Source organism: Myxocyprinus asiaticus, chromosome 7 (genome assembly GCF_019703515.2).
Source record: "Myxocyprinus asiaticus isolate MX2 ecotype Aquarium Trade chromosome 7, UBuf_Myxa_2, whole genome shotgun sequence".
Classification (NCBI taxonomy): domain Eukaryota; kingdom Metazoa; phylum Chordata; class Actinopteri; order Cypriniformes; family Catostomidae; genus Myxocyprinus; species Myxocyprinus asiaticus.
The window spans coordinates 50457350-50529438 of record NC_059350.1 but is presented as its reverse complement, the minus strand read 5'-3'; the positions used below and the strand labels follow the sequence as shown (position 1 = coordinate 50529438).

Here is a 72089-nt window from a genome sequence, read left to right as displayed (position 1 = left end):
TGGTAAGATCAAATTCTGCAGCATCTTAATCTTCTCCTGCTCAGTCTGAGAGCTGAACTCATGGACTGGAACCTAAAGCAGAGTGAAATAAACAATATTTAGAATACTAAATCAAGAACCAGAGCTTCAATTGCTGCTTAAATCTCTCCATCTATTCTTGAGGGCCTAAGCAGACAACCCAAAGAAGTACTGTGGAAGTACCATGGTACTTTTTTATAAGTGTAAGTTTGTCAGGTTTTAATGGGATTTATTGGAGCATTGTTGGAATTAACTCACTTACCAAAACAGGTTCATAATGGAGTTTTCTGAGATGGCGAAGTTTGACAGCCAGGCTGGCTCTGGGATGCGTTGTGCCAAAGCAAAATGAAGCTGGCGGGGCACAGACCACTGCAATCCTGCACCAACAGACAGTAAAGAAACATTTACTATGCCTCCAAAACACACATACATTTTTTCATTATTATTATTTTATCCCCTTTTCTCCCATTTTGAAATACCCAGTTCCCACTATTTAGTAGGTCCTCATGGTGGCGCTGTTACTCACCTCAATCCAGGTGGCGGAGGATAAGTCTCAGTTGCCTCCGCTTCTGAGACCGTCAATCCGCACATCTTATCACGTGGCTTGTTGTGCATGACAGCGCGGAGACTCACAGCATGTGGAGGCTCATGCTACTCTCCGCGATCCACGCATAACTTACCACGTGCCCCATTGAGAGCGAGAACCACTTAGTCGCGACCACGAGGAGGTTACCCCATGTGACTCTAGCCTCCCTAGCAACCGGGCCAATTTGGTTGCCTAGGAGACCTGGCTGGAGTCACTCAGCACACCCTGATTCGAACTCGCGACTCCAGGGGTGGTAGTCAGCGTCAATACTCGCTGAGTTACCCAGGCCCCCTACACACACACATTTTTAAACAATCCAGAATAGTTTTTTTTAGTATGCGATTTCAGCAAGCAATATGTTTAATCATCACATGGTGCCGTATGTCGCATTACCTTCGGATACATTCAGGGGACCCACAATCTTTAGTGTGGGGGTGAGGCTGTGTAATCACACAATCTAAAACAAAGATGAGACAAAAAGTTTTAAGAAACGTAAGCACAACTTTGCCATTTTGTGGCTTTTCAGTCCATGTCTGTTGGCTTTGAGGTCATCTAAAGTTGACAAAATTATCTTTTTGGAAGATATATTTACACATTTAAAATCTATAGACTTTCAGGAATTTGAACCAAAATTGTGTCCAATAAAATGCTCACTTGAATGAGAATGTCCCTCTCCCTAAAACCTCCTGCTTCTGAATAATAACAGCAAGGAGCTAATCATTCTTCACAGCTTTGACATAAACTAAAGGCTATTAGATATGTCCCGACCCAAATTCCTGTTTGAATAGGAAAAAGGTCAACACAGGAAAGAAAACTGCCCTCGTAAAGGGACTAAATGGGGTCTTTAAATTATATGTTAGTCTACTGACTTAAAGGAATGTTCTGGGTTCAATACAAGTTAAGCTCAGTCAACTACATTTGTAGCATAAAGTTGATTACCACCGATAATTATTTTGACTCGTCCCTCTTTATAAAAAAAAAGAAAAAAGAAAAAAATCTGGGCTACAGTGAGACACTTAAAATGGAAGTGAATGGGTCCAGTCCATAAAAATGTAAATACATACCGTTTCAAAAATATAGCCACAAGAATTAAACATTATCCTCGTCCAACCCCACGTCCACATGTGGACGTTGTATTTCGACTTCGCTATACGCAACGCATAATTTAAATGAATTGAAACCGACTGTAAAATGTTCCCAAGACTCTAGACTGTCATTTAAGTGTTAAACATTTGCCCCACTGAGTCACATGACACAACAGCATGCCATCGATTTCCTTTGAACGCTCCTACAGACACCAACAAAAGTGCCTCTGGTAAGAAATCTCTTTAAGTTTCTTCATTGAAACCTGTTTGGGTGTAAAGAGTAGAGTCTCTAGATTTGTTTGCTATGCTGCTTTAAAAAATTCATTCATTTTTCACACGTCAGTGAGCTGATAAACATGATGTCCACATACGTGGATTTTGGGACATTATTCCTCAAACGTTGAAAAAACATGTTAGTTATTTTGAATAACTTTCAACATGAACACATCTGTGGGTCATTTCCTTCATTTTAATATACATTTAGTTATATTTTATTTTGTTATCACTGTACAATACAGTTCTATTCATTAACATTAGTAAATGCATTCCTATATATACGGTGCATTTTCACACTGAGAATCAATGGGTTCATCCAAAAGCTGAAACATTTTGTTTTCAGAGGCTTTATATGGAGTTAGGATGAAAATAAGGTGCATTTCGAACTTAAGTCATTCACTAAATAGGGAGCAAAGGATCGTCCTATAGCTTTCTATGCAGCTAAGCGCATTCACTCATAAAATCAGACCAAAAGTTCCGTTTCAGGTTGCAGATGATGTTTGGACCACTCAACATGTTTGGCAGGCATGGAACAATGGTAATCAGTACATAGATTCAGAATTTATAATGTATACTTTTATTTTAACCTGGTTAAAATAAAATTTCTGATGGAATTTCTGCAACTCTTAAAAACATGAATAACCAGATACTCTGGGAGTGGTGATTACTGCTTTTGGAAAAGGTCATGAGGCATCAGTGTATTACTCCCTGCTAATTCAGAGTCTGGGGGACAGAGCTTTAACTTCTCTCTTTAAATTTGGTATTGGAGGAGGGAGTGTGGACTAGGATTCTAAAAAACGTCAAGTCTTCATCTAGAGATGCAAGGGTTCGCCTTATGCAATTCAAGATTTTACATCAATTCTACTGGACCCGCTCTAGATTGTATAGGCTTGATCTTAAAGACACACCCACCTGCTGGTGATGCCAATCAGAAGTTGGAGACACAACCCATGTCTCTTGGGGGTGTGTTAAGATCCAAGAATTTTGGTTGAAGGTTCAGAGTTGTTTGTGACGTTTTGGGCACTCAAATTTTACTTTGCCCCAGACTTTGTATTTGGGGCGATGGGGTGGTCATAAATTTGGGGGATAAATATATAAAAAACGGACATATTATTTTAAGGGGTTGGAAGTCGGATGGAGCGCCATCATTTCCGGAGTGGTGTGCAGAGATGGGGAGGGTGGCAGCTTTCGAGGAGGTGGCAAGTAGAAGGCTGGGGTTTGGGGATGTGTTTGTCAGGAAATGGGGTAATTATTTAGCATTTTGGGGGGAGTCTTGTGGAAGGGATGGGGAGAGAGAGGTTTAGTTTAATTATGTATGTTTATTACACATTTATTTTTTTTATTTTTTTGTGTGCGAGTATTATTTTATGTGACCATAGGGGTGTTCGTTGGGGGTTAGGGTGGGGTTGGTGATTGGGGAGGGAAATTAGTGGGGGGTTAAATGTTGATTCAGTGTGTATGTGTTGTGTTTTTCTCTGTTGTGTTTTTTTTTTCTTTTTTTTTTCTTAATTGATAAAAAAATTTTAATTACAAAAAAAAAACATGAATAACCAACACTGCTGAAAACATGATAAACAATTGATGAAAAAAATATGACTGTCTATAGCTTGGAATTATTTAAAATTTCACAACATTGTCCTGCTGTCCACATATGTGAACATAAATTTTTAGGAAAACTATTTGCTCTATAATTTTTTTATTTTTTTTATTTTGCTTGTTCATTAGGTGCAACTAGTTGGCAAATGGAAAATGCACACAGCAGTCACACTCGGGTCTCAGGAGGTTATGCATGTTCACAACATTTTAGTGTAATAAAATATCTTACTAACCATATCTATGTAAAGATATACAACACTACAACTTTGTTGCCATGACAGCATAATGCCAGGAAAGCATGTAAGCGATTATAATACTAAAATCTAGCAACTGAGATTTTATCACATTAAAATAATTTTAACATGTACAATGTTTACGTCTTGTGGATATACTTTTGAAACTATGTGTATTGTAATATTTATGGACTGGTCCTTATTTTTTAATAAATGTCGTAACCAACTTTCCTTTAAAGACAACATGAAAAAGCATTCACAATGCATTTACCTTGTAACATTTCTGAGTAAAACTGAATATCCAGCAGAAAATTATGTGGGTGGGACTTTATCCATCGAGATTTGATTGTGACAAGTAGGCTATGACATTATTTTTTTTATATGACTATCCCTCACCCATGCAGATTTGGATATTACAAAATGTTATTACATTTTAATAAAATATTTTTTTCTTCAGAATAACAAAAAAAATTATTAATCCTGCAAAATAAGACCAAAGACGCTTATTAAGAAAGTAAATAGTAGGGCTGGGTTTCACCAACCACCTCACGCTAAGATACATATCACAGCACAATGTCACAAATCAAAATACTGCGCTACATCACAATACCATAATTGGATCATGAGTGAAATTGTCGCAGACCTGTGATAGAGACCAAGCGTGTCCGCAAGAGAAAGAATCCACGAGTTCAATCTCTTTTGCGCCTATCAAAGCAGTTCTGATTGCACTGAGAAACGTTCTTTTTAAATTATTTATTTTATTTTGATTTCTGTTTGTCTTTTGAGTTGATTAAGCATTAGAGCCTCTTTTAGTTTTTGCACTAAAACAGCCTGAAAAACAATAAAATATAAATATGAAAAAAAGAAACGACGTTCTCCAAGTTTGCGCTTACTTAGACGACCTGCGCCTTGTTGAACTGTTAGACATGATCTGAATACACAAACAGATCAATGCAAATATCGATACGCGGATCTAAAGTATCGATACAATGTCGTGAGATAAAATTCCAATATGTCGATTTACGACTTTATCGGCACAGCCTTAGTTTATAAGGTCAAATGTTACTTAATGTTTTTAATACCTTATTAGCCATATGTGTTAGTTTTGTTGATTAATAATATCACTGAGCTTGAACGTCCAATCAATAGAATACCGTACTACACCATGAGGTTTACTTTACCAATGAAATAAACACCCTGTTCCAGCACACTGTCTTGGACCGCATCACTACCCATGATGCCCCTGACTGTACAGAGCACTTCCTGGTTGACCGTGAGCTCATGAGCAGGAACTGTGATCTGGAGGTCTGGGATGGACATAAGGGTGGGGGGCAGGTGGGGTCCATCCAATCGCAAACACAGATCCAAAGTCTGCAGCCATCTCGCCACCTTATCTGACTGTCTGCCTATGAAGACACAAGAAGAGAATGAGATGAAATGAGGCTTAATTTGGATGAGAAGAGAGAGGAAGATAGAAGATATGAACCTCTCTGCAGTAGCTGCTCCAGAGTGTCGTGGTGCAACAGTTTCTCCAGTGCGGTTTGAGGGAAGTGATCCAGTATTCCAAGATAGTGGACAGCCTTGAGCAGCTCGAACATGGAGATCTTTGGAAAGTACGACTCTAAGACCTTTGTTATGCTGTTTAAAAACCTGATTAAAAAGACACAGGCATTCTATAAATGTACTGCATTTGGAGATGTTAATTATGTTTTGAGTGACTATTGTATTTACACTTCATACCAAAAAGTACATAGTACTACGATGGCTTTTTGGACATGTACTATGGTATTCTTTGAAGTACATTGGTAAAAGCCATCACTTACAAAAAAGAACCCTCACAATACCAAAAATACCATGGTGCTACATAACGCCCTTTCCCACACTGTCCTAGTACTTTTCCTTTAGTAACTTTCTAGATGAGAACTCGAACGAGGAACGGAACACCGAGGAGACTTTTCCCCTGTTGCATTTGCGTTCACATAGATACCACTGTAGTGAAGTCATCTAGAATTGACAATTTTGGATGAATAGAACTCTAAAGGAAACTGGTCTCTGAACAGTTTAAAAAGCACCATATTTCATCCTACCTCAGCCCCCTGAAGGTAGCATTTTCCCGTTTTTGGACGCAGTCTGCATCTTCAGGTTACAGTTTAAACTAAGTGCAAGAGCTGTGCGTGAGGAGAGGAGAGAGGCTACAGCACCACCCACAGTCTCTCTCACAGTCCTTATATGCCCCCAAAATACATACTCCAGAGTAGGAGCTAAAAATCCCCCCAAAAAACGGCTCTGAGGAACTATAGTTCCTTAGGTGCGAAAGCAACGATAAGTATTAATCCCCAGGGGGCAAGTACCTAAAACGGCCTTTAGTACTGCCAGTGGGAAAGGGCCTACTGGTACATGTGCAAAAAACATGATACTATCATGGTATATTTGTACTGTGAGGGTATTTTTGTAAGGTCACTGTACTCCGAGGTACTTTAAGGAGTACCATGGTACTACCATGACGTATGTCTAAAAAAATCATAGTATCATTGTACTACATTTTACCATAGTACTACCTATACCTTGTTTTGTTTTTTTGGAGACGGTATCATGGTACTACTATGGTTTTTGTACATGTGCTGTAGTACTATCATCGGTTTTTGGCAATGTACTATGGTTTTCTTGGAAGTACCTTGGTAAAAACCATTCATTACAAAAAAGTACCCTCACAGTACCAAAATACCATGGTACTTAATTAGTATATGTGCAAAAAACATGGTCCTATCACAGTATTTTTGAACTGTGAGGGTAATTTTGGAAGGGCATTACACTCCAAGGTACTTCAAGGAATTCCATGGTACTACCTTGACATATGTAAGAAAAACCATGGTACCACGTCCAAAAAGCCACAGTACTGCCTTTTACCATAGTACTATCATTGTTTTTTGGACATGTGCTATGGTATTCTTGGAAGTACTTTGGTAAAACCTCTAACTTACAAAAAAAGTACCCTAACAGTACCAAAATACCAATGTACTACCATGACATATGTCTAAAAAAAAAAGCATAGTATTACCATGGTACCAATTCCAAAAAATTATTGTACTACATTTTACCATAGTACTACCTATACCTTGTTTTTTTTTTCACTTGGTATCATGGTACTACCATGGCTTTTGTACATGTACTGTAGTACTATCATTGTTTTTTGGCCATGTACTATGGTATTCTACTTTGGTAAAAACCATTCCTTACAAAAAAGTATCATCACAGTACCAAAAAGTACCAACTACATTGGTACATGTGAAAAAACATGGTACTACCATGGTATCATTGTACAGTGAGGGTATTTTTTTCATAAGAGCACTGTACTTCAAGGAATACCATGGTATTACCACGACATATGTCCAAAAAAACCATTGCATTACCATGGTACCACATCTAAAAATGGTTAACAAACCCAATGCACTCTAAGTAAAGGGATGATGATGCATGAGCCAATAATTTCTGGAGTTTAATTAATATGAAGAATTGAAACAGAAGCTTACTGTTGTCTGTTGTCTTTCAGATCATGACTGAGCAGTGAAAAGACTTTTAAAACACTCAGAACATCTCTCAGGGTCAGACTGTCTGATTTCTCCATTATTCTCTCCGTAAATGCATCCAACAGAGCCACAGGTCTGAAAGCAAGTTCCTCAAATGTTAATAGAAACAGAATCACCTGCAAAACATAATTCATTCAATTAAAGTTGTCCATTCATGTTATGGTCAAAAATTAATATGATGGCTCACTCAGTAAATCTATGTTTTATGTCATAGTAAGTGAAATCACATGCTTAAGGTGAGATGGTCATATTATAGTGATATACTGTATATCATGATGGTACTAAGTGATCATCATATTTATGTACCATGGTATTTGCATGCTATTCCAAGGTACTTCAAAAATATCATGGTATTACCATGATGATGTCCAAAAAAAACCTACCATAAAATCTAAAAAAAACTACAACAAAAAACATACAGCATAGAAGTGGATGATGTTCACCTGTTTGTTGGACCACATATCAAAGGTGTTGCTCACATACTCAGAAACAGAGCTAAAGAGAGTGAAGTTCCTGTAGTGAAGCTCATGACAGGACTTCAGCACTGCTAGCAGTCTACTGAAGGGATACTCATGCACGTTCTCTGCAGGAAATCATGAGAGAAGAGAGTGAGCTAAAAATGACCGATCTACATTCAGTCATCTGAATGGAAAACTGTTTTCTGCAAAGATAAGGGTTCTTCACTCACCAGCTATCTTCTTGCTGCAGACATCTAGCAGAGGTTTGAAGTTCAGGCTCATGGCAGCCAGACTGAAGAACATATACTGAGTGTTGGGAGGACTAAACTTATCTGCCATTGACAGAGCCTTCATCTGAGGGAAAATAAATGAGAAACAAGAGGTAAAAACATCTAATTCTGAGCTATATATGATGAGGATTACTTTACGATTGGCAATAAAGACCTGAAGATGGTATGAACCTATCAAGAACATGTCCAATTCTCATTTCACACCAGAATAAAAAAAACTTAAGAAATGACATTTTACCCAAAGAAAATGAAGCCTATTTTTTGGGTACTTCAGATTTTGTTTTTGCATTTTGACATTATTTTCATGACAGTTAGGCACACCCCCTCCCCAAATTCTCCTTACCGTAATGGAAACGTAATTTTCATTACTGTAATGTGAAAAACTAATGGTACATTTTTTTTAAAATAAAAGTATTTACATTATAGTAAAATACTTTATAATTAAAAACATACTAGTAAAAAATAAATAAAACAAACAAAACAAAAATCCAGATGTATTATGGTAATGATAATTTGGGATAAAAATGTGCTTAGAATTGTCATGAAAATGAAAAGAAAAGAAAAAAAATATATATTTACCTATAGATTTAATCAATGTACGTATGGAACTGTCCGTAAACAAATATAGAAACTAAAATAAAATATTTTAGCCTATTTTTAAGATTTAAACATGGTTTTAGTAGTATTAATGGTAACTGCTTTAATCACGCGTTTAAATTAAAAAACTTAATTAATCGCATGCGTTAACGCCTTAATTCTGACAGCTCTAATTTCAAGTTTTTTTCATTTAATTTTGTTAAACATTACACAATTTAATTTGATGGAATTTTGTTATGAAATCGAAATGAGTGCATCTTAAAAAAGGCTAAAATATTTGATAATTGATAATTTGCTGATAGTTTTTACCGCCAGTTTTTTCTTCAGGTGTGTGGGCGAGTCTTTGCCCACCACTTGCATCATGCTCTGAAGAACTACTACACTCTGGATCTCAGGAATACGATCCTTAAGTAACAACCTCAGGATCAAAACACACAAAGATGAACATGCACACATCACACTGTCCTGTACTACATCGTAACATTTCATATTTTAATGTGAAACAATTTATAGTAATAATCTTCATACCTTAAAGCATCTCTCAGGGCCTGAATGTTCTTACTGTTGTCCATGTCCCGAATACAGCCCGCCAACACTGATAGAGACCTCTCATCAAACTGAATCAGACGCTCCTAAATGGGGCGAAAAGTAAAATGATTCATGATTTCCATACATGACTTTATACATGTGTAGAAGAATGAATGAGGTGAAATGGGAAATTGAAGTATAAACTAATATACATATACATACAGTACATATACACCGATCAGCCACAACATTAAAACCACCTGTCTAATATTGTGTAGGTCCCCCTCGTGCCGCCAAAACAGCGCCAACCCGCAAATCAGAATAGCATTCTAAGATACTATTCTTCTCACCACAATTGTACAGAACGATTATCTGAGTTACTGTAGACTTTGTCAGTTCAAACCAGTCTGGCCATTCTCTGTTGACCTCTCTCATCAACAAGGCATTTCCGTCCACAGAACTGCCGCTCACTGGATGTTTTTTGTTTTTGGCACCATTCTGAGTAAATTCTAGAGACTGTTGTGTATGAAAATCCCAGGAGATCAGCAGTTACAGAAATACTCAAACCAGCCCGTCTGGCACCAACAATCATCCATGTGATTATCTAATCAGCCAATCATGTGGCAGAAGTGCATAAAATCATGCAGATACGGGTCAGGCGCTTCAGTTAATGTTCACATCAACCATCAGAATGGGGAAAATTTGATCTCAGTGATTTGGGCCGTGGCATGATTGTTGGTGTCAGACGGGCTGGTTTTGAGTATTTCTGTAACACACAACAGTCTCTAGAATTTACTCTGAATGGTGCCAAAAACAAAAAACATCCAGTGAGGGGCAGTCAAGCTCACATTTATAATTGATCAAAAATGCAATGAATTCATGAATAAATGAGTGGTGAATGATTATATGCTTGTGATGGATGAATAAATTATTATATGGTTGTGATAAATGAATGAATCAATGATTGAATAAATGTTTGATTGTAATGAATAAATATTTGTTTGTTATATGACTCTGATGAATGAATGAATGAATGACTGTGAAGAATCTGTGTCATTGACAAATAACGTTGTCTGAGATGATAAAAATAATAAATCTTTTAAAAATCCAGTTCAAAACATGTCCAGTTCGTATCAAAAAATGCAATGAATGAATAAATGAGTGGTGAATGATTATATACTTGCAATGGATGAATAAAATGATTATATGGTTGTGATGAATAAATGAATGAATGAATATTGGATTGTAATGAATGAAAATATGATTTTGATGAATGAATGAACAAACGAATGACTGATGAATCTGTGTCATTGACAAATAACGTTGTTTGATATGATAAAAATAATACATCTTTTAAAAATCTAGTTCAAAACGTGTCCAGTTCATATTTAAAAATGCAATGAATGAATGAATGAGTGGTGAATGATTAATCACTTGCATTGGATGAATAAATGAATATATGGCTGTGATGAATGAATTAATATTTGATTGTGATGAATGAATGAATCTGGGTCATTGACAAATAAGGTTGTCCGAGATGATAAAATTAGTAAATCTTTTAAAAAATGTAGTTTAAAACGTGTCAAGTTTGTAGAAATGAAATCTTTGTAAGTGGTGGAATTTTTTTTTTTTTTTTTAAATATCAATAATATTTAAAAACATAATTTGTTTCACTGCTTATTTTTTTAAGAAGTAATAATGATTACTCCAAACTACTAATGCAAACATTTTTTTATTTTTTTGGATTTTCACGAAACCTTCCCTGTCTACAGATTGCTCACAGTTTACTCTACGCCCCAGAAAAAACGTTCAAATAACTTTGAACTCAGGAATTAAAAACATGTTTATCATAGTGGAGGTGTATTCAAGTATGACTGTTATATGTGAACTGCAAACAATGAATTAATATGGTTTAGAAGAATGAATGAATGAATTTAATAAGAACACTGCATTCCTCTCTCAATGATCATCTAAACAGCAGAGAAGACCCTAGTATGACTTCATTCACAAGTCTTTTCTCACCTGTATAACACGCAGCAGCGTCTGCACAACCCGTGTGTTTTGTGAAACTCCCAGCTTGACGATCGCCAGCAGACTGTAGGCCAGATCTTCACTCCTCATGCGCCAGGCGTTAGTTGTGGCCTGATCGCAGAGCTCTTCAAACGCAGGGTGTTCAAACATCAACCGCAGCTCATAGCGCCGCTGCTCGTCCGTCATTTTCTTCATACTCTCCCACATGCGTGTGAATGCACTGCTGATGTGCTGCTGCTGCTGCTGCTGCGGCGGTGCTGGGAACCGTTTCAACGTGTCTAGCACATCAGTGGGGGAAAAACAGTCCTGTATATGTGTGTAGAAAGGGGCCGCCCGCTCTGGTTTATCTGAGGGTAGTTCACTGGCATCTCCTTTGGCAGTGGATTGCAAGGCAACCGCCTGTTTCATCTGGACATTGAGAAGTTCTTCAGAATCACTGCCTTGAGTGTAAAACCTGACTCTTTCTAAAGTGTGTATGGTTTTTCTCCCCAGTCGAGTGGAAACAGCAAAACTTCTGCGCTTATAGTGTAAAACAGTCTGTGTCCTTATAAAAGAATCACATTTCCACAATGATATGGACCTCAGAGCACAGCCGAGCATCTCCACACCTGATTTATACATTCTCATTTAATCAAATAGGACATGAAGAAGCAACAGGATGGGTTTCACACATGGTGTAACCTGGAAAAAATAAAAAATAAGAAAAGTGAAACGTTAATCATTTAAACAGTAGTTAACAGCAAAATTTCATAGTTACTAGTGGGGATGCACCGATATGAACATTTTTGGCCACAACCGATATCGATAAAAAAAAGAAATAAGAAAAATAAAGACCGATAATGATACCGATAGTTTGCAACTTACCTTATTTTGTCATCAGACAAAATAAGGTACTTAGGAATGTTTAAAAAATTTACAAAGAGGCACAAAAGCTTTTTTTAGTGTTCTAACAATAATTAATTTCCATTGAACATTGGATCCGTTGAGCACACGACAGGCCAAAATTTTAAAGAGAGACGTAAATGACTAAACATGATAACTGACATGAAAAAAATGTTATTTTGTACTTCTAAAACATTTGTACACTTCTGTTTTTGCAGTTTAAAATGCAGCCTTTTATGGTTTAGTAATCGCACAAGGCCATTTTGCTATTTCAATCTTAATTCAATCAATCATGCAGCATTAATTGATATCATACCGATATCTCAGAAGTCAAAGTCTGCTAGTTTCAAAGTGTTTTGGATGGTTTCCCTCATCATGTAGCCTATGGGTAAGTGCCGCTTCTACAACCGTCACGTCCATTTATGGCATTTTTTCCGCATTAACGTGAGAACGAGACAGAATAAAAATGTCATATTAGATGTTCTTAAGTGTGCCAACCCTTCTACATAGTGTGGCTATTATTATTTCTGGATTGAGCATCTGAATTCACAGAGTTTTTACAAAGTGTGTTACTTTTGTAATGCTATTTATTTTAAAACAACTGTTTTCAATAAGTCAAAATAACAGCGGAAGATATGCTACTTACCTGCTCACAAGACATATTTATTTGGATATCCCTCTTTCGGTATTTATTTTTTTTTTTTTTGAGGGGAGGGGAGAGTTTTGTTGTCATTAGTGACATTCGCTCTGATAAGATGATCACCTGTAACCATGGTTACCCCAGTACTACTCAAACCATCAGATTCATCCACGCAGAAGAGCATAGTCGAAGCCCAACTCATGTAATTACCAAAACAATGTTCCTCTGCAAGTAACCTGACGTTTTATGCTTCAACTGTTAGAGGACTAAAAGTTATATAGCGTAGCTTTAATTAGTTAGGCAATGATGACATTAGACATAATTTTTGCTAGTCATATCAGATAAAATCAAAGGGTGGAAACTATTATAACTTAGCTAGCAGGCAAATAGACCAAGGTATTAACTGGTTTAGAGTTTGGCATTGTTACCAGCACAAAAGGTAAATTTTCTCCATACTTTCCTTCCTCAAAAATGAAACTGAAAGCACTGCAGTATCACAGTTCATAATAAAATGCGCCATTAGAGTGGCTAACGCTATCTAACAAACTACCACACTAAGAGAGCTACCCAGCTCACTATCTGTCCAATAAAATATCTTACCCGTCCAGCAAGGAAAAAACTCCATCTCTGGGTCGGTTTTAAATCCTTTAAGATCTCAGAGTTGTCACCACCTCTGAAAAGCCAATCTGATGTTATTTTGTGTTTTATTATGGGCTCGGTCACGTTCCTTTTTTGCTTGCAGACTCATCTCGGTTCGAGGTTTCTTTATTTAAAAAACGGGTGCTTCCCCAGAGTGTTGCCTTTTTTAATGATCCATGGTCAGTGTAGCTCAGCTGTTGTGGCTACAAGCTTTCAGCTTCAAACTACTACCACACCAATTACTGCACATATACACGCACTGTAAGAGCTGGACCTTCTTTTGTTTACTTACAGACATGACATAAACACGCACGGACCAATGACGGAAGTATGCAATTTCCTGCCAAATCCATACTGACAGCTCTAAAATATAAATCATTATTATTAGCTTACCACAGTGGATGGGGATAAGGCAAAAACATGGTTTGGAAGACTGTTGGTGTACATTCTCCTGAATGCAACAACAAAAAAAAAAAATCTTACATAGTATAGCTTTAATTATAAATAAAGCATCGGTTTTTCATATCGGCCATTTCCGATGGTGTGCAGATGGTTTTAATTTGGTAAATAATTAGCCCTTTATTTATTTTAAATAAATAAATCTGTGCATCCCTAATTACTAGTTATTACTAGTAACTGTAAAAAGATGACAAATTAATATGATCTCATTTAACCTACGTAGGAAACAATATTTGGCCAAATTACCAGTTTTATTAGTAACAATAACTGTAATAAATTTGGTAATTTGGAAGAAACCATCTATCAAACAATCTATCTATTACACAAATAGAATAACCATCGTGTAACATTAAGTAGAAAAAAAAAACATATCATCAATACAGTAATATACAATGACATCATATTGTAAGGGGACGATTACACAAATACAATAGAGAAGGTCTGTGTTTATTTACCAGTCCTTTTACAGAAACCTTATGCTGCACTACAGATGTTATTGTTATGTGTCAAGTAGAAACACCGTACAGTATTTATATAATATATAAAGTCATATTACACATGATAATCTTTGATAAGCATAATTTAATGGCCTTACCCTTCATTTGTTCTGTCTCTTCGCATGTGCTGCTCTTCAGGGCGCAGCCATGACAGGAATGAACAATAGTTCCGCTTGTAGTATTTTAGTGTTTTACTTATGTTATTTTAAGAATTCTGCGTAAATAGTTAACTACGCGTTGAGAAAACTTGTATTAACCTTATATGTTTATACAATATTATTTTTGACGCTAATACATATAAAGATTTGGATAAGGTAAGCGAAAACGGAAGTGTGTTTCTCACCAAATATATTATGGCGAACACTCATGGGGGGGTGGAGGGGTATCTGTACACAAAAAAGTATGCTTGTTTAAATCTGTTAATTCCAAAGATTGGTACCTAAAACACATGGACATCCACGCCTGCAATCTCTAGAAAATTATAACATAAAATGCCCTATCCTGTAATCACAAGAGATTGTGATTGGCCCATCCGGCGTTCCATCGCTGACAGCGCTGAGAAAAGTAACATGCATGACGCGACAGCGTCATCGTTAACGTTCGCTTCAGCAGTGCTTAGTGAAAAGCATAAAAATATTAGTATTATATTAGTAATAATATAATAAAACAAGATGTCGTAATATGGCTTGTGTGTCTTTCTTCCCTGGAACCAACAAATGTTATGTTTCAGTCACCATTTACTTGTGAAATTTTGGACACTTTTATATATTTAAAAAAAAAAAAAAAAAAGTTAAACTGAATTAGACAAGAATATGCTTTAGGTAGGGTTGGGGAGTAACGGATTATGTATTAAAAATACAAAATATTAGTAGGCTAACTGTATTCCACTACAGTAACTATTTAAATAGATGGTAATCAGAATACAGTTACATTCAAAGAGTATTTTGATTACTTTGCATTTTATTGTAATTTGTTACATTTAATATTTATAAATAGTCTATTCAGTTGGAAAACATTTAACCATATAATTGATGCGATCCAAAGAGCATTTTAACAGCGGTGAAACACTTTCTTATGATGTGTTACATTCATACAAGCAAGTCAATTTGAAGTAAGTTTGGAGCAGCAGAAAAAAAATAAACCATTGTCACGTGAACATTTTGCTTTATGTTAAGCTAAAATGCTTTTTTCTAGACATTTTACATGCACCTGTTACTAGGCATGATCATATTATTATAATTATTATTATTTTCTTCAAGAAAATCCACATTAGAACATGATTGTATTTTTGTTTTGTTTTTTCCTCTAGTAAGACATTTGATATTTGGACAAAAATCTATTCATCTTGAGAATTTTTGTATTGTTTTTCTGTAAAAAATATCTAAAAATCTTTAAAACAAGATCAATTTGCTTAATCTTGTTTTAGAAACAACACTCCATAAGATACTTAGGCAGAGTTTTTATAGTCAATACAAACGAAAAAAATCTACCAGTGCTGAAGAAGTGATCCAAAGTATTAAATTACATTACTGACCTTGAGTAATCTAACAGAATACGTTACAAATTACATTTTACAGCATGTATTCTGTAATCTGTGGTGGGATACATTTCAAAAGTAACCCTCCCAACCTTGGCTTTAGGCTATTTCTACCATCATTTCATATTGAAGAATACTCAAGGTATAAAAATAAAATGTAGAGCAATTAGTAAAACAACCACAGCTGATTTCACTTTTCCGTAGCTGATTAGCTACTCTGCTGTTTTGCTTTATAAATGTTGTTACCATCTGTACAAAAGGGGACAGCTTTGTAATGATTACATTATGCAAACATGACTGACAGAGCAGGTAGACGGGTAGCACGAGGATTAGAAAAAGAAAGACGAGTGCATATTTGAGGTGCAAGACCATTGAGAGGAAGACCCAGAGCTGTATTCATGCATGTATGCATACTGAATCAACATATTATTTGTAAATTGTTCATGTAACATGCACTACAGTGGATTCTGCACATCCTGTAGCCTACATGCTTGTGAAAAAAAAAGATCGCTTAAAAACAGTATTTGCTAGATGAGAATGTATGCTGTGTTACGGTATATGTGCTGCTGATTTTGAGACATGTATGAATTGTTTTGGGGATGTTAGTGAATTTTGGAAGAAAAATTAACTAATGCATCAAGCTACAAGTTTCTCGAACTCGAACTGCTCTGAGCGGGATTCGAACTGCATGGGAGGCAGCGCACGCTAATGAGGAGGCTAAAGCCTCTAGTGTCAGTCGTTAGTTTTTTAAGTCCACCTATTGAGGCCAGGGGAGTAAGGTTTACACATTGGACAGCTACACACCAGCTGGCTACTGTTACACTCACCCCCCTAAACCTTACTCCCATCTGGGTCACGGCACCACTGTAACCGGTCCTGCTTGAACCGCTCCGAGCGGGATTCGAACCAGAATCTCCGGCATGGGAGGCGGGCACGTTAACAAGGAGGCTAAATGCTACAGCCTCTAGTGCACCTCTTGAGGCCAGGGGAGTAAGGGAGTAACTGTATTATATTACAGTTACAATTTAAATCATTGGTAATCACAATACACTTTTATTACTTTGTCTTTTATTGTCATTTGTTTCATTTAATATTTAGTCTGTTCAGTTGGAAAACATTTATCCATATAAATGATGCAATCAGAGGAGCTTTCTAACAGCAGTGAAACATTTTCTTATGATTTGTTTCATCCATATGAGCGCTTTCACACTGTTGTGAGTGAAAATATGACGTCATGAAGGAACTTTTCCCTTGGGAGCTCAATAGAGAGGCTACATCATGTTTCTACAGCTTAACAAAAAACAGTTCGAAAAGCTTTGACAGATGAAACATAAATCCAATGAATACACGACTACATGCCTTGTCAATGTTTTTATGCGTTTAGGGTATTTTTACAAGAAATGCTAACCAATGTTGCCTTCAACATCGGCGCGGTTATTTTTTTATATGAATTCTGTGAAGAAAATTCACATTAGAGCATAACATTTAGTAAGACCTTTGATATTAAAGAAAAAATATGTACTGGAAAATTTGTATTCTTGATGATAATTTAAATATTGCTTTCCTAGAAAAATATCTTAAATTCCTTAAAGCAAGAGACATTTACTGGAGTAGCAAAACTGCACAAGATATTTAGGGTGTTTTTCAGAAAATGTATTTTTACAGTAAAGTTTATTTTCTTACTTTATTTACAACCCCAATTCCGAAAAAGTTGGGACAGTATGAAAAATGCTAATAAAAAAAAAAAAAAGGAGTGATTTGTAAATTATTTTCACCCTTTGCTATATTGAAAGCACTACAACTGCATATTATATGATGTTTTTCCTTGTGAATTTAATTGTTTTTTGAAAATGTACAGTCATTTCAAATCAGATGATCGCAACACGCTCCAAAAAGTTGATACAGGGGCAGTCTAAGACTAATAACAATTTGACAAGTTGAATTAACAAGGCGATGTGAAACAGGAGATGTTAAACAGGTGAGGCAATCGTGTCATAGTATATAAGCAGCCTCCAAAAACAGCCTAGTCCTTCAAGAGCAAGGATCATTCGAGACTTGTTAATTTGCCAACAGATACTTCAGCAAATAATCCAGCACTTTGAGAACAATGTTCCCCAAAAACAAACTGGAAGGATTTTGGGCATTTCACCCTCTACAGTGCACAATATCTTTAAAAGATTCAAGGAATCTGGTCAAATCTCAGTGTGTAAAGGGCAAAACGAAAACCACTTCTGAATGTGTGTGATCTCTGATCCCTCAGATGTCACTGACTTAAAAAACATCATTCATCTGTGATGGATATCATGAGCATGGGCTCGGGATTACCTTTGACACTCAACACCACTCGCCGCTGCATCCACAGATGCAAGTTAAGACTTTACTATGCAAAGCAGAAGCCCTACATCAACACTGTCCAGAAGCGCTGCCGACTTCTCTGGGCTCGGTCTCATCTTAGATGGAAAGTAGAACAGTGGAACAGTGTTTTTTGGTCTGAAGAGTCCACATTTCAAATCGTTCTTGAAAAACACAGCTGTCATGTTATCCGGGCCAAAGAGGAAAAGGGTCGTCCAAGCTGTTATTTGCATCACGTCCAAAACCCAGTGTCTGTATGGGCCAGGGGTGTGTCAGTGTCCATGGCATGGGTAACTCACACATCTGTGAGGGCACCATGAATGCAGACAGATATTTAAAACTTTTGGAGCAGCATATACTTCCATCCAGCACCATCTTTTCCAGGGACGTCCCTGCATTTTCCAGCAGGACAACTTCATACCACATACTGCCCAGATTTCAAGTACATGGCTGTGTAAGCAGAGAGTGTGGGTGCTAGATTGGCCTGCCTGCAGTCCTGACCTGTCTCCAGTTGAGAATGTGTGGCGCATTATGAAGCGCATTAAATGACAATGAAGACCCCGTACAATTATGCAGCTTAAGACTTACATAATGGATGAATGGGGGAAAATTCCACTTTCTAAACTTAACAAACTTGTGTCTTCAGTGCCTAAATGCTTAATAAGTGTTATTAGAAGAAATGGTGATTTTACACAGTGGTAAACACTCGACTGTCCCAACTTTTTTGGAGTGTGTTGCAATCATCTGATTTGAAATGACTGTACATTAAATAAATAAATAAATAAATTCACAAGGTAAAACATCATATAATGTGTAGTTGTAGTGCTTTCAATATAGCAAAGTGTGAATATAATTTAAGAAGTCACTCCTTTTTGTTTTTATTAGCATTTTTCATACTGTCCCAACTTTTTCGGAATTGGGGTTGTATCAACAAATTCTCTGTGTTTTGAACAATTATTTTATGTCAATTATTTATAGTCAAACAGAAAAAAATGTAGTTGTTTCAGCTGAGCTGTGTTTGAGGGAATGGTCATACGCTCTTGCAACTGAATTCTTTTATATCGGACATGTGTACAGTATAGCAGATTCTATATCTCTACCAGCACCTAAGAAAAGGAAATCTGAGAAATATTAAATACCTACCAAGACATGCTGCAGCTGCATCCTGTTGGAAAATACACTAGATTACGGTGTTAACCTAAAAAATTAATTTGGAGCCTCATGTGTGTATTTCAAGTATGTACGTGTATGATCACGATTAGATCTGCTTGGATTAACTCACATATTATTACAGTTGAGCTGCTGTAACAAAAAATAATAATGAGTGTTTTATATTGTAATATAGTGTAATAGTAAAGTACTATTACAATAATAATAAACGGCATAATAACTTTGGTGTGAAGCCGTATTTCTTACAAATCAAATAATGTTTTCAAAGCACACATTGTATTAAAAAAAAAAAAAAAAAAAAAAAATCAATGTCTTAGAAGGCGCTTCATTTTGTGACCACCAGATGGCAGTAAATTAAAACATGCAGTGTCTCATGTTTTCTTCTCGTGTTTGTTTTGTCGTCCTGGCAACACCGGACGCTCTTGTGGATGGGGATTCAAACATGGCAAAGTTTGTTCTTGCAGGTTGGTCGGTTTTGTGGCTAAAGAAGCTGTCAAAATATCACTTTAATAAAAGCATGCATTATTCTCTTATGTATTATATTCTATGCATTCACCTGTACAGGCAAAGCTGATTGTCCTTATTATGCAAAGGCTGAGCTACTTTCTGATATGCTGCAAAGAAACCTGCCTGATTTTCATATTCATAAGATCTGTGTGCACCCCGATGACTGGAAGGTAAACCTGCAATATGAGCCCATGTTTAGCTTTGAGAACTCTTTGATCATTTGCATGCTGTAAAGCATCTTAAAGGTGCACTCAGTATTTTTTTCGTCATTTAAAAAGATTTACTTTAAAATAACTTAATTGTAATTTTGAAACATCTGTATAAATTCATGAGCACTCACATGAGATGAAGACTCTAGTCACATCAGTAACCTTGTGAAAAGGCTGTTCAACTCTACATGGAGAGGGTCCCCTCATGGGGGCTGCCATGTTGAGATCACATGACCAGCTGAATACTACTCGCTTAATCTCAGTAACAGCCATGTTATTGGACACTTTCATACTTGGATTATATTAAGCATGTCTGACTGTGAATAGTGAATTTCTACAGTGGCGTCGGTAACTCAAAATTATTGATTTTGAATGATGCTGCATCCACCGCTAGGTGTCACTCTAAGTCCAAAATGACACATACAAAAAAGTTTCTGAGTGCACCTTCATAATCAATTTAGTTTTAATTTGTATGGTGAACTAAAATGCCATTTGATTTAATTTATTCACTTTGAGCTTGGATTATTTATCTGTGTCTAGAAATGGCTGGATGACACCTGTGCATCAAATGACTGGAAGCATTCAAGTTCTCCTATAATTTGGAGGGAGCTGATTGATCGTGGTGGGAAAGGCATGCTCCTCGGAGGCTTCAGTGATTTCCTTGAGCATGTTCAGGTTTGCATTGAATAATGAGATACAGTGCATCTGGAAAGTATTCACAGCGCTTCACTTTTTCCACATTTTGTTATGTTACAGCCTTATTCCAAAATGGATTAAATTAATTATTTTCCTCAAAATTCATAATGACAGCGTGAAAGAAGTTTGTTTGAAATCTTTGCAAATTTATTAAAAATAAAAAACGAAAAAAATCACATGTACAGAAGTATTCACAGCCTTTGCCATGACACTCAAAATTGAGCTCAGCTGCATCCTGTTTCCACTGATCATCCTTGAGATGTTTCTACAACTTGATTGGAGTCCACCTGTGGTAAATTCAGTTGATTGGACATGATTTGGAAAGGCACACACCTGTCTATATAAGGTCCCACAGTTAACAGTGCATGTCAGAGCACAAACCAAGCCATGAAGTCCAAGGAATTGTCTGTAGACCTCCGAGACAGGATTGTATCGAGGCACAGATCTGGGGAAGGGTACAGAAAAATTTCTGCAGCATTGAAGGTCCCAATGAGTACAGTGGCCTCCATCATCCATAAATGGAAGAAGTTTGGAACCACCAGGACTCTTCCTAGAGCTGGCCGCCCGGCCAAACTGAGCGATCGGGGGAGAAGGGCCTTAGTCAGGGAGGTGACCAAGAACCCGATGGTCCCTCTGATAGAGCTCCAGCATTTCTCTGTGGAGAGAGAAGAACCTTCCAGAAGAACAACCATCTCTGCAGCACTCCACCAATCAGGCCTGTATGGTAGAGTGGCCAGACGGAAGCCACTCCTCAGTAAAAGGCACATGACAGCCCGCCTGGAGTTTGCCAAAAGGCACCTGAAGGACTCTCAGGCCATGAGAAACAAAGATTGAACTCTTTGGCCTGAATGGCAAGCGTCATGTCTGGAGGAAACCAGGCACCGCTCATCACCTGGCCAATACCATCCCTACAGTGAAGCATGGTGGTGGCAGTATCATGCTGTGGGGATGTTTTTCAGCAGCAGGAACTGGGAGACTAGTCAGGATCGAGGGAAAGATGAATGCAGCAATGTACAGAGACATCCTTGATGAAAACCTGCTCCAGAGCCCTCTGGACCTCAGACTGGGGCGAAGGTTCACCTTCCAACAGGACAACGACCCTAAGCACACAGCCAAGATTACAAAGGAGTGGCTACGGGACAACTCTGTGAATGTCCTTGAGTGGCCCAGCCAGAGCCCAGACTTGAACCCGATTGAACATCTCTGGAGAGATCTGAAAATGGCTGTGCACTGACACTCCCCATCCAACCTGATGGAGCTTGAGAGGTCCTGCAAAGAAGAATGGGAGAAACTGCCCAAAAATTGGTGTGCCAAGCTTGTAGCATCATACTCAAAAAGACTAGAGGCTGTAATTGGTGACAAAGGTGTTTCAACAAAGTATTGAGCAAAGGCTGTGAATACTTATGTACATGTGTGTTTTTTTTTTTTTGTTTTTTTTTTACATTTGCATTTAAGATTTCAAACAAACATCTTTCACGTTGTCATTATGTGGTATTGTTTGTAGAATTTTGAGGAAAATAATGAATTTAATCAATTTTGGAATAAGGCTGTAACATAACAAAATGTGGAAAAAGTGAAGCGCTGTGAATACTTTCTGGATGCACTGTATGTCAGGTTTGTTTTTAATGACTGTCTGACTATACATTATCTCACTAATTACATTATCTAACAAATGAACATTGAAACTATTATATGAGAAGATAGAGAATGTTTCCATATACGAGAAAACCCTTTTCTGCAGGGTTACTATGGCGTCACCTCAGATATGACCTCTGATCTGATGCTAAAAATCGCAGCAGAGAATCTTCAGACCAAAGAACTTTGTGTGCAGGAGGAAGTTCACCGATGCAACTCTTTCAGATCTCTGCACATCTGGATAAGCAGGTGGACATCAAGACTTTTTGACTTTGAGTAATTGAGAAACTTTACCTGTGAAGAAAATATCCTGGTCATATTTTACTCCAAAATCAAAAGGAACAAATAAGAAATTATATTTAGCATATAAAAATGAAGCCTATTTTTAAAGGTCATTAAGATTTTTAACATTGTGACATTATGTTCATCAGTTACACCCATTTTAAACTTCAATTCTCATTACCGCAACATGAAAAAGATTATATATAATTTTTTTAATATCAATTATATATTACTTTGTAAAGTGTTTTTACATCATGGTACCAAGGTGCCTTACTTTTCTCTTAAAGGAATATTCCGGTTAAAAGTGAACTCAGAAATTTTTTTAAGTATGTCGAAGTGGCTTACACTGGCTTACACGGACACCTAGTTTTCAGTTACCAATGCCATTGTAGAAATTCACTATGCACAATAAGCCAGAATTAATTTAATCCATGAGTGAAATTGTCCAATAACAGGGCAGTTACTGAGATTAAGCGAGTAATATTCAGCTGGTCATGTGATGCTAACATGGCAGCCCCCATGAGGTGCCCCTGCCCCATGTTTAATAAAGAGCTTTTATAAGGTTACTGATATGACTGAACACTTCATCTCACATGAGTGGTTATAATTTTATACATGTGTTTGTTATTAACAGTTGTTTTTTATTCCATCCACAAGACAGACAAACACAGCATAAAATACAGAATCAGTTATATAACTTTTAGTGCATATCATTAAAAAATACACATTTTCTCCACAGATAATAGCCTATTCATATTTTGTTACTTCATGTAGTCTTCAAGTTCAATATCATCTATATATTTAGGTGTAATACCTTCTAACCCACGTCAAAACCTGTCTTTCAGTGCTCTGAACCCCATCTGCTACAGCCTTATTCCTGAGCTGTTCAAGCCAGGATTGTTCCCAGAACTCCCCACCATCAGCCTTCACCTCCTGGACGTTGGAGGCTCCGAGGAGTTGTTACAAGGGCTCAAGATGGAGACAGAAGACCTCGCTCTACCTCACCTCCATGAGGTCACTGTCCATTTAGAACAGACCCAAGCATTCCAGGAAGCCCACCTAATTATTTTTCTGGATGATCTGCTGCCAGAGTGCAAAATTAATGATGAGCAGGATGACAAGGACCACATGGTGAGCCAGGTAACAAGAAATTTTTGTTGCTATGGGCAACTCATCGAGGCGAATGCACAGAAAGACGTAAGAGTGATGGTGGCAGGAGACTCCTTACTTAATCTGAAGTGCTCGCTACTTATTGAGAACGCACCCTCCATTGACCCTCACAACTTTGTGGCCATGGCAACGCAACTGGAGTACGAGGCAAGAACTCAGCTGGCACAAAAATTGTCAGTGAAAACAGCAGGTAATGATTATAGTTTCTGAGTTTCTTAGTCGAGGTGTAAATATTTCCTCTGATATTAAGCACGTTTAAAAGCACGTTCTTACACCGGTTATGCTTAATAAGCCGACAACGTGTGAGGTCATGTTACGGTGTATGAATAAATCGATTGACACGGGTAGATTGTTGCGTGTTAACACATCAATTGCAGTTCTCACTGGCTAATCCAATGTGCACACGTGTTTCTTGAGGATTTCTTGCTTTGTCTGATTTGTAAAAAAAGCAGATTTTTGGAGTAATCAGCATATTGGTATGGATTACAATTCTTAACTAAAATGTGAAATCACGATTCACGATTCAGGTCAATTTGATTCGATTATTTCACAATTAATTCACAATTAATTCATAATTAATTCATAATTAATTCATAGTTATTTTCAAAAATAATTGACAAAATGAAATACACTTACAATGGAAGTGAATGGGTCCAATCCGTAAACCTTAAAATACTTACTGTTTCAAAAGTATAGCCATAAAATGTAAACAATATTCAAGTAAACATGATTTTAGTGTGATAAAATTGCTTGCTAACTTTATGTGTGTAAAAGTTATAGCCAATTTTACATCTTTGTTGCCATGATGACGTAATGCCATAAACACTAAAACCCTAAAACAACCATAAAAACGATGATTTAAACAACTTTACAGCTCAAATAATAAATGAGTTTTAACAGAAGATTTAAAGTGCTTTTATAAGTGTCACATTTCTGCCTTCAGATCCTCCAAAAATTGACCTTCCATTGTAAGTGCTTCACTGTAATCACGATTTTTGCTTTTTTTAAAGAAAAGGAGAAACGAGTCGAAATTCATTTCTTTGGTTATCAACATTATGCCACAAATGCTGTCGACTGAGCTTAACTTGTATTGAACTCGAAATATTCCTTTAAAAGTAATTGCCCTAATTGAAAGGCAAAAGCTGTACTCTGATTACAAGAATTTAAAATGTTTGTTTATGTCCAGATATTCCACTTTTCTTAAATTCGCAGACATCACTAAAGTCATCATATGGGGCAACATCAGTGGCAGTTCCCACATTGACCTACAGATGGCAAAGGTTTTCAAATGTGATGGCGCTGTTTGGGGACCAGATGGCTTTTCTCAGCATGTCATGGATATGATTTATGATTGGTAAAGATCATTGTCATGCATGACTCTACACGCTTTCATTAAATTCAATTAAAGCTTTATGATTCATGATAAGGGTTATGATTTTATTAGTAATGTTCCATTTCAAATGTATTGTGGTTAAAATGGATTGTCATCTTTAGATTCACATTCCATATATACAGTATATGTGTGTTATTTGCCACCAGTGTAATTATAGTCATGTGCTCTCTTATTAGGAAATGGCTGATGTCAGATTTTATCGGTTTAGTACATAAACACCGTGACACAATTTCATCCAAGACCAACAAAGCCACAGCCATATCAACAACCAATGGAATAGTCACAGTTTTAAAGGCCTGGAACAATAATGTGTCTGCAGAGGAAGTCTTCTCATTGGGTGTACTTAGTACAGGCAAGATCATCAGTTTGAATCACAATCAAATGGTTTAACATTAAAGCACAAGATGAGACACGTACGCCAATTGTGGCAAAAAGGTTTTAGACCCCTTTTTTTAAATTATTTACTATCTTAATAGACGTTCCTAGTTTTATTGTGCATTAATCATCAATGCACATAAATAAATAACAATAAATAGTGTTTGTCTTTGTAACAAAAAATTTGTTTCCAATTAAGTTTCATGTTGACTTTAACATTACAGCATAGTACTATGAGATATTGGAACACATTATGCAAATTTTGCCAAACATCTCAAAAAGATTGTGTGTAATAAGGTTTTGGACTTATCGTTATTTTAGAAAACACATTTTATGGTTTTCTAGTTTTAGTGTAGTGTTAGTAATAATGACTGATCTTTTCAAATCTTCAGGACAATTTGGAATTCCAGTAGGTTTGGTGTTTTCAATGCCTGTGAGCTTCACGGATGGATGCTGGTCAGTATTGTCGGATGTGACTATAACAGAGGAGTTGAGGATGAAACTTTGGACTTGTGTTGATGAACTCAGAATGGTTAGTGCATGAATCCAGTTAAATATAATATATGCCAGAAGGTTTTGTGTGTTGCTACCTGGTTAATCAATATTGTTTTTTGCATTTGTATTACAGGAGAGAGACATTGCGGCTAGAATACTGCAGAAAGGATGAAGATACATAAATCCATCAAAATGACAGATAATGATTTTAACAAAAGTAATATTTGTTAATATTTTAACAGCTTTGTGGATTTTTATTTATTCTTATTTTCTTAGCTGGGTGCAATCTCAGAGTTACCTGTAAATGGCAAGTTTGATGACTTTGCAGTAAGCCTATATAAACGGCCATGTTTAGCACTCAGTGTTTTACTCTATTTTTTGGAAATACATTAACCTTATAGGTGCTGTAAGCGATTTTATCCATTCTACTACCACGAGACTGAGCCGTTGGATTAGCCACCCCCCTCTTTCCAAAAAGCCTGCTCTCCAAAGATACCAAATGAGCTTTATTGAGGCCTACATCATGCAGAAATGGTTGTTAACAAAAGCAGCAGCAAAATAGCACCCTGAACTGACAACTGTGATGAACAACATGGCATAAAAATGGCAGTAAAGCCTCAATAAATTGCTGAAACTACAATGCAATGAGAACGTGCAAAATGATTGACAGGTCGAAAGCATCAGACGTCTCCTCAGTAATCTGCATATTGGTATAATTCATGTACCTAACACAAATAATTTGCCTTAGCAAGCACCACTAAGTATTTATGCAGGATATACAGTGGCAAGTAAAAGTATGTGAACCCTCTGAAATCATCTGCATTTATGTATAAATTTGTCTTAAAATCTGGTTTGATCTTCATCCAAGTTACAATAATGAACAAACACAATCCGTTTAACTAATAACACAAATTACTGTATTGTTCTTGTTCATACTGAATAAATCATTCAAATATTCACAGTGCAGGTTGGAAAAAGTATGTGAACCCCATGGCTAATGATGTCAACAACAGCTAATTAGAGAAAGGGTTACGAAGTTATCTTGAAGAACTTAGATATTCATCTGTCCACAGTTAGATAAACTGTTTATAAGTGGAGTACTGTGGCTACTCTCCCTAGAAGTGGCCGTTCAGTCAAGATGACTCAAAGGTGCACACCACAGAATATTCAATAAGGTAAAAAAGAACCCTTGAGTGAAAAACAGCTTGAAGGAATCATTGGAACTAGTTAAAATCATGAGTCTACTATACGGAAAACATTAAACAGGCATGGTGTCCATGGCAGGACGCCACAAAGGAAGCCGCTGCTTTCCAACAAAAACATTGCTGCACACCTAAAGTTTGCCAAAGACCACCTCGACACTCCACATTGCTACTGGGAAAATGTTTTGTGAGCTGATGAAACTGAGGTTGAATTGTTTGGGAAGAACACGCAGCAATATTGCGTAAAAAGGGCACCGCATACCAACATGAAAACATCATCCCAGTGGTGAAGTACAGTGGGGGGAGATTCATGATTGGGGCTGCTTTGATGCTTTGGGGCCTGGATTGCTTGCTATCATCGAGGGAAAAATGAATTCCCAAGGGTATCAAGATAACCTACATGATAATGTCAGGGTGGCTGAGTGCCAGCTGAAGCTCAGTAGAAGTTGGGTGATACAGCAGGATCAATGACCCTAAACAAAGTAAATCCACTACAGAATGGCTTCAAAAAAGAAAATCCATTTTTTGGAGTGGACTAGTCAAAGCCCAGACCTTAACCCAGTAGAGATGATGTGGAATGACTTCAACAGAGCTGTTCACACCAGACATCTTAAAAATGTGTCTGAGCTGAAGCAGTTCTGTAAAGAAGAATGTTTCAAATTTCCTTCTGAATGTTATGCAGGTTTAATCCACAGCTACCGGAAACGCTTGGTTGAGGTTATTGCTGCCAAAGGAGGATCGACCAGTTATTAAATCCAAGGGTTCACTTACTTTTACAAAGCACTGTAAATATTTAAGGGATGTGTTCAATAAAGACATGAAAGATTGTAATTGTTTGTGTGTTGTTAGCTTAAGCACAATGTGTTTGTCTATACTTGTGACTTTCATGAATATGATACCACATATTATGATAAATTAATGCAGAAAACAAACTAATTCCAAAGGGTTCACATAATTTTTCTTGCCACTGTAAGATTTACACTATATAAAGTAATGCAGGTAACTGCTTGGCAAAAGACCAGTCAACAGATGGATTTGAACAGGAGAATTCTGTTTGGGTTTAAGAGGAAGGAGAATGCTGTGACACTGGCTCAATTATAAACTCACTCCGATATAACAAAATCTGATTGCCTTAATTGTAACACCTTTCCCAAAAGCATCCAGTATTGTAGCAGGTTTGCCTCACCATCTCTGCTCAGAAGTTGGGGAAGAACACCTAACGAGAATTTTAGTTCATATCCAGACCTATGTAATGTTTGTAATGTAATGTCCATACTCTTGAGACATATCGCCCCCACTTACTGAGATTACAGCCACCTGCTGTGACTATAAAAAGCATGACCATCTGCCTTTGGTTCTGTTGCCAGCTCACTGCAGGCCTTCACAAACTGGCTGTCAACATAGTAGCTTTACCTCAGTTGCACTTTTTTATGCCTGGTTTTTCCTCTTGCCGTTCCTTGTGCATACTCAGCAAATATTTGATGTAAAACAATAGCAGCTGACTGGGATTAACACCATGGTAGCAGCATATTGTGAGAGAGCGGCATCTGGGCAGAGTGAGGCCATGGAGATGATTGGTGAACAAGTTCCACTCGCCCGTGTGTGTGTGTTGAAAAGAACATTTGTATTTGTAATGCTGAAAAGTGTTGCATTAAGGAACTTACGTTGGATTGTTCACCCGGCTTCCACTTCCTCCTCCTAAGAGTGCAAGAGATCTGTCACAGCGGCGTTCCGGTTTCTCTATTAAATCCCTTAAGTTAAGAAAACCCTTAGTTATACTTGTAAGTGTATTGTCACAAAGGGATTTCTTGCAACCGGTAGCTGGTTTTGACTCGACAAAGGTGGACTCGTACCCAACATTTGTGTAGGTACTCTAACAGTCAATAAGACATTGGCCATGTCCAAAGTATTGCACTTGATGTAGACATGCAATCTTCTGGAATTTTGCTTGTGCGTGTCCATGATGTCCATGAGATCATAGGGTGTTCCATTTTGCTGCAATGTACAGTACCTTTGATGTGCCCTTATGTGAAGCCTGCATTATCAAAATTGACAACTACCCAACAGTTTATGTGGCATTATATCACAAAAGTGTGGACTTATAAGAGGACTACAAAGGCTGAGGGTTGCATTTGCGAGAGGACCAAGCAATACCCAACAAGATCACACGGGAAATCAATATGTTGCTTCTGAAAGTTCATGTACGCTGAAATCAACCCCATTCAGCCTAATTACTGACAAGCACCATCAAGTGTGAATAAGCAGCTTTCTCCACAGCAACGTAATTTCCCCGCAACAAACATGGTATCCGAGCCAATTAAAAATTTGCTATTTTATTCCCCATTGCTTCACTTTGTTACCAGATATTCCATTGTTGTTGCTGTGTTTGTAACCGTAACCTTATATCATGACCTGCAGTGGAATTGTGCTGCAATATTTAAGTTCCCCTCTTACGTAAAATTCAGCAATTCCCTTAATTTAGGAGCACATATACGTGATCATCAATATTTTACATTGATGTGTATAAATGGGTATAGTTTATAGTGTATGTGCTTTTCCCACTGTATCCCCAGAAATTTTGAATTCTTTCTGCTGTGTTGACTTGTTGTTGGGCTCCATCCTATGATGTTTGTTATCCAGTCTGCCCACACACATGCACACTCCTCAAAAACTTATCAGAACGCCGCTTGTGTTTACATGACCACATTAATCCGCGTTCTCCAGGAGAAACCTAGTTGTGTTAAACCACTTTCTCTTAATCCCTTAAACGGCATAAGGAAACCTGCGTTGTTTTTTACATGAATTTTAAAAATGCCGCTTACTGCAAAAGCCCTGGAATAAACCGTTTTCTTATGTGCATGTAAATGTGGTCATTGTGAAATCGCCGACAGTAGTTCGAAAGTTCTTCAGCTAAAATCGGTCTGTGCTTACTGAAATACAAATCACTGCCCCCCCCGTGGACAAAGCTGTGTAAAGGGGACACAACCTATTGGTTCGGAGTGGAACTTCAATAAATTGCCCTTTGAAGGTCTCTGTGTTGTTCTGTCTTTTCTGAGCACTGAAGTAAAGCAATTATTGTTAATTTACACTTTACAGATTGATACTGTCTCCAATTTAAGTAGACCTCTAATTTATATTAGTTCTAATTAACTTCTGATCATTCTTTTAATTTGATCTTTTTAAGTTATTGATTACTCTAAATCCTCTTCTATTCATTGTCCTTTCAATCTTTGGAGTCTTACGCCAACCATATTAAATTACGTAAACCTCCCAAAAAAGATGGCCAGTTCCATTCTTAGTCAGCGGTTGTAGGGTTTACTAATATCGTCTGGTTTGGCTTGTCTCATAACCAGACGATATTGCCACTTAGTCACGTACATACAACTTGCTAAGACAGGAGGTGAGCAGTGACTGAGAGTCTTTATATGGCTTTTTCCTACCCGTTTGTCCTGGGTGGTTTCTCCTATATTAAAGCTCCAGTATGGTCTACCCTGGTCTAATGAAATTTAAATCCTACTCGGTTGTCCTAGGTGATTGTCCTATCTGGTTGTCCTGGGTGGTTTCTAATACATTGCGGTAACAAAGGTACCCTATAGCGATCTACTGGTCACAATGATTCCAGAGAAATTCAGAATAAATCAAATAATAACAATTTATTTGTCAGGTAGGATATAAAACATCGTTACACAACTCCAAATCAAAGCCAATTTCACACATGATCAGAATAAACAAGCATTACTAAAAATAAGAATCAAGAGACATACCTGACAACGGGAAAACTACATGCAACGGCAAGGCGTGGGAGATCTGGCTTACAGATTCCCTGAGCCAACTTTCCTTAAATACCCAGACAGAATAAACATTGTGTACCAAATTGTATTATCCTTATAACAATGAGAATTTGGGGGTGAATGGGTTCTTGACTTCCTGGGATTTAACCTTATTAACATACAAGAGATCATTTAAATTGTAGGTCAAGGAGGGGGATAGACCTCCAGAATAATGCAGTATTTGGCAAAGACCTTATAACTTTGTCACCATTAGTTTTACCAACATGGGAAAGAGACCATTATACTAGTCGCACAGAGACCTCTTAAATTATATCAAACACATACAGTTGCATTCTTTGTTTTCATGGTTTTCTTTGTTACATTTTCACATATACATCTTGTGTGTGGACCTTGTGGGGGAGACAAGGGAGAGAGAGAACAGCTGGAGTTTGTGGGGGTAGAATGAGGATGGCAGGATGTCTCAGGTGGACAAATGTTTGTTAAGAAGGAAGCTGGGTTTTTCACACAGTGAGGTCTTTGTTTTTCAGGTGCAGATCCTACTTGTGAGAGAGTTTGAGCATTGTTTTTCCTGGAAGTCTTTTGTTGTTCTATGTGGGCGTGTGCTGGGTTACAGTTCTCTTGGCACCTAGCCTTACAGCTGGAAGTGTTGTTGAACATATGGGCACATGTGAGTTTCAGTATCCACGCGAAAAGTCCACAGTGGCGCCAAAAGAGAGTTGTATTTTTAGTTGTAAATGATACAGTCAACAGGAAATCATGTTTTATGAATTCTACCCACTAACCCAAACCCTAAACCTAATCGTCAGTGAAATAAAAATGACATTTAAATGCAAAAACGCAACCTGCGGATCACGCTCACAATTGTTTCTGTGTACACGATGTGTGTACTTCTGTGTCTCGGAGGCTGCCCGAGCAGCATGCTATCAGTAGCACTAGAGGGAAATGTATTCACACTTGCACTGATGCAAAAATGTCTGATGGGGGATGCCGCTTGTCAGTAATTAGGCAGAATGGGTTTGATTTCAGGGTACATGAACTTTCGGCAGCAATGTATCGATTTACTGTGTGATCATGTTGGTATTACTTGGTCCTATGTCCACCAAGGACACTAGCTCTGTTGCCCTTTGTGGTCCTCTTAAAAGTCCACACTTTTGTAATAATGCCACACAGACTGTTGGGTAGTTGTCCATTTTTATGTACATACCAGTGCGGGCTTCGCAAAAGGGCACATCAAGGGTACATTGCCGCCAAATGGGACACCCTACAGTCTCATGGACATCATGGACACGCACAAGCAAAATTCCAGGAGGTCGCATGTCTACATCAAGTGCAATACTTGGAATATTGTCAAAGTCGTATTGACTGTTAGTGCCCCTACACAAATATTTGGTTCGAGTCCACCTTTGATGAGTCAAAACCAGCTGCCGGTTGCAAGAAATCCCTTATTGACAATACACTTACAAGTGTAACTAAGTATTTTCTTAACTTAAGGTGTTTCTTGCAACTGGTCCTTGGTCTTGACACGGACTCGACTGATTGAATCCAACACACATCAAGTTCGAGACAAGTACGAGTTCAAAGGGGGCAGAGTTAAACTGAGAACAAGTCTGTTACAGCAGGGTCCAAGAGCAGAAAGTGAATCTAGGGAAGTTGAATTCAAAATGCAACTGTAAACTCATAACTTAGCCATTACATCAAAATCAGGGGTGCAACTATTCATTTATGGATATAGTTGGATTTAAGACCATACGCAAGTCTGAGTCTGGACTCAAAAATCCAAACTCTAGCCTACATAGTTTATGCTGCATCAAAGAACTCTGCTAATCCCTAGATTTCAATGAGGAAAATGCGTTGGAAGGACGTAGAGGAAAAACGCAAGGGTTCGTGAAAAGATGAGAACATTTCAGCTTCTGCTACAACGTGGTGATTGCGTATTCCTATCTGCAAAATGTTCCATCGCAGCTTTCACTCGTGTATATGCCCTTAAGAAGTAGGCCGCAGTAAAGTTCACACAAGTGTGGGCTTCACAAAAGGTTGCAACTTGTGCACACCCTTCTGAACCATATGTCAAATGGGACACTTTACAGTCTCATGTGCAAATTAAGTCGTCAACTGCCACATTTGACATAAGGCTTTACTATTCTTGGGACTTCAGATGGTTGACAATTTTTTACCCATTCATTTCAGCACACCAAGAACGCTCCCCTTTGTGAATTAACACAAAACATTTGACAACCAGCATATAGGTGTATATTAGAGATGTATGGAGTAAACATAAAACACATTCTACAATACATTTTCGTAGTTAAATGCTCTAAGTGCTTTTTTATAGATCATAAAGCAGTAACAGCATGAGCAAAACACAATCACTATTACACAAACATAATCTCTCCGTAAATATTTTAAAACACAAATCTCTACTGTCTAGATCAGATGTGTAAGTTTGTTGATATTATCTACAGAAGGGGCAAAAATCAATCGAGAGAAAACTAGAAAAAAAAAAAAAACTGTCCTAACTAGGCTAATTTTTCAGCTGCAAGCAATCTGTCTACATTGAAAACACAGCAAAACATGACACAATCACACCCAATCTAGAGGTCGACCGATAGGGGATTTTGCCGATACCGATAACTAAGGTGGTGGGAAAGGTCGATATCCGATTAATAGGCCGATGGTTTTTAAAACTGATTCATAGAATGTCAAAAAAAATGTGTATTCTTTCTTTACTATGGAGGGCATAGACAAAGAGCCAGAATAAATAAAATTCAAAATGCAGTTTATTGTTCAACTAAAATCCCAATAATAACCAGAAAAAAAAATATGATATGGTGCATAACGCAGGACTTTTTAGTATAAACAAGCCTGAAACACACCAAGAAAAAAAAAAAAAAAAAAAAAAAAAAAAAAATCGCCAAAGAATTTTCCAGATAACCAATAGTTCCAAAAAGCAACTATTGGCACAGATTAATCGGCAAAACCGATATATCGGTCTTCCTCTAGTTAGGACACGGTGTAAGAGCGCAACTCAACTTTTGACTTTCAAGGAATGTCAAACTGCCAACATCCGTTTAAAAATGTGTGTGAAAAAAGTTTGCGTTTTTGTTTTGTTTTGATACAGGCCATTAAATATATACATTGTTTTTCCAGTTTAAAAGATATTTCCCTTTAGTATGATTAATAATTGAAAAAAAATATATATATATTGTATCATAAAATCCTATTATATTCATTCAGTGCCACAGAAGTAGTCATTAAAAGCTTCAAAATTGAAATCAAAAGGACAAATCAATATTAAATATTACAATACAAAATATGCCCTCTTTTTGCTTTACATGGTAAATTCTAGAAATAACTCAATAACTTGACATTGTTTACATCTTGAAAATGTAGATACAAATAAGGTTCAATCAATCATGAAGGATTACCCTCTTACAAGTTTTCAATTCAATTTAAAAATGGGAAGATAGTTCAGTCAAGCCCATGCGCAAACTCCGCTCAAACTTACAGTAGATTTACAGTGATAGTTTAGTTCATCATTCAAAACAATTTCAGGCAATCTGTGACCACATAATGTGATTTTTTTTTTTTTTTTTTGTTTTTTTACAACGCAATTTAAATTATTTGGCATGGCTATGAAAATCGAAAGGTCCTGCAAAATTTGAGCATGTGCGCACAACAATAGATCAAATGTGCATCCAATCGTATCGCATTTAACCTGACATGTTTAATTGAAATGTTACAAAAAAAAACACTGAATGGGGAACATTTTAGGACTAAACAGGTGTGTGCAACTATTACATTATACTATTACGTATTTATTTTGTGCTGAAATTCAACAAGTACTTCAAAGATAATATCCCCAAACACCAACATATACAAGTAGCTAAATGGCACAGTCCAATATTCATTTCATCAAAAGTATTTTCAGAAATTGATTTACAATTAATTGTGCAACATCTTAAATAGAGACAAATGTATTAATTTTTTTTTTAATCGCTTTTAAAATTTTCTCCAGGTTTTGTCATCAAAATCCCAGTATACAAGTCTTGCAACTTCATTATTTATTCTAGACATATTTAATAATAAACTATTCTTCATTCTAACCAATTGTAATAAATAAGACCATCTTTATATGTATATATTATACAATATATTAGTTTAGCTATGATAACGAAAATAAATCTCTGACAATCACCATAACATGTCTCTTTATTGAGGATTTGCAGTTACGCCCCTGCGGAAAAACAGCTTAAATCAGTCTAAGGTGGTTTGCCGGTCTTAGGTGGTTTTAGTTGGTTTAGCTTGTCTCCCAATCTGACCAGCTCAGAAATGCGCAAAACCCCTCAAAACCATCAAACTAGACATATCTGGACTGTATTTCCCAAAAGCATCGTAAGCCTAAGTAGATAGTAGAAACCATTGGTGCCGGTGGTTTCTACGATCTACCTAGGCTTGCGATGCTTTTGGGAAACACTGCCTAGGCAACCACCTCAGGCTGGTTTAAGTTGTTTTTTCAGCCTGTTCGTTCCCTTCTTTGAACACCAAACCAAATTTACCAGCCCCGTAAGAAAAAAAAAAAAAAACTCGGCCCAGGTATGGAGCTAAAACAATGAAAAAAATATTTGAAACTGAATTTTGTTAATTTATTTCTAGACAATTAACAAAATGTTAAAAATTATGTGCTGTATTTTAAAAATCTGTATTTTTAAACAGCATGGTTTTTTTTGTTTTTTTTTGTAGAAATGGAATTAGCTGTAAATATTCAGATTATAAAATTACAGGTTCGAATGTTCAGACCAAGAACTCCAAATACAAATCTCTCAAATTCAGATCTTAAAAATCCAGACTGTCCTATCTTGGCCTAGATCAAACAAGGCCAAAGGTCAAGCTTTCGGGTTCCACAGTGAAAGGTAGAGGTTATCAGAATAGTCGAATTTAGCATTTTGGCCAATCACAGAGTTACCAGAATTCTCTGGCTCAGTCTGATGTAGCATAGGACTTTGAGTAATTACTGAGCTAATGTTCATTTATAAATAATATTGTTCATGTTAGTTCAGAATGCATTAACAATGCATTAATCTGAAAATTTGAACCTGTAATTTTATAATCTGAATATTTACAGCTAGTTCAAAAAAAAAAAAAAAAAAAATATAAAGAAAAAAAGAACTGCTGTTTAAAAAAATACAAATTCCTAAAATACACCACAAACATCTTGCATTTTGTCAACGGAATTATTCACCCAAAAATGAAAATTCTCTCATCATTTACTCATCCTCATGCCATCCCAGATGTGTATGACTTTCTTTCTTGTGCTGAACAAGATTTTTAAACGAATTTCACAGCTCAGAATGGTGGCCAGAACTTTGAAGGTCCAAAAAACAGAATAAAAATAATCCATATGACTCCAGTGCTTAAATCTATATAATCAGAAGCGATAAGGTGTGGGTAAGAAACAGATCAATATTTCAGTCCTTTTCTACTATAAATTCTCCTCCCTGCCCAGTAGATGGCGATATGTACGAAGAATGCAAATTGCCAAAAACAGAAGAAAAAGAATGTGGAAGTGAAAGTGGAACTTTATGGTAAAAAATTATTTAAATTCAGTTGCATTTCACCACTGTAGTCATATGGATTTTTTATTTTTTATGCTGCCTTTATGTGCTTTGTAGAGCTTCAAAGTTCACTTGCATCGTATAGATCTACAGTGATATTCTCCTAAAAATCTTCATTTGTGTTCAGCAGAAGAAAATACACATCTGGGATGGCATGAGGGTGAGTAAATGATGAAATTTTGTCATTTTTGGGTGAACTATCCCTTTAATTGTCACATCTGGACTTCAAATGAACAAAATTCAGATTCAAATACTATAGTCTTTGATCTAGCCCCATACCCAGGTGGCTTGTTCCCATGGTTTTAAAGTATACATCAAGCCTAAAGCCAAAGGACTACGGTCAGTGTGGGATTGATAAACAAAAGAGCTCGTTATCTATCACAGACATTTTGTCATTGTCAAAATATACAGTAAACATTTAAAACTTGTCAGTCTATTTGAAAGGAATAGCTCACTCAAAAGCAAATCATACAAGTTTGAAACAACACGAGGGTGAGTAAAAAATGATCAAGTTTTCATTTCTGGGTGAACTATCCCTTTAAATCGGTTCTGAAATCTGAGTGGCTTGATTTGTTGTTGTTGGTTTGAGGCTGAAGGTGAATTAGTTCTCTAAAAAAATCTCGTTACCATCATGTTTAGGATTAGGTGTCGTACATTTTGCGAGACTCAACGTTCACCTGCTCGATAAATAAAAGCCCACCAATCACAGTGATCTCACTCTTGAAATCAAAATAAAGGCATAGTTGACTGCAAAGTTCCCTTTCACAAAGCAAATGTGTCATTATATGGTATCTACATGGACTATGAATAAAAAGAACCGTTTTGATGGTGAGAAGCTAGGAATCCTGTTGATCTGCATGCTGCTGACTGCTTGTGGGCTTGTCTGCAGAGGCCCCGCCCACGTCCTGTTCATCAACTCCAAGGCCCAGCCCCTCATCCATCTGTTCCAGTTCGCTTTGGTCCAGAAGTTCAAAGTCCTCTTCTTCTGCAGGTACGAGTGTGACATCAGTCTGCTCCTCTGTGCTTGCTTCGGTGACGTCACCCTCTTCTTCCTCTATGCCGGCTTCCTGGGCGGAGGGTGACTCAAGGGCCGATTCCATTGGGCACGGAGGTGTCTCGGTGGGAAGAAATGAGGCCATGGAGGACCCCTCGCTGGCCTCTGTGGAGCGTAATAGGGCTGAGAGAGTGTTCTGTACTACAGTAGAGATGGCTGTGCTCACTATCTCCTCGCTAAGGGCTTCCAGTGACTGTGCAGGTCTTGAGACACCGTCAGCCAATCCACTTTCTTCATTCTCAGTACCGAGAATGCCTTGGCCTGCCCTAGTTGCTTGTCCGAGTCCATTGAAGTGTGTGTTGACAAAGTGAAGCGGGGATGATAAATGTTGGATGAGGAGGCTGGTGGGGGACTGGGGTTCTTCCAGGGCACCTGCCTGGTCACACCCAAGAACACCCAGAGGGAAATGGAACAGACCCGGTTCGATAGAGGGCAGCTCATCCACTGAAGGAAACTCCGCTAGGTCCCTAGTGAATGACTCTTCGGGTTCACTTTGCACACTCTGCTGATCCAAGTCTGTTGAAGAAAATAACATTTTTGGAATACAAAAATGTAAAGTTAAGCTGTGTTTGTGAAGATTTACACACACACACACACACACACACACACACACACACACACACACACACACACACACACACACACACACATACACATACACACACACATACATATATATATATAAATTCAAATTTATGTAAGAATGGTTCTGTGAATAATTTGCACTAATTCAGATTTGTAAGAATGTTTACGAACCATTAACACAGAAATTTAAATTTAAGCAAGCATGGTTTGATTAATAATTCACAAAAAAATTCATATGATTTTGTGAATGATTTGCACAAAGTTGAATTTGTACGAATGTTTTATGAATGATTTGCACAGAAATTCAAATTTGTGCAAGCATGGTTTGACAAATAATTTCCGCAGGAATTCAAAATTACAGAATGTTTTGGGAATAAGTTTCACTAATTAAATACTGTAATGTTTAATGAACGAATTACAGAGAAATTCGAATTTTTGTGAACATAGTTTGACGAATCATTTGCGTAAAAATTCTAATTTACAAAAAATTTTCGTGAATGTTTTGCTCTAAAATTTGTACGAATGTTTAACAAACGATTTACACAGAAAACTGAATTTTTGCAAGCATGGTTTGATGAATAATTCACACAAAAATTCTAATTTACGGTTCTGTAAATACTTTGCATGTATTCCAATTTGTACAAGATTTTACGAACCATTTACACAAACATTTTTATTTGTGCAAGTATGGTTTGACGAATAATTTACAAAGAAATAAAAAATTTACGTAAGAATGGTTTTGTAAATCATTTGCAACAACTCTAATTTTTAAGAATGTTTTACAAACGACTTATTGAATTTGTACGAATGTTTTATGAACGATTTGCACAAGAAATTAAAATTCGTGCAAGTATGGTTTTACAAATAATTTACGCAGGAATTAAAAATTACGTTGAATGATTTGGGAATAAGTTTCACTAATTCAAAATTGTAATGTTTAACGAACAAATTACAGAAAAATTCGAATTTTTGTGAACATGGTTTGACGAATAATTTACATAAAAATTCAAAATTACGTAGAATGTTTTGGGAATCATTTGCACAGAAATGTAAATTTGTGCAAGCATGGTTTAATAAATAATTTCCACAGAAATTCAAAATTACGTAGAATGTTTTGGGAATTATTTGCACTAATTTGAATTTGTACCAATGTTTTATGAATTAATTGCACAGAAATTCAAATTTGTGCAAGCACGGTTTGATGAATAATTTACGCATAAATTCAAAATTACAGAATGTTTTGGGAATTATTTGCACTAATTTGAATTTTTTATGTTTAATGAATTATTTAAACAAAATTAAAATTTTGTGAACATGGTTTGACGAATAATTTACGTAAAAATTCACATTTACGTAAGAATGGTTTTGTGAATGATTTGCACTAATTCAAATTTGTAAGAATGTTTTATGAATGAATTACACAGAAATTTGAATGTGCAAGCATGGTTTGACAAACAATTTACACAAAAATATAAATTTACATAAGAATAGTTCTATGAATAATTTGAATTTATTCAAATTTGTAATAATGTTAAACAATTTATACAGAATTTAAATTTGTGCAACCACGATCTGACATAATTTACGCAGAAATTCAGATTTATGTAAGAATGGTTTTGTAAATGATTTTTTCTAATTCGAATTTGTAATAATGTTTTACAAACGATTTACAGTTTCCAACGTATGCAAGCATGGTTTGACAAATAATTTACGCAGAAATTCAAATTTACAAAAGAACGACTCTGTAAATGATTTGCACTAATTCGAATTTGTGGGAATATTTTACAAAGGATATTAAAGGAAATTGGTTCTCTAATACCAACTAACTAATTTTAATTAGTCTAAGTTCTGTTTTACCAAATATGACATTAACCACAGATTAAAAAGTAGACCACATAGTAGATACATTAAAATCAATCAAAATCAAATGACAATATAATGTGCAAAGTATAAAAATGTATCCAAAACATATAAATAAAGTAAGGTTTAGGATTTGATGTACCTTCAGAAACATCAGTGAGCTGTGGTGTGGTGGCTCTAGACACAGAGAATCCTCCACTTTCCAGTATAGATGCCTCTTCATCAGAGAGCTCAGAGTCAGTGATGGCCATCGCCAGAGCCGTAGTCTTCACATCCACCTGCTCCAAGAAAAGAACCAATCAGTGTCCAAAATTACAGTCAATAACCAATCAAAACAGCCCAAGAATGGTAAGTCAAGGCAATCAAATATTTCACTAACATCTACGACAGAAAGCCTAACTTTATTCAATGTCATTTATGAACATTTTGTGATTTTTGGTGCAAGAAATCTGGAATAGCATTCCAAGTCGACTTCAGGGAGAAAAATATAAAATGCTAAAAAAAGCGCAGAATATGGCACCTTTAAGATTTAATAACTCCTAGACATTAAACTAAGTCCTTAAATCAGAGAATACTCACAGTAGGGGTGAAACAGGACAACTCCTCCTCGCTCTCACTCTCTGTCTCTGCTCTCGGCTCATCACCCTCTTCCTGCTCCTTCTTCAGCTCTGCACACACACACACACACACACACACACTTTTCTATAGCACTGTCTGTCTGACAGGAAGTGACAGAGCAAAAAAGTCTGTGCCAAGACCCGATAATTGTGAGTTACTAGCATTAGGGATACATAATATACACTATAGAGTGCAACAGTGCCCACCCACTTTTTCAGCCATCTGGGTTCTGGAAGTATTTTCCCCATTCATTTCATCAATAGACTTTTTATAAAATCCTTCATAAAAGAGCTGCGAGCCATGAGCCAAACCAACCAGCTCCGAGGAGAATAACAACATCACAACCTTTGTTTTGAGGCAAAAAAATTATTAGAAAATTGGACATTAAGAAAAAGGTTTTGATGTTGGGAGAGTCGAACCACTCTGTAAAGTCTTCTCCAGCACATCCCAAAGACTTTCAATGGGGTTAAGGTCAGGACTCTGTGGTAGCCAATTCATGTGTGAAAATGATTCTTCATGCTCCCTTGACCAATGTTTCACAATTTGAGCCCGATGAATCTTAGCACTGTCGTCCTGGAATATGCCCGTGCCGTCAGGGAAGAAAAAATCCATTGATGGGATAACCTGGTCATTCAGTACATTCAGGTAGTCAGCTGACTTCATTTTATTGCCGCATAACGTTGCTGAGCCTCGACCTGACCAACTGAAGCAACCCCAGATCATAACACTGCCTCCAGAGGCTTGTACAGTGGGCACTACGCATGACGGGTGCATCGCTTCATGTGCTTCCCTTAACCTGACGCACCCATCGCTTTGGAATAGGGTAAATCTGGACTCCTCTAAACCACATGACCTTTTTCCATTGCTCCATTATCCAAACTTTATGCTCCCTATAACATTGAAGTTGTTTTTTTCCTATTACCCTCACTAACAAGTGGCTTTCTTGTGGCCACACAGCTGCCAATAATTTGCCCCTTCTGAACCCCAGTAAAAAATCTTCCACGACCACGGGATACGTCTTCCGACATGGTTGTTCTCAAGAAATGAGAAGCTACGCACTGCATCAGTTAGGGTTAAAATTTGATGTCAGCTGAAACATATTAATCACTGCAATAATAATCCAATTCTAGGCTCTTAAGCATCTTTTGCAACTTTTGTTTTGGCCAGGCAGTGTATCAAACTATTTATTTTAGATTGTTGATTATAAGTATAGAAACAATGTATTTTACGTTTATTACAAAATATTCCGATACGTACAAATATAGAAGTAGTTTAAAGGTGAAGGGAGACCAACTCAATAACGTTATTCACAGTGCGTCACGAGAGCGTGTGGGCACTCTGAGACACGTTTCGTGGGTTTTGTTGGCCGCGCTTCTCTGATTGGTGGAATTTTCTCTGCTGTACCATGGGTAATGTAGTTGTTTACCATGAATTCTGCTATCAAACTCAATTTTTAAACAATGAAGTTGAAATAACGTAGATGGATGCCTTCAACGAAAGCATATACCATTGATGAACAATCTCATAGCTCACAGTAGATCTGTATTTAAAGGTTTATAAGTTATCGCTGAAAATCAATTAGTCTATGGGATACATTAATGGGATTTTTACTTCTGGAACCAGACTGTTGCACTCTACATCCAATACATGTGGATATTATACCAACATGATAATTACTTCAATGCCTGATTGTCCTTTTTTTTTTTTTTTTTGTAACTCTGGCAACACATCGAGCATCATGGATTTATAATTTTGGCCATCATATTGGTAATTGGCCATAAAATGCGCAAAAATGTTGGTTTAATATTCCTTGGCTAAACCATATCTGGGTAGATGCTTTTCTTCGTTTTCATAGTTTAACAGTACAGCTAGTTTTGTGTGAACACAATTGTTTTCAAATTAATATAAAATTGGTTAATCGGCCAGAATTTCTATAATTGTGCTTCCCTAGCAGCCAGATTTACCAGATCAGATGACCGAAAATTTTTACACTTAACCCCTTAAACTCTATGGACCCACCGGCATGTCCAAAGTGGGGCGCTATAATGCGGAAAATGTTTATGTTTAAAACGTTAAAGTCCCCGTATACATAAGTCAGGTATATAAGGTATCACTTGAAAGCTTAGAATCTGAACTTTAAGAGATAACCATCACTTCTGCATTTATGTTGCATAAAAAAACAAAATAAGGCCTCAAAAATTACCGCCGCAAAATAGCGCCCCCTAGAGGTAATGGGGTAGAAATATTTATATGAAAAAAGTCTCACATAGCACTTAAATTTACAGGTCATATATCAAATGAAAGCTCTCATTTTCAGGAATGTGACGGTATAGTTAATTTTGTTGCCCTAATACCACAGTTTGAAAGATTTTCAAAATACAAATGTCTCTTTAATGCGCCAATCACTGCTGCTGTAAACTCCAAATAGCTAAAAACTTTACATCTGCTGCTACCTTAGGCAGTTCTTTAAAAAATTAGCCATTTTTTTACTTGTCTGTGTGCTTGCTTGGGTGAATGTTTAATGTTATATCTTAGATGTCCAGAACAAAATATGCCATCTAGCAGGAAAAGCATGTCAAACAAATCATCAGAAAAATATGTTTCATTGCAAAGGGGAGGATCGCAGCCTTCTAATGACACTTAGTTTGACCTTCTAGTCCACTCAGAGGCCGAGATTTTCGATGAAATAATGAGGGTGGTACATGAACTGAATTTTTTTGCAATTAGTCCACTATATATGTGAATGGAGAGCTTTTAAATTTGAGTGTGAAAAATTGCACCAGAGTATAAGGGGTTTAATTTTTAAACTATGCAGAACAAGTTATAAACTAAACAAAGGAATCCTTCTCACTTCTCTTGTCATATTTGCGGCGCTGTGTGTCTCCCTTCATGCTGTAGTCCAGTTTCATCAGAATGGGCTCCAGTCCGGTGTACATTTTCTGGATCAGTTCATGATAGACCACCAATGGCCACAGCAGCACACTCAATACTGAACACAGCACAGAGAACAACACTATTCACTTCCAGCCACCAAGAAGAATCTTCAAGCCAAAAAATAAATTAAGGAGAATAGAAACTGTTACTACTTTCACACTTTTCGCCACCTGTTTGAGTTGTTGTAACATGTTGACTTGAGTATCATTTCTGCAATTAAATGTGACTTTTGGGAAGCAAAAACATTTAACCCATCCGAACTGCCATGCTGAGAATATGTTTGATCTCTCTCTCTCTAAAGAGAAAATGTAAAATATGTATCTTGCTATTTTGCCTATTTAATATATAGCAGTGCAATCTACACACAAAGTGTGATGTAAGTGCAGAGGTGGACTTGAAAAGCTGTATGTTGCGTTATTCAAGCAGTTGATCTATAAAGGCAACGGTGTGTGTACACATATGGAAATAAACAAACACAAGCAGGCAAATGTTAATATTTCTCACATATAATGTAGGAGATCATAATCCCAGGAATATAATGCCCAACCACGGCCAATATGAAACATCCTGAACACATCATAACGCAGAACTGATGAGGAGAGAGAGAGAAAGATTAGTAAAGACTTTCTGGGCATATATTTTGTCAAACGTTTCATTTCTTCCAAACATACAAATATAATTATGTTGGCTTGACGAAACCAAAATACTGTTATTCTACAAACGTTGTTTAGGGTTTTTCCAAAATTTATAAGACAAACTCCTCCTAGAGCTTTCAAGCTAAAGCCACCAAACTTGGCACAGACCTTCAGACTGTTCTGTTATAGTGTGCTCTGCCTTTCCTAACAGATTGGGCTTATGGTTTTCGCACAGCGGGCCATCAAATATCTGAAAAATCTCAGACTTACATTGATGGAATGTTCAAACAGGCCAACAGAATGGTCACTAATTCAAACTTTAACTGTGAACGATTCAAATGTAAACAAACCCACAAAAGGGTTTTAATCTGCTTTAAAATTCTGTGATTTCAGCCATTCTAGAATTTCCACAAGCTACCAACTTCTTATGAATGTACTGTCTTTGTTTATATCGCTGGTGCTTGACAGGGAATGGACTGTATAATAGGACGGAGGCGGTGCCGGTGATGAACCTCCATTGACCCGATCAGCACCTTGCGTGCGTGATTTCACCAAACCCACTTGCACCCAGATTTAGCGCACACTTACACGAAAATACTAACACTTCACGGCCATGCCCATTGACTTTGCGCTTATGACTCAAAGCATTGCGCTGCGCATTGCGCTTGAATGCTTAAAATAGGGCCCCTTGTGACAGCGCCATCTGTTGAATTGTATTGTAAAACAAGCAACTCTACTTAATATTATTTATACCACTTTTCTTAAAATCCTATGCAGTGATTTCCAATCATACTTCCTTACATGCTGTTAATGTGCTTGGTCCCGTAATTGCTGCTTCTAGCTATATTTAAAAATTACAATCTTAGCACTTAAGGTGACGTTCCTTATGACACAAATTTCTTTTCAAATGGTTTTGGTTCGAGAACAGATCTCAGATCTCGAACCTTTCCATGATTCTGCCGTTTGTATTGAAGCATTTCCTGGAAATAGAGGATGAAGGTGAGATAACTTTCAGCAAGATGATGGCTGAGTTCATCGACGCTTAGCAGACGTGGCTGCTCCGTTATGGTTTCTCTGTAAAAGCAAACGCATTCATTTTCACAATTAGAATGGCTAAAGTTGTCTAAATTGTCCCACTAGAGGTGGGACTACTTTTCTTTAGCACATTAATCTCATGTTAACACATATAATGTTTAAGTCTTTGTGTGCATTTTAATGCTTGCCCCAACAATGTGTTACCCCATCGACGTCTATTGAAAGTGCATTACAGTAAACATAATCTGCTTGTTTTTTTTTTGTTTTGATTTTTCAAATTGAAGGACAAGTTGAAATTATTTTCTGTGGTAATTGAATTCAACATATTGAATTTAAGTTACGGAGCCAAGATGCCACAAAGTTTCTTAAGCTGCATTACTACTCCAGATTACTTTCTAACATGGATGAAATAGTTTTCTGCCAACATAAGCAATGGGAAGCAATTACACATCTGACAAGAATATTAATTTGTAAGAATGTACTGTGCTCTAAATAAACATAATGCACCAGTCTAAACACTTAAGGGACGGGATTGCTGTTGAGACATGCACAGATTTTTCACACAATACATACCGTTCAATCACAGCTGGCTCAGGATGCCACACTGTAGAAAATAAAGTGGGCAAACAGTGAGTATCCAACAATAAGTACCCATTTAAGTATAGTGCATCCATGCATTACCAGTGATTTGAGGCAGTTTGTCTTTCCATCTCTCCAGTAGAGTCAGACCAATAAGAGACACACTCAGGAGGAACAAGGGTCTCAAAGACGTAGACGACAGGAGCCTGAAACACATAAACAACCATTAAAGTATGACACTCTGTTAATAATCCAATTACAAAAAATGAAAACATACAGTATGGCACATTCAAGACAAAATCCATTATGGATATTTGAAATAGTTCTTGCATAGTAAGCATTACAAATGGATAATAATTTAACAGTGGTATTTATGTTCATCCTATAGTAACCACAGGTAAAAATGAGTGACTGCTTATTATAATGGTTAGAGCAATGTAACTATGATATTTATGATAAATAATAGCAGGGATTTTCCTGGCTCAAAATGGGGCAGAGGTGGTAGCATCATGATCACGTACCATGCCTTCCACTGGCTGAAGCAAACACTTAAAGCAGCATATTTTAGGTGTTGAAATGACAATTATCAACTTATAGCCTATTTAATTAAAAAAGCTAACCTGTTCAACACTGAATTAATTAAATACAACATAACAGCTAATGTGTTCATTTATAGTTCACAAACAGCAAACTTGATTAACCTCTTAAACCGATAATAAGATCATCTCTGATCTCAGGTATGTGGGTGGATATGGTGGGAAGGGACGATGTGTAGAGAACAATCGGCCACTGTTTTACAGCTTGGATTGGACTGATGGTTTAGATTGACAGGTCTTGATTTACCATGTGCACAACTGAAATCTTTCTGGTTTATTGTGGCATTTACAAATGTAAGTAGTTCTTAGGTTCAGTAAAACCCTCAGATCACCTGTTTGGAGAGTTTTTTGGACTTTTGATAAAAAAGGCAACCTTGGTTCCAAATGCCATAACTTGCTTTGAGATAACAATAAAACATTTTGCCCAGATACAGTTGACATGATTGTAGTCATCATGTCAAGCATGAATAATTAACAAAATGAATAAATAAACTGCTTCACTTTCTCAGCAGTGTTGTAACATAAGAGCCTCCAAACTTGAGATGTACATGTTTGCATTTTTGAGAAAATCAAGATTATGCGTGGTTAGTAATTTAAGTTAGTAAGTCACTGAAATAAGGCCAGGAAACACATAACAGACTCCAGTTTACGCTCACAAAATTAACTTTTGTGGGACACTTTTTGTGTTAGAAAGGCCGAATCGGATCACACTCTTCTTCTGAGGTAAAATCACAGCGTGTCTTCTTCCAAAAACGATAATGAGCTCAAACGGGAAAGACTGTACCTCTTGTTGGTTTCATATGGATTACACAATCAGAGAACATTTGTATTCAATTTAAATTGGTTCATTTAAAAGCAGACAATTCAAGCTTTCTATACACATATTTCTCATGTCTGCGAGGCAAGTATACGCTGAGTTTTGATTCGTTTTCGTGACGCCCTCCAAGACAGAAGTTCACGGAGACCGAGGCGGCAGAAAGCGTATCCTGTATGAATTCTTTATTTTACAAAACCACAACGTTTTGCTGTTATTGTGGGTGTACACTAATAAAAGTAAACCCTTTATAGTTCTGAATGATGTCTTACTCTTATCTGTATGACCAAAAATGACGGAGTATTTCTTTCTACTGTTATCAGGGAAAAAGTCAGGTGATCACAACGGCGCCTCAGGTGACCACTGAGGATTGACTATGTTATGTTATCAATATAAAAAAAACAACTCAAACAGGAGCAATTCAAATATTGAATTTTGTGGCCATTTCCGACCCTGCACGACGCTATTTTGAGCCAACGTCTGATTAGCTTGCTTGTTGTTAAGCTTAATGGAGGGCTACTCCCTAAGTTCTGCTGGCTCTATGGAGATTTTTTTTATAGTGTTTTAATTTCACAGCAGTGGCAAACAATGTCGAAGTCAAACATTATCCTTACCTGGCTGTCACAAATGAAGGCTGGTCAGGTAGACTTCGATGTTGTGTGGAAGCTGTGACAAAGAATGTCAAAGGGGGTTGGGGCAGGGGCTCGTGTGGTCTCGCAGAATTACAACTTAAATGCAGATTTCAGGCACACGTTTAATTGAGAATTGATGCCAAGGGCCAAATTTAAATAAAAACTAAAATATAAATAAAAAAATAAGAAATGACTTGCAAAATGAGCACTTCTAGTGAAAGAGGGTGGGTGCTTGAGCACCACTTGGGGTCTATCTGTGCACGTGACAGCCTGCCTGAGTTTCGTCGACAGTCGGAGGCGGCACAAAATTTGACGGAGGCGGCCGCCTCATAATTCTCTATGCCCGAAAAACCCTGAGTAGTCTAAACAAGTTTAAAAACTATACCTACAGAGGGCCTGGATAGCTCAGTGGTAGAATACGCTGGCTACCACCCCTTGAGTTTGCTAGCTCGCTAGTTCGAATCCCAGGGTGTGCCGAGTGACTCCAGCCAGGTCTCCTAAGCAACCAAATTGGCCCGGTTGCTAGGGTGGGTAGAGTCACATGGGGTAAACTCCTCATGGTCGCAATAATGTGGTTCATTCTCGGTGGGGCGCGTGGTGAGTTGAGCGTGGTTGTCGCAGTGGATGGCGTGAAGCCTCCACACGAGTCTCCGTGGCAACGCGCTCAACAAGCCACGTGATAAGATGTGCAGGGTCTCAGACACGGAGGCAACTGGGATTCGTTCTCCTGTCTGAGGTGAATCACTACGCGACCACGTGGACTTAAAAGCAAATTGGGAATTGGGCATTAGGGGAAAAAACTATACCTACAGGGGGCCTGGGTAGCTCAGCGAGTATTGACACTGACTACCACCCCTGGAGTCCCAAATTCGAATCCATGGTGTGCTGAGTGACTCTGCTAGGGAGGGTAGAGTCACATGGGGTAACCTCCTTGTGGTCGTGATTAGGGGTTCTCGCTCTCAACGAGGCACGTGGTAAGTTGTGCGTGGATCGCGGAGAGTAGCATGAGCCTCCACATGCTGTGAGTCTCCGCGGTGTCATGCACAACGAGCCATGTGATAAGATGCGCCGACTGACTGTCTCAGAAGCGGAGGCAACTGAGACTTGCCACCAGGTAACCTCACCACCACGAGGACCTACTAAGTAATGGGAATTGGGCATTCCAAATTGGGAGAAAAAAACTATACTTACCATAGTAATAAAATGAAACAGACCCCCTTGTTATTTATACATTTGATTATTTTGAACTGTTAAATTCTAAAATCTTAAAATAAATTAGCTTTTAAAAATGCACTGTGGTAGTAAAGTGATGGTATCAGATTTTAATACCATGGTATTTTGATATCTACAATGAACATTGTAATAATAATAATAATAATACTATGGTACAATATGATTACTATATTAATATGGTCCTCCAATGTACTTAAAAGAATAATATCGTGTTATAGTCATGGTATTGGCATTATCATAGTGCTAAATGGGATTTATACTGTCACTTGAACATGAACAGGTTTATCCGGGACGACTCTCACCAGAACACCGTGTTGAGCATGAACGCCGCGATGATGCTGTGCAGCGGCCTCTCCCACACTAGCAGCCGCTGCGCCGAGATCACCGCGGGCTCGTACTGCGACAGCCAGCCGCGCAGACGCTCCCGCAGACGCCGGAGCTCGGGCTCATCCTCCCCGCTGACAGGCGCGGGGAACCAGGCCTCCAGATCCACCGATGAGGGCCGTCTGTTAGCCTCCTCCTCGTCGCTCGCCATTATCACTTGTCCAGTTTTGTTTGTTGTGTGTGTTGATCACGGGGTTTGCTTTAGGAGAGGTTAGTCATGGATTATTAGAAAAAACAAAAACACTGAGTGGATCTTACAGGCTCAAACAGTGTCACGTGTTCAGTGTTTACTGCGCCCACGAGTGACATCTGTTGGCCGTAAAACATGCATAGAAATAGACTAAAAAAATAAATGTATTTTATTTTGTTGTGTTTTAATAAGAAAGAATATTCTAATACAATGAGAAATATTATCTTTAAAACTATTTATCTTGAATTAAAATGGAAATGTATTTATTTATTTAGAATAGGAATAAAATATAAAATTAATGTATTATATTAAATTAATGTATTTTGCATAGAAATAGAATAAGTAGATTGAACGTCAATTAGCATGAAACATGTGCTTCAATGCATGCATATAAATGGACATTATACATTAATTTCATAAAAAGAAATTTATTTTATTTAGTTGTGTTTTATTTAGAAAATATATTATAATTATTAATAATAATAATATTCTTTAAATTATTAATCTTGAATTGAAATAGAAATGTACTTATTTATTTAGAATAGGCATACAATATAACATTTATTTATTACATTCATTTTGCATAGAAGTAGAATAAGTAGACTGAAGGTCAGTTGGCATGAAACGTGCTTCAACGCATGCATAGAAATAGACATTTTATATTTAATTTTAGAAAAATATATTTTTTTATATTTTGTTGTGTTTTATTTGGAAAATGTATTATTAATAATAATAATAATAATAATATAATTGTATTATGTTTATTTAGCATAGAAATAGAATAAGTAGATTGAAAATCAATAAGCATGAAATATGGGCTGCAACACATGCATAGAAATAAACATTTTACATTTAATTTATAAAAAGAAATATATTTTATTTTGTTGTATATTATTAAGAAAAAATATTGCTGTTCAGTAAAAATTATCTTTAAAATGATTTATATTTAATTAAAATAGAAATAGTTATTTAGAATAGGAATATAATATAATTTTATTATATTATATTTATTTTGCATAGTAATTGAATAAGTAGACTGAACGGCAGTTAGCATGAAACGTGCTGGAACACATGCATAGAAATAGACATATTACATTTTATTTTATAAAATGTATTTTATTTTATTTTATTAGGAAAAGTTATTATTTTGATTATTGTTATTATTATTATGTAATTATGTATCTTAAATTGAAATAGAAATTTACTTATTTAGCATGGGAATATAATATTATTCATTTTATTTTTGCATAAAGCTAGAATAAGTAGATTGAAGGGCAGTTAGCATTAAACATGGGCTGCAACACATGCACAGAAATAGATATTTTATTTTTTATTATATAAGAAATTATGTATTTATTCAGAATTGTAAATGTAATGTGTAAACAATAAATGTGTATACAATAAAACAAAACAACAAAATACTAATACAAAACAATTATTTAGCATAGAAATATAATTTAATTTAAATATTTACTTTTATTTATTTTGCACTGGTTTATATACACATACAGTGCTTTGAAAAAGTATTTGACCCCCTTCCTGATTTCTTCTATTTTTGTGTATTTTTTCCCAAACTTAATTGTTTTAGATCTTCAAACGAGAAATAACATAAACGAAGGCAACCTGAGTAAACACAAAATACAGTTTTCAAATATATATATATATATATATATATATATATTGCCAGAGCCTTTGAAATAGCTTTGTAACCCTTCACAGACTGATGTATTTTAATCACCTGTTTCCTCATCATTTCTGGAATTTCATTCGACCTTGGCATAGTGTGCTACTGGGTGAGACCTTTTAGCCAACTTCATGCTGCTGAAAAAGTTCTGTTTAAGTGTTGATTTGATTAAACAGGGCTGGCAGTAATCAGGTTTGGGTGTGTCTAGTCCAGCTGAACCCCATTATGAATGCAGTTTCATAGATTTGGGGATTTAGTAACTAAAGGGGGCAAATACTTTTTCACACAGGCCCAGTTGGTATTGGATAACTTTTTTGCTTCAATAAATAACATTATCATTTAAAACTTTGTTTTATGTTAGATTTTGTTTGAATTTTTGGAACAATTTAGTATAAGATATACACAAAAACAGAAGAAATCAGGATGGAGGCAAATACTTTTTCACAGCACAGTACATTTTACAGACATGTACAGAATGAATGACAATTAGCATGAAATATACTGCAACAGCTGCATAGGAATAGAATTTGATGTTTATATATTTAGCATAGAAATACAATTTAATTATTTCAGTGCATGTATTTTGCACAGAAATAGAACCGGCCTAAGCAGGTAGAATTTAAATTAGTATCAAATACTTCAACAAATGCATAAATATAACAAAAATAAATTGTTGTTATTATTATTATTATAATTTTACTTCGCACTGAAACAGAATAAGAATGAAACATGGATTCATAAAATCAGGGTCTTCACTATGTATTTTAATAATGCATATAAATGTCATGGATGATGTTGTCAAGTAGTTACTGGTGCTTTTCACAGCGCTAGTTAAGATTTACCAATCACTGCTGTTTTTTGATTACTGTATAAGGATTTTATAGAATCGTTTCAGAAATCATTTCTACTGCATATTTACATTGTTATACCAGATACAAATCTTTGGAAATAATATATGTACATGATTATACTTTTTATTGTACAAATGTCTCCAGTAAGACAAAAAGCGTCCTGGCATTTCAATGCGACTAAGAGGGGGATTCGGCTTTCTGGAGGTTAATTTAGGAAATTGTTATTAGCTAGAAACAATTGCTTCACTGTGGTTGCAACAGATGTCCTCTCTGGTTTACAACTTTCTTAGTATAAATGATTAGTTATTCAGTTATTTGTTGAGCAGGAAAATAAGCAGATAACAATTACAGTACAAAAACATGATAATCTGACAATACATTTCATAAAATAGCCCACAAAGGCAAACTAGATGATCAATTTGATCAAAACCAAAGCCCACATGTGCTCACTGTTACATAAAAACATAAAACAGCTGTTTTCTATGTATATGTTATTATAAAACATATCTCTCAATTTAATGAGAAATGTATGTTATTTTAGACATTATTTTTAAATACATACACAACATAAAAGGGACAACTTAATGTAAAAAAATGCAACGTTTCTTTGCAATCTTTTCACTGCAGAACGGTTCTTTCTTCATTCTTGCCTGCAGTAGTTCTATCCGATTTCAATACCTGAAACAGAATAAGAGAATACATTTATAAAAAGTAATACCATGTTTATTGGACATGTACTTTGCTGAAGCCATGGTACTGTTTGAAGTACTTTGGAACATCATGTAAATATCAGTGTAAACACAATACAAATACAGAGAAATAAGTACCAGCCATAGAGGCCTTTTGCATAGAGGCAGTTCAAAACTTTGCTCTGTGCATTCAACTGGTGTTAAATTACCATAACAAGGGCACACAGGGTCACGTCCCTGACCCACCAGGGTATTCTCAAACATTCAAATATTCACATGACATACAAAGAGGTCACACACATTCACAAAACAAAACATGGTCAGTAAATTTTAATATCAGTACTGAATCAGCATTTTCAGCCAATTTCATTGCTAACAGATTGCTGAAAGTAGATAAATATTACATCATTGTGGAGACCAGATCAGGCTTTACATAACAGATGACATAACATCATGTCATCAGATGGCAATGACGACAAAATACACTGTAATGACTTAATGGTGACATTTAAACATGATTCCAGCCTACATGTATTAATATATATTGTTTTTAATTAATAAAAGGACACACTAATCTTGAGTATTTAGATGCTGTAGCAATGTATGGGTTGGCAAAGCAAGGCTGGAAAAGCAGAATAAAGCCTACCTGAATACTAGTGTTGGTTAGATGAGAGAAGAGGAGTAAACATATCCTCTCAGGTTAGGAAAACAGTGCATCAATACCTGCTGGAGATAAGACTATAGCCTGTAGCAGGTCTGAGAGAGAGATTATTCCCCGAACCATGTCATCTCTGTCCACAAGCACCAACCTATGGACCTGGACACAAACCCAAGGTTAATATCTGAAAACAAGACAAGGAAAGACAAAATATAAATAAAAACAAACAACACAAAATAAAATAATTTTTGTTAAACAAAACAAAACAAAACTGATTGGAGTGAAAAAACAGAAAGCAAAACAAAAAAGGAGACAAGGCAAGAAACAAATAAAACAAAACATACAACGTCAAATGAAACAAGAAAACTGTGATAGAACAAGACAACACTGAATGAAATAAAAAAATTAAAACAAGGCAAGACAGAGCAAGACAAAAAAATACATAAACAAAACATACAAAACAACGTAAAATAACATTTGTGATCAAACAAAACAAGACAAAACAGAATGGAACAGAAAGACACACACACACACACAAAACAACAAAAATGTAATAATGTTTGTGATAAAACAAAACAGAATGGAATGGAAAGAAAAACAAGGCAATTCAATAAATAAATAAATAAAAGCAGAACAAAATATACAAAATAAAAATGAAATAAAAAATACCATTTTGAGAAAACAAAACAAGACAAAACAGAATGGAATGCAAAACAAAACAAAGCAAAACAAAAAACAAAACAAGACAAGAAAATAAAAAAAACAAAAAAACTAAAATAACATTTGTGATAAAACAAAACAGGACAAAACAGAATAGAACAGAAGGAAACACACAAAACAAAAACAACATAACAAATAAAATAATATTTGTGATAAAAAAACAGGACAAAACAAAATGGAACAGAAAGGCACACACACACACACACACACACAAAACAAAAACAACATAACAAATAAAATAACATTTGTGATAAAACAAAACAGGACAAACAGAATGGAACAAAAGGAAACACAAAAAAACAAAAACATAATAAATTAAATAATATTTGTGTTAAAACAAAACAGAATGGAATGGAAAGAAAAACAAGGCAAGTCAATAAATAAATAAATAACAGCATACACAATAAAACATACAAAATAAAAATGAAATAAAATAAAAAATACCACTTTGAGAAAACAAAACAAGATTAAACAAATGGAATGCAAAAAAAAGAAAAAAAAGGACAATGAAAGACAATAAATATATAAAAACATAAAAAATTTAATTAAATAACATTTGTAATAAAACAAAACAGGACAAAACAGAATGGAACAGAAGGAAAAACAAAAACATAACATTTTTAATAATATTTGTGATAAAAAAATAAAATAAAAAAAAAACAAGACAAGACAAAGCAAGACAATAAATAAATAAAAACATAAAAAATTAAATTAAATAACATTTGTAATAAAACAAATCAAGACAAAACAGAATGGATTGCAAAACAAAACAAAGCAAAACAAAAAACAAAAAAACTAAAATAACATTTGTGATAAAACAAAACAGGACAAAACAGAATAGAACAGAAGGAAACACACACACACACACACACAAATGAAAATAATATTTGTGATTAAAAACAACAGGACAAAACAAAATGGAACAGAAAGACACACACACACACACAAAACAAAAAAAACATAACAAATAAAATAACATTTGTGATAAAACAAAACAGGACAAACAGAATGGAACAGAAGGAAACACAAAAAAAACCAAAAACATAATAAATTAAATAATATTTGTGTTAAAACAAAACAGAATGGAATGGAAAGAAAAACAAGGCAAGTCAATAAATAAAAAAATAATAGCAGAACAAAACATACAAAATAAAAATGAAATAAAAAATACCATTTTGAGAAAACAAAACAAGATTAAACAGAATGGAATGCAAAAAAAAAAAAAAAGGACAAAGAAAGACAATAAATATATAAAAACATAAAAAATTTAATTAAATAACATTTGTAATAAAACAAAACAGGACAAAACAGAATGGAACAGAAGGAAAAACAAAAACATAACATTTTTAATAATATTTGTGATAAAAAAAAAACAAACAGGACAAAACAAAATGTAAGAGAAAGACACACACACAAAAAACAACATAGAAAATAAAATAACATTTGTGATAAAACAAAACAGGACAAAACAGAATGAAACAGAAGGAAACACACACAAAAACTAACAGCAAACAAATAATAATATTTGTGATAAAACAAGAGGAAAAAACAGAATGGAATGAAAAACAACACAAGGAAAGACAAATAAATAAATAAAAGCACAACAAAACATACAAAATGAAAGAAATAAAATAACATTTGTGAGAAAACAAAACAAGACAAAACAGAATGGAATGAAAAAAAAACAAAACAAAAAAAATTAAACAAGACAAAAAAACTAAAAGCAAAACACAAAAATAAATTAAAAATAAATAATTAAATAAAAATGGAATGACCTTTGTTTAAAAAAAAAAAAAAAAAAAAACATTACAAAATGCACAAAACAAATTAAAAATCAAAATAAGCAAAACAAAATCATACAATAAAATAATATGTCATTTGTTTCTCTTTTTACAAGCAAATCAAGCAAGGTATAATGCTAGTTTGCCAGTCTTTTGGAGTTTAAATTAATTAAATCTATGAAAAGAACTGATCTGTATTTTTAATCTCTGACTACAGAGAGCATACAGCAGCTGCTGTTTACAAAACACATCCTTACCTCTGCTTTGACAATTCTGTCAATAACGGTTTCCAACGTCTCGTCAGGGTAACATTTAATGACTCCTTCCACAAAACACCGTCTCCTCCTCACCGCCTCCTGCATGCTCATGCTCAGGTTATTATAGGTTTTCTGTGCAGCAAGATTCTGCCGAAGAAAATAGCACCACACGGCTATTACCCATCATAATATCATCACAACAGAAAATACTAGTAATAGTTTACTAGTGGTGCTTTTAATTTCTAAAATAAAAAAAGAGAAGATTCTTACAATCACATCAAATCTCGAATACAGGGCGACCACCTTTCCTAAAAAAAGAGTTATAGGGGAAAATGCCTGTTTACTTCCAGTAAATGAAGTCTGTATAAGAGGCATAAACTGCTTTGTTTTTACCATCCTCGTCCACCACTGGGAGGGCAGACACCCGTCGCTCAACAAACACAGTAAGTGCATCGAAAACAGTGGCTGTCTGTCGTACAGTGGCTATGTCTGTGAAAGTCCCTATCGCTGCATCTTTAATCTGCATCTTCAAGAAGCGTGGCTTGGACACCATGCCTCCCTAGATGGGGAAAATTCACAGTAAACAATAAAGAGTTGAACTTAAATTTTTTATATAATCAAAAAGCAGAATTACTCTTCTTACAAATAAATAAAGGAACTTGAGGATTCTCTTATGGGTCAGTATGTGTAGGACATTTCCAGACTCTGGGTCAATAACCGGCAGCCTGTGGATTTTGTGTTTCAGTAAAGAGTAGACGGCATCAAAAAGACTGCATACAGAAAAAGAAGGGGTAAATGGCAAGATATACTAAACAAAAGATTCATATTTAGACATTAGAGCAAATTATCTCATTCATTATGGCATTTTGAAGCTTCTTTTTTATTAAGGTTTATAATACCTTGCATCGGGTGTGATACTGACGAGACATTGATCCTGATATTGCAAGTAGATGTCTACAGAAACACAGCGGACGTGTGGACAAGAGAGACAGAGAGGAAAAACGATCAGAGAGAGAGAAATGAGGAAAGAATCAAAGGTAAGTAAAGTATCCCAGTTCAGGTATGCAGTAAATGCCCCTAATAATCACACAATGACAGTCAATGAAAGCTGTGCAAGCGATCCAGCAAAGCACAGTGAGTTGGACCCATTTCATTTTTAAAACAGAATCGCCTTTGGGTTGGTCATGGTGACTTATACATGGAATGTGGACCAACAATGTGTGACGTAACATACCAACATCATCTGTGTAATTTGGATTATTTACTTTGAAATGAATCACCTCTCCATGTCTCAATCTTATGTTCCTCCAATTCATAGATCTGAACCTTAAGAGAAAGAGAATGCGTATGAATCATTATAATGCATGCATGATATCATCTACACTTTAGACCCTAAAAATGACATTACTGGAAATGTCAAGTTGTCTTCATTAAGTATTACTTGAAATTTCAGTTTTTGGACCATAACTCAAATGTTTATTTAAGTTCATTGAACTTATTTATCTTAAAAATCCACAAATTTAAGATTTTAAGTGTTAATAACTTTTGAGTACAAAATTGAGGCTATGGGGAATACCCATAATTCTTTGCACTTGAATTATTTAATTATGTTTCCTTGGTCAAAGGGAAGTTATGGAGTCATTTAAATATTTGTAAATAAGAATTTATAGAGGTTTTAACTCTTTTGTAGTATGTTGTTTTGTGTGCATTTCTTTGGGGGGGGGGCATATGGGGTATCGTTTGAAAGCTTAGTATCCAAACATTTCAGAGATAACCATCACTTCTGCATTTATGTTACATAAAATAACAAAGTAAGCCCTTAAAACATCTGTGTTGCAAAATAAGCACCACATAGTGGTTATGTGGTACAAAAATATTAATATGCATATAAAAGTATTTAAAATAGCACTTAAATAGACAAATCATATATCAAATGAAGGCTCGCATTCTCCGGAATGTTATTTTGTTGCCCTAATACCACAGTTTGAAAGATATTCAAAAGAATCACAAAGTGAAAAATTATATTTGTAAGACATCAAATACAAACGTCTCTTTTATGCACCAATCACTGCTGCTGTAAGCCCCAAATAGCTAAAAACTTTATATCTGCTTTTACCTTAGGCAGTTCTTTAAAACACGAGGCATTGTTTGCTTGTCTGTGAGCTTGCTAGTGTGAATAATCCAATGTTATATTTTAGATGTCCAGAATAAAATATGCAGTGCCACAGGAAAAGCATGCTAAACAAATCATCAGAAAATATGTTTTCAACTATTGATGATAAAAAAGGGAGGGGAGGATCTCAGATTTCTAATGACACCTAGATTGAGCTTCTAGTCCACTCAGAGGCCGAGATATTCAATGAAACAACAAGGGTGGTGCATGAACTGAAAATTAGACTGAATGTCTATGGACGAGCACATCTGTGAGGGCTAAAATGCGTTAGAGCGCCACCTACATTTCACATCTGTATATTGTGATGGAATGTGATCGAGAAAAAAATCTTTTTTCTAGTGCTTTCTGCCACCTAGTGGAATAAAATGAGAATTTTCAAAGTGAGGTAGAGTGAACAGAACCAGAATTACATATTTACAAAGTTAGGACAACAAAAAAAAAGTTGTTTTCTTTTTATTCTGTTTATCATAAGATTAAACACATAGAATATTATTTATGAATAACTGTAGTCTTTTATTTTATTTGGGCGGTTCTCTAAAAATGAGACCAATTTTTTGCAATTAGTCCACAGTGTGTGTGAATGGTGAGCTTTTAAATTTGAGTGTGAAAAACTGTGGGCGGCAGCCCTTAAAATGCACCAGAGTTTAAAGTAGATCTATAGTTCTACATAAGATCATGTGTCAGCAACACCAAATTACGTAGTTAGTCCAACTTAAAAAGTGGTGTAGGAAACAATTATTCTAAACTTTTAGAAGTCAACTTAATAACTGACCTAATATACCACCTTATAGACCTTATTCTTATTCTTAGTATAATAAATTATTCTGCCACAAATAGCCTCCTCAGGACTCAGCATTAGTGATCAAACTGAGCATGCTCAAAAGCCTGTAAGTTTTACCTTCACCACCAAACTTGACATTATATGTATTCACTATTTAAAAAGTTGCTCTGACTTAAATGACATAAAAGTTGACTATTGATTGTTTGAAGTAATCTCAACTTTTTCTACATTAGATAGTTCAATCAACTTTTAAAATTGAGTTTATCTGACAAAATTGAAGTTGGATTTTTTACAGTGCTTGCATCTAGTTAACTTAACCTAAACAGTTATGTTCATTCTACTATATATGAACACCAAGTCAATTTAACTTAATTACATATGTTTTGGAGTCACCATTACTCAATTCAATTGAGTAGAGTCAACTTATTAGGATTTTCAGTGAGCACAAGAAACTGTATCTATTTCAGACACATTATATGGACAGTCAATGCAAAATCAATAAGATTCTAACCATGATGTTGCTTGAAAGACAACACAAGAATGCAGACAAAGATTGCTGCCTACCATAGGTGACTTATAATACCGATGAAGAATGTTGATGAAGTCTGTAATTGTCAGCATTCCTAGAAAAATGTTTTAAAAATGAACAAATGTTTATGGAATAGTTGAAATCATTAGACTATGCACATGCAGAAGGTGTTTATTCTCACCCACAAATCTCTGTTGTTTGTTGTCCCAAAGAGGGGCGGCCCTCAGACCATTCGCTACTAAAGCAAAAAAGGCCTTCTTCACCTGTGTTGGAACAAAAATGCATATTCACATCTCATTGAAACAACTTTTTGGTCTAAATGAACTAACTGCTATTAAAGGGCATGATAAAAGTGAAAATGGAATTGCTTTGAAAGTGATATTTCATTACACGTGTCTAATTCATTGTATCGCAACCTGCAATGTGGTGTCAAAAATGACCAGTTTGCAGCTGGTGGGGATCGCATCGTAACAACAGTGCTTCTTAATGAAGTTCATATAAGCTTCTGCATCCGGATCGGGATCTAGGATGAGATGGAAGATATGTTGTGATGTAACTGAACAGGAAAAAACAGCAAAGACATGCACCAAAATAACATGTATAGCACTAATAAAGTGATTTTTAGAGATGCTTACTTAGAATGTAATATGTGAACACATTGCTGGGTAGTCCATAAAATACTTCTTATTTAACAGATTTATGAACAGTGTAGATCGCCCTACCTGTGCTGTTCATTATATAGTCCTCATGACAATCTTCCTGTCAGAAATAAATATACATACATAAAATGTTTAGGTAAAACTTTACATTATTGTTCCCTTTTGTAAAATCTGTAAAAATATGTCATTTCTGTGACACTAGTGCCACCAAACGGAATTGGAAAAATAAATGTTGTTTTCAAAACAGTATTCTGAATACGTCCCCCATCTGCCGTTGGTGAAACAAAGAGATAGACCCACCCCCAACCTACGGCATTGGTTGAGCAATGTTGTTGGGGCGGGTCTAAGCGGTCGAACAAAACAAACTGAGCAATTTTCATAGTGCAACAGAAACACATTGTTTACAGTTTACTAATAGTTGTCTCTGCATATTAAGCTGGGATAGGAGAAAGTATTTTAAAAACAGAAAAAGTTACATACTTCAGCTTTATAGGTTTATAAAGGGTTAATTAATGGCCTATAAGCAATTTACAAATGCATTAAAAATCTGTGATTTGTGATTATATCAACATACATAAAAAAGGGTGACTTTCATGCAATATCTGCCAAATAGTGAGCCATTTTACCTAACATGTTATAAATGCTTATTACACTTATTCAATCTATGAAAATGTACCTTAATGTTAAGTGAACACATATGAAGAATTCACATAAAGCTCATTAAGGTTTACTGGTCATCAGGCTTTATTATATAATATACTGTATGCTGTGAATAAGCATGAAGACCTGGAAAGTGTTTTTGCAGAGGACTTAAGTTAACTAGGAATAGGTCAATTGGGACACCACTCGGAGTAGCACCATTCATTTGACATCAACATGACAAGGAAAGTGACAACACAAGTGAGGAAAAACATTACAGTAAACAATATAAACACAAAGCGTACTTTATAACAAAAATGACAGAATCCCACTTTTTAATCTCACTTTAATAAACTATTTGTGCTGCATTGTGGCATAAATCACGAATACGGGCATTTTATGTTTTCAATTAATATATGTATGAATTAGTGTATTTATTAAGCATTTATAACATGCACTATTTGGCAAATATTGCATGAACGTCACCCTTTTTATTCATACTTCTATAACTGTATATAAATGATTTATAATGCATTTGTAAATGGCTTATTAGTCATTAATTAACCCCTTAATAAATACTTAACAGGGGGACATTAATGTAAAGTGTTACCAAAGTTTACTAACCCCCTGCAAAATCTTTAAGATGTTTATAATTTAAAATAATAATAATAATAATATAATATGAGGAATCATACAAATTGTATTTATTTATTTTTTTAACAGGATAATGTTTGTAAACTCGGTTATTATTTTGACTTGTGGAATATATTTAAATGTGTAAACTGGAATATATTAAAATATGTTATATGCCAAATACTTTAATCAGTTTAGTACTAAATAAAAAACAAAATACCACCCCTGGAGTCGCGAGTTCGAATCCAGGGTGTGCTGAGTGACTCCAGCCAGGACTCCTAAGCAATCAAATTGGCCCGGTTGCTAGGGAGGGTAGAGTCACATGGGGTAACCTCCTCGTGGTCGCAATTAGTGGTTCTCGCTCTAAATGGGGCATGTGGTAAGTTGTGCGTGGATCGCGGAGAGTAGCATGAGCCTCCACATGCTGAGAGTCTCCGCGCTGTCATGCACAACGAGCCACATGATAAGATGCACGGATTGACGGTCTCAGAAGCGGAGGCAATTGAGACTTGTCCTCCGCCACCCGGATTGAGGTGAGTAACTGCACCACCACAAGGACCTATTAAGTAATGGGAACTGGGCATTCCAAACTGGGAGAAAAGGGGATAAAAATAAATAAATAAATAAAAAATTAGGCTAAAATATATTTTTGAGAGTGTGTACTTATGAACACAACTGTATATACATTAAAAAAAAATTAAGTATATTATTATGTTGAATACATTAAATTATCTCTGTATGTATACTGTCACTGCTTCATGTGCATCATCTTCATATGTTCAGTTGTTTTCATTACTGTAACTGTAAGGTGTCATGACGTCCCTTACAAAAGTACTGTGAGATGGTAATCCCATGGAACTGAATGACCACCATATTTATGTTCAGTAGTATTTGTTGACATTGTACTCCCCGGTATAATATAAAAAGAATAGGCAACAATTAGAGAAGAATTTAATGTCAACAAAAACCATGGTGGTACTTTTTTGTAAAAAGACAGTTGCCAAACTGTTTGAGCATATTTCATTCTCTCACGCCTTTAGTTAAATGCATGCGTCATACCCTGATTTACACCCTCAAGAAGAGGAAGGTAGCCTACCTGCGTGCTGGCGTCCATTTGTGCGTGTGCACTGCTGTCGCACTGCTCCGTGCACAATTCCGCGTACTGTGCACTGCGCATGCCCGCTAAACCTCTTCACCCCGCAGAGCTCTGCGTTATATTTAGATCAAGGAGAACGCTCTCCCTTTAAACGCATGAGAACGCGGTGGACGGACAAAGCGACGCAGTACTGGTCAAGAGAAGACAGTTTATTTTAAGATATTGCTATGAGGGAGAGTGTCGAAAAGGCAGCGCGAGAGCTGGAATGTGACAGCGCGCAGGTTAATCCAAATATAGCGCGTGCCCTCTGTGAAATGCGCGCGACTTCCCCCACAAATGTGCCGTCTCGGTGGGCCAAAATTAACTTTTAGCAACACATGCCAACGGCCATAAATATTTCATACCAGTCATGAAACTGTATTTTGTATTATTTCATTAAAAATATTTTTTGACTAGAGCTGTCAACAGGGGGACAATGGTTGTTCGGGGCCCTTGTGACGAATTGGGGTCCATGAGGGGCAGTTCAGACCAAATACGTTAGTTGGCTAAAACAAATCTAGATGCAGCGCAATGAATGAAACAGAACGCAGGTGTCTCGAGACATGTCTTTAAAAGTTTGTATTCTTTTAACTTTTTGTTAAGCGTCTTATATAATGTTACGCTCCAGAGCAAGACAATGGAAACATAGTGAGACGCAGCAGCGCAACAGTCAAAGACGTTCGTCAAGCCGCTAGTGCATGTTTACATAGAAAAACAATTGGAAAAAAATAAAATAATAAAAAAATAAACTCAAATGTCCTCCTTGTACTAGCAAAAACGTTTAATAATAAAAAATTGTGGAATTAGATAAAAGAACTACAGGCCCCATACATTTTTCCATCTAAGTAAAAGTTGTTCTTTACTCATCCTTACCTGAGATTTTCTTTGTTTGAATCTCTGATGTAGTTCACTTGAATAAAAAAAATAAAAAATGTTACCGACTTATTGGTCAGTATCCTGTTTTATTTATTCCGGTCATTTTTGACCCGGGAGAGGTAGATCATAATTTTTAAATACCACTTAGTTTTTAGTATAGTAACCAAACTTTGGGACTTTGTCAAGACCATCAAAATACACATAATACATTTTTTACAATAGATTTTGCTTAAAAACATAGTGAAGAAGTATTAATGTTGTATACTTGAGTTGTACAGTTGTTTTGATGATGTTTAGTTGAAAAAGAATACTTTGGTTTCGTAATTTTAACCACCAAGGTGTATTGAGCGGTTATGAGTATCAGGAAATTCATTCAAATTACTAGTAATTCTCACATTAGAGATTAATATAAATTGTATATTGTTATATTTAGATAATAATTCACAGAAATGTTGCTAAAAAGATGTCTTCACATGTAGCACACAGCTTTTTCCGTAGTTAATGTATTTTTTGAAATGTCAAAGAATTTCTACATTTTATTATTTCTAAAAAATGGCATATTAATTAATAACTTTTATATTTGTCAGTTAACATGCCAAAAATATCAATCTTTTTACATGTAAGAACAGTTAAGAACTTATTAATGACTTACAATATAGTTTTAGAATAAAACCAGTAGGTTATGAATGATTTATAAGCGTACATTTTACCGGGTCAAAACTGACCCACGAATGCAAAAGGTGTATGCAGATTCTGAACACAATAGGACCAGTGTTATTTTCAGAACATGGCAATATGCATTCTACAAAGCCATGCTTAAAACAGCATTTCTAATGCATGCATTTCTGCTAAAACACAGAAGTCATTTTTTTCAAGAACTATTTTTATTTTTGTTGTTGCAGCTATATATTTTATACAAAACCTTTTACAAATGGAACAAATTTTGTAAGACTTTAGACACCATCAACAAACAACAGTGGATATGTACTCAAAGAGATGACTAAATGAGTTAAAGGGTGTTCTTTATGACCAAGACCTGTTGAATTAAGGATAAAATATTGCACGCTTCGAGTATATAAAAGGAGCATAAAATCAAGCCAAAATTGAACTCGATTCAAAGCTTTGGTCAAGCAATGAACCAAAATAATTCTATTAAATTAGCCTGTTTGGCAACTCAAATAAATTGCTAATTGCAAAGCTTTAAAAAAGAAAAAAAAAAAAAAGTTGACCATAGCATTATAAAATGACTGCTTTTTAGATGAAGTATGGCATTTACTATCTACATGTAAACTTTGTTGTAAAAGCTTTCAAAACTCAAAGATCTCAGCCTTTATACGCAGCATTAATCTAATTCCTTTTTTTTTACCCTTCCCTCTTTGAAACGAAACTATTCTCAAACTTGAAAATAAATGCTTTCACAGGAAGGAACTTCCTAACAATACAATCCTCCTGAGTATATCTACGGCATCTTATGCAAGGCCAGAAGAACTATTCAAAATGTCCACACGTTCTTAAAATGGGATTCATTGCATCTTAGAAAATGTCTTTTCTTAAGTAACGTTAATTTGTTCTTACAACTATTTTGCTTGGATGCCTTGAATGCTTCAACCAACACCCAAAAACATAACTAACCTATTCATAAAGGGAAAAAAATAAACTCTGCTCATTCCAACTGCATTTACACACTGCATCACATTTCAAGCCAAAATTCAAATCAATATAATATAACTCTCCTTACCACCTTCTGCCCAACATACTACAACAACCAGGTCTCAACCAATGTATATGGCTGATCCAATACAAAAACAATGAAAACCAAAAGAGTTATAATGGCTGACTGCGATTGTAAACTTGTTTTACTTTGATATTTCACTCCTCTATGAGGATGACCCTTTGTCTAGCCAGGAACTAGGAGAGATGGCATTTTCCCAAGTGGCAAAGTAGTCTCTGGACAACATGGATGTCTCTGGAATTGGGGTACGGAGCCAAGATGGGGGTCTGGAAACATTGGACCTTCGCTAAATGGAGCTAACCCGAGCCAATGTGATTTAAGGTGGGTGTACCACGGAGAAGGATGAGTTGTCGAGCTATTGCGCCCACTAGATTGAATGTGCATTTGACCTTGACAGAACACTTCAGAATCAAAACAGTCTTGTAGCTGGATGTCTAATGAGGGGTTTGAGTAGGACAGAGCAGAGAGGATGGAACCCCACAGACACAGAACCGTGGTCCCATAGGTGGAGGCCTGGTGTTCTGGTGTGACAGTAGTGCGCGGCTTCAAACTGTCGTTGGTCAGGATGCAGCAGCGGAGATTCGAGGTTGGGCTGGGTGCTTCAGATTGGAGATTGGGTAAAAGTGCTGGTGTCTGAATGGATTTGTGCTCCATGGGTCCCAAATACGTTCGACTGGTGTTGGGGAAACGGCCAAGCTGGTGGATCACCGCAGAAGACGCAATGAGACCAGCTATGCTAGTCAAGTATAGGAGACCCAACATGCAGGTAACCTGCAGAGAAAGCAGGGATTACAACATTAGAGCACAATCACAAATGAGACCAGTGTTAATCTCATTACTGATGAAAATGCTAGTTGATGAAGGTTTTTTTGATTTTGTCAATGATAAAGATGAGACTAAAAAGACGCATTATGGTTTTAATTAAAACATACTGTTGACAGCAAAATGCAGAAAGTCTTTTCCTGTCCTCCATAGCTCTAAATTCTAATTTATGTATATGAATATGAAGATGTTGCATGAAGACGTTGCACCAGGTTTGACGTAATGATGTTCTCACGTGTCTCGTCATTCACGTCAAAGCTGATACAGAATTTTTGGCAAAACATCTTTTGTGTTCCATGAAAAGACAGAAAGTCATACTGATTTGGGACAACATGATGACATTACATTTTTTGGTGAACTATTCCTTTTAAGTTGTTATTATTCACCTTAATAAAGTGCTGGTAGATAGCTGAAAGAGCTTCCCTCCAATTGGACTGCTCCAGTAGAACACAAAGATCTGTGTACGTGAACCAACCTCGCTTCATACCCTGTCGCTCCGCAATGCTACGGAAACAAAGACCATTAAAATATTGAATTTTTAAGAGTAAAACTCAATAGATTGCATTTGACTCTGGGCCACCAAAGCAGGCAAGTGTATGAACCTTGGATTGATGGCCTAGAAAAATAATAGAACAACACTCCTCAACAAGATGCACGTTTTGAGGAATTCATATCCATAGCCAAAATGGTCCAAGATAAATTCGTGTTTAATACAGGGTTACGTGTTTGTTCAAATCTCAACCCAAGGTATGGACAATAGTAATACAGTAGTGATACTTGCACCACTAGATAGCCAAAATATTTGAAAAACAAACATGCAAGGGGCAGGGAATAATTAAAATTTGTGAATGGTACTCAATCAAATTCTTGTGACTCAGTATAATATGAGGTGTAGTGTTGCTGTACACATTGGCATGTCAACCAACCTGCCTTCCACCTGACTGAGGACTTTAAAAAAGTCACTGGGGTCAGTGAAGAGGTTCCAATCCTGTAATAAAAAAACAAAAACAAAACACATCAATCTCATTAGAAGAATCACAACAGGAAATGCAACTTACTTCAGAACTAGCCTAAATAATATATCCAGAATATGAATAGACCAAATAAGTAAAACAAAATTATTGTAGTTGTTAAGACGGGTGAAGGACTGAGCTTACGATCGCACTGAGGAAGTTCATCTCCAGGGTGTTGACATTGTGAATGTCCAGCTTGGCAGCAGTGCCCCATTCATCATTGAAAACCTCTTCCTCTTCTCCTTCATCACACAGATATTTACTGGCAACCATCTGGAGAGCACAAAAGAGATATTCAAAGAAATGAATCTCTTGACACTATTCTAGCAACACTGAAATTGACCACAATAGTGAAATGGTCAAGAACAACCTGATAAAATATTGACAATAAATATTAAAATCAAAGGACATGCATACCATGGATATCAAAAAGAGGTCAGAGGATGAAATCTGTTGCAGGTATTCGGGGTTTCTGTGTCGCAGTCTTTCAATGTAAATCAAGGCCAACATCATAGCGCAGGGAGATATACATGCTTCCCTGTAATATAGAAATGATTTGTTTTATATTTATGATAGAGGTCGACCGACAGTGGATTTTGCTGATACCAATAACCAAGGTGGTGAAAAAGGCTGGTAAACAATTAAATTAATGTTAAAAAATTGTCTTAGTCTTTTCTTACTGTGACGGACACAGACAAAGAGGCTGCAAGAGCCCAAAATGAGTAAAATCCCAAATGAGTGTTTGTTGTGCAACCAAATATTAATAATCGTGAATTAGTCCATAAACAGTAATGGTGACAGAGTCTTAGCTCCATTACAATGCTCTGTGTTTAAATACTCACCAAATTAAGCTTTTTGTAGACTATATATTTAACAGATGAAGGAATTTGCCACAGAGGAACACGGAGAAATAATCAAATAAAACAAATATAGGAAACAACTGGTATTGATTTTTACATTCCTCGTAACAAGTTTGCGTTCCCTCGCAACACGTTTGCGTTCTCTCACAATAAGTTTTGCATTCCTTGCAATAAGTTTTGCGTCCCATGCAATAGTTTGCGTTCCCTCGCAATAAGTTTTGCGTCCCACGCAATAGTTTGCATTCTCTTGCAATAAGTTTTGCGTTCCTCTCAACAAGTTTGCGTACCCTCACTATAAGTTGTGCATTCTCTTGCAATAGTTTGCGTTCACTCGCAACAAGTTTGCGTTCTCTCGCAATAAGTTTTGCGTTCCTCTCAACAAGTTTGCGTTCCCTCACTATAAGTTTTGCATTCCTTTGCAATAGTTTGCGTTCACTCGCAACAAGTTTGCGTTCCCTGCAATAAGTTTTGCATTCCCTCACAATAGTTTGCGTTCCCTTGCAACAAGTTTGCATTCTCTTGCAATAAGTTTTGCATTCCCTCGCTATAAGTTTCGAATTCCCTCACAATAGTTTGCGTTCCCTCGCAACAAGCTTGCATTCTCTCGCAAGAAGTTTTGCTTTCCCTCGCAATAAGTTTTACGTTCCTCTCAACAAGTTTGCGTTCCCTCGCTATAAGTTTTGCTTTCCCTCGCAATAAGTGTTGCATTCCCTGCAATACATTTTGCGTTACCTTGCAATAAGTTTTGCATATCCTTGCAATAAGTTTTGCGTTCCCTTGCAATATATTTACCATGGTTTTACTACAGTAACCAGATTTTAACCACCATAGTTTAATACAGGACCTCGGGGGGGCCTGGGTAGCTCAGTGAGTAAAGACACTGACTACCACCCCTGGAGTTCGTGAGTTCGAATCCCAGGGCATGCTGAGTGACTCCAGCCAGGTCTCCTAAGCAACCAAATTGGCCCGTTACTAGGGTGGGTAGAGTCACCTGAGGTAACCTCCTCGTGTTTGCTATAATGTGGTTTGCTCTCAGTGGGGAGCATGGGGAGTTGTGTGTGGATGGCGCGGTGGATGGCTACGTCTCCGCGAGTCACTATGCCACCACGTGGACTTAGAGTGCATTGGGAATTGGGCATTCCAAATTGGGGAGAAAAAGGGGAGGAAATAAATACATAAATAATACAGGACAACGAAAACTATGGTAATACAAATCATAATTTTGTGGGTATTATGGTTTTATTATGCAAATACCATAGTTTAACTACGGTTTCACTATAGTAAAATTTTATAACTTACTTTAAAATAAGGTTACATTTGTTAACATTAGTTAAAATGAACTACAATGAACATTAACAAACTAACAATGAACATTTTTATTTATATTAACTAACATTAACAAAGATTAATAAATACTGTAAAATATATTCTATTCATTGTTAGTTAATGATACCTAATGCATTTACTAATGTTAACAAATGTAACCTCATAATAAAGTGCAAACAATATTTTAGGCTGTAGTAACCATCATTTTTGCGGAAAACATGTTTTTTCTATAGTAGCCAAATACTTTAGTAACCGTGACAGGCTAACCTTTTTTTGGTGGAAGCCATGGTTTTAATATAGTTACATTGTAGTTACCATGAAAAGTAAGTTAAGTAACCATGTTTTTTTTGGCAGAAACCATGGTTTTAATCCAGTATATTGTATCCATATAGTATCCATGGTTTTACAACAGATTAACCATGATTCATCTTGTGGTTACTATAGTTTTATGATCTTTATTACCATAGTTTTTGTTTTTCTGTTTGGTTTTACTACGAATATCAAGGTTAAAATATGGTTATTTTAGTAAAACCATGGTAAATATTTTGCGAGGGAATGCAAAACTATTGAGGACATGCAAAAGTATTTCAGAAAATACCCGCCCTGTCCTCTAAGGGGCTCCGCAGCTTTTTGCCAGTAACCGGTTCAAAAAAAGCAACTATCGGCACCGATTAATCGGTTAAAACCGATACATCGGTCAACCTCTAATTTATGATAAACAACATTTATTGCTATGAGACTGCATTTCAATTTCAAAGGCAATCGTACCTAGCCACGTGTGCAGCGTATTTCTTGTGGAGCTTTCGTATGGGACTTGGGGCGGATTTCTGAAGCAGTTCTACAGCAATATCTATTAGAAACAAAGATATGAGTGAGATGCACAATATATAATCAATCCAGCAGTACTGTGAAAACATTCTGTCGTTATAACAGTAATAACATATAAAGAAAAAATACCTAATGAAGTCTAGACTAGTTCACTAGTTTACTCACCTGTCATGGGACATGATAGAGCATCCAGTGGGCTGTCAGATTCCAGACCATAATATAATCGCTTCCTGACTCGCTCTGACCACTGCTCATGTCCAGGCAGAAACTGATGATGATGATACAGAATATATAAGGCAACAATGATTCATAAACATGCAATTATCATTATGAGCTCATAACAAACCAGTGACAGTTCCCTATTAACACCCAACTTGTTAGATAAGATACACCATGTTAACAATGACTTACATGTCCTAATTTATCAATAGAAGATCTAAATCATGACTACTTGACAATATTAATGTAATGACTTCACAATAGTTTTATATTACTCCCAAACACTGACGTCAACAAGGCCTAAAAAGCCTCGATCTAGATTAATACACAATAATAAATAGGGACTTGCTGGTTGGTTGTTTGCTACATTTAAAAATATATCTGTGCTCTTGCAGTTTAATGTTAAAGGGTTTTATAAGAACGGAGATATTAAATAAACAGTGAAGTTCTTGCATAAGTCAGCTTAGAACAAAAACACTCCGGATACTTACTGTAAACTCCTGAAAGTCAGAAAAGGTGAACGTTCGCTCGTCAAACAAATCGCCAAAATCCATTTCGTGCCTCCTGTATTAATTTAAAAGGACTGAAAACACAGAAAGGCAGAAGAAAAGCGTCGTGAAGCACCCTCTCTCTGCTGCGACAGCTGCGTTGCTTACGATTCAGAATACAGTTACGCAACTCAATGCGCGCAGTCTGACTAGAAAATAAGCGCAATGGAAATATGTACAATGGATCTAAATATTACTTCTGCTGTTTGACTTTTGAATCCTTTTCTTTCCATTGAAAAGATATGAAAGTATCTTCGAGTTTGTATCCAGGTTTTAATAATTTTCTAGAACGCTGATAAAGTGCGTAATCGCGTGATAAGTGTTACTTTTCTAAACGCTGGTCAAGATGGACCAATCACGGTCGTTTTTGATTACTAGATAAGAAATTTAAAAAACATATTTTACAGAGACTTATGAGACAAATGTCAATTTGCATATCAGATAATAAACCGTGGAATTAATATATTTAAATGATTATACTTTGTATATACAAATATCTCCAGTAAGACACATAAAACTTTCTGATTTGAATGTGGCTCAATGAGGGATTCACCTGAAGGTAAAAACACTATGTATCGTCTCATAGGCCAGTGATTCTCAACCGGCGGGCCAGGACCCCTAGGGGGCCTCAGCACACTTCCAAGGGGGCCTCAAGATGACTTAAAATGAATTTAAAATAAGAAATATTAAAATAATCCT

General features: G+C 36.2%; 5 protein-coding genes across 7 annotated transcripts in view; 1 reads left to right on the top strand and 4 right to left on the bottom strand.

The window, feature by feature from the left end:
* The window catches only part of fastkd2 (FAST kinase domains 2), a 14916-nt gene extending 277 nt beyond the window's left edge, over nt 1–14639 (bottom strand). The window contains exons 1-12 of the mRNA XM_051702180.1: nt 14501–14639; nt 11277–11966; nt 9255–9358; nt 9036–9144; nt 8070–8193; nt 7825–7964; nt 7325–7497; nt 5281–5444; nt 4976–5200; nt 998–1061; nt 281–395; nt 1–72 (exon numbers count right to left, since the gene is read on the bottom strand). The exon at nt 1–72 is cut by the window's left edge and continues 277 nt beyond it. Of these exons, the coding sequence (XP_051558140.1) occupies nt 1–72; nt 281–395; nt 998–1061; nt 4976–5200; nt 5281–5444; nt 7325–7497; nt 7825–7964; nt 8070–8193; nt 9036–9144; nt 9255–9358; nt 11277–11912 (1926 nt within the window). The 5' untranslated portion in view covers nt 11913–11966; nt 14501–14639. The remainder of the gene's footprint in view (nt 73–280; nt 396–997; nt 1062–4975; nt 5201–5280; nt 5445–7324; nt 7498–7824; nt 7965–8069; nt 8194–9035; nt 9145–9254; nt 9359–11276; nt 11967–14500) is intronic.
* A 5264-nt stretch (nt 14640–19903) lies between these two features.
* mdh1b (malate dehydrogenase 1B, NAD (soluble)) lies at nt 19904–27099 on the top strand. Its single transcript, XM_051702189.1, has 9 exons — nt 19904–19925; nt 20026–20138; nt 20718–20852; nt 22615–22757; nt 23636–24150; nt 25173–25314; nt 25530–25705; nt 26121–26260; nt 26357–27099. Exons 1-9 carry the CDS (start codon nt 19904–19906, stop codon nt 26393–26395), a joined length of 1425 nt encoding a protein of 474 aa, XP_051558149.1. The 3' UTR covers nt 26396–27099.
* Nucleotides 27100–31052: 3953 nt separating this feature from the next.
* On the bottom strand, nt 31053–50015 carry retreg2 (reticulophagy regulator family member 2). 2 transcript variants are annotated; one of them, XM_051702181.1, is made up of 10 exons: nt 49706–50014; nt 48153–48266; nt 46231–46334; nt 46123–46153; nt 45459–45588; nt 44384–44468; nt 43797–43934; nt 40907–40995; nt 40470–40605; nt 31053–38398 (listed from the first exon to the last, which is right to left on the bottom strand). In XM_051702181.1, exons 1-10 carry the CDS (start codon nt 49936–49938, stop codon nt 37665–37667), a joined length of 1794 nt encoding a protein of 597 aa, XP_051558141.1. In that variant the 5' UTR covers nt 49939–50014; the 3' UTR covers nt 31053–37664. The 2 variants fall into 2 exon arrangements, with proteins under 2 accessions (XP_051558141.1, XP_051558142.1); XM_051702182.1 differs by lacking the exon at nt 48153–48266 and having other exon boundaries at nt 49706–50015.
* Nucleotides 50016–52404: 2389 nt separating this feature from the next.
* Nucleotides 52405–63414, bottom strand: prkag3a (protein kinase, AMP-activated, gamma 3a non-catalytic subunit). 2 transcript variants are annotated; one of them, XM_051702194.1, is made up of 13 exons: nt 63128–63414; nt 60823–60859; nt 60517–60623; nt 60282–60363; nt 60136–60194; nt 57883–57943; nt 57517–57571; nt 57261–57387; nt 57011–57176; nt 56888–56925; nt 56618–56764; nt 53848–54018; nt 52405–53190 (listed from the first exon to the last, which is right to left on the bottom strand). In XM_051702194.1, exons 1-12 carry the CDS (start codon nt 63206–63208, stop codon nt 53902–53904), a joined length of 1077 nt encoding a protein of 358 aa, XP_051558154.1. In that variant the 5' UTR covers nt 63209–63414; the 3' UTR covers nt 52405–53190; nt 53848–53901. The 2 variants fall into 2 exon arrangements, with proteins under 2 accessions (XP_051558154.1, XP_051558155.1); XM_051702195.1 differs by having other exon boundaries at nt 57898–57943.
* A 1490-nt stretch (nt 63415–64904) lies between these two features.
* cnppd1 (cyclin Pas1/PHO80 domain containing 1) lies at nt 64905–71525 on the bottom strand. The gene is made up of 8 exons (XM_051702191.1): nt 71334–71525; nt 70789–70891; nt 70564–70645; nt 68027–68147; nt 67754–67882; nt 67523–67584; nt 66983–67100; nt 64905–66545 (listed from the first exon to the last, which is right to left on the bottom strand). The coding sequence occupies exons 1-8, from the start codon at nt 71394–71396 to the stop codon at nt 65940–65942; spliced, it is 1284 nt and encodes a 427-aa protein (XP_051558151.1). The 5' UTR covers nt 71397–71525; the 3' UTR covers nt 64905–65939.
* Nucleotides 71526–72089: the final 564 nt, after the last annotated feature.

Bases quoted from the DNA above. Each gene is read 5' to 3' on its own strand.
- mdh1b (XM_051702189.1), top strand. From the start codon at position 19,904: ATGGCAAAGTTTGTTCTTGCAG. The intron at 22,758-23,635 runs GTGGACATCAAG...CCTGTCTTTCAG, and splicing joins CTGCACATCTGGATAAGCAG to TGCTCTGAACCCCATCTGCT. The intron at 25,706-26,120 runs GCAAGATCATCA...TCAAATCTTCAG, and splicing joins ATTGGGTGTACTTAGTACAG to GACAATTTGGAATTCCAGTA.
- retreg2 (XM_051702181.1), bottom strand. From the start codon at position 49,938: ATGGCGAGCGACGAGGAGGAGGCTAACAGACGGCCCTCATCGGTGGAT. The intron at 43,935-44,383 runs GTGAGAAATATT...TGCTGTGTTCAG, and splicing joins TATGATCTCCTACATTATAT to TATTGAGTGTGCTGCTGTGG. The intron at 40,996-43,796 runs GTGAGAAGGATT...GTGTGTGTGCAG, and splicing joins CCGCAAATATGACAAGAGAA to AGCTGAAGAAGGAGCAGGAA.
- prkag3a (XM_051702194.1), bottom strand. From the start codon at position 63,208: ATGCGCAGTGCACAGTACGCGGAATTGTGCACGGAGCAGTGCGACAGC. The intron at 60,624-60,822 runs GTAGGGCGATCT...ATCTCATCCTAG, and splicing joins CTATATAATGAACAGCACAG to ATCCCGATCCGGATGCAGAA. The intron at 60,364-60,516 runs GTTGCGATACAA...GTTCCAACACAG, and splicing joins TTTTTGACACCACATTGCAG to GTGAAGAAGGCCTTTTTTGC.
- cnppd1 (XM_051702191.1), bottom strand. From the start codon at position 71,396: ATGGATTTTGGCGATTTGTTTGACGAGCGAACGTTCACCTTTTCTGAC. The intron at 70,892-71,333 runs GTAAGTATCCGG...CATCATCATCAG, and splicing joins CTGACTTTCAGGAGTTTACA to TTTCTGCCTGGACATGAGCA. The intron at 68,148-70,563 runs GTACGATTGCCT...TCTATATTACAG, and splicing joins TACGCTGCACACGTGGCTAG to GGAAGCATGTATATCTCCCT.